The 60,948-nt window shown below is 49.5% G+C and overlaps 1 protein-coding gene across 1 annotated transcript; it reads right to left on the reverse strand.

The window, feature by feature from the left end:
- Positions 1-24,107: 24,107 nt before the first annotated feature.
- On the reverse strand, positions 24,108-51,096 carry LOC104475401 (heparan sulfate glucosamine 3-O-sulfotransferase 3B1). Its single transcript, XM_086762192.1, has 2 exons — positions 50,490-51,096; positions 24,108-25,148 (listed from the first exon to the last, which is right to left on the reverse strand). The coding sequence occupies exons 1-2, from the start codon at positions 50,915-50,917 to the stop codon at positions 24,530-24,532; spliced, it is 1,047 nt and encodes a 348-aa protein (XP_086618318.1). The 5' UTR covers positions 50,918-51,096; the 3' UTR covers positions 24,108-24,529.
- Positions 51,097-60,948: the final 9,852 nt, after the last annotated feature.

Here is a 60,948-nt window from a genome sequence, read left to right on the forward strand (position 1 = left end):
GCTACAAAATCCAAATGAACTCTTCAAGTCTGCTAACATTTTTTATCAGAGGCACTACATCAGAGCATACCCCTCTGGAAAGAAAAGCCAGATCAATGCCATTTTTAAATTAATTTTGAGATTAAGTCACTTTATCACAATATGACCTCTCCTTGACATGACACCCATAGAGAATGGTGAAGCCACTGCCATGGCACACCAGCATTGCTGGAGACCCAACAGATCGAGAAGAGGCATCCTCATTCAGGGAGGCCTGAGGAGGAGCAGAGGAGAAATGCTCTGCCTTGTAAACAACGGCAGGATCCCAGGAGTCTGTTCACAAAGGAGAGCTTGCTGGTGCTGCAACGTCCTGGCACCACCTGCCAAATCCAGCCCTGGTCACTCTCAGGTTCATGCCCAGCCCTTGCACCCACTTGTACCGCGCCTTTGCTCTGCATCCCCAGCCTTGGCCTCCCTTCTCCTGAAGCAACTCCAGACGTGCAGGGTCTTTTGCTCCCATGTCCAGCAAGCAGGAATGCAATGCTTCACATCAAAACATCTTATTTTCCCCCTAAGACTTCTCCAGAGACTTTAGCAGAGGTCTGAATAAGCCCTGCTCCTGAGACCACCAAGGCATCTGAGGAACATCTGGGAGAGGTACAGCAAACACCAGCGACAGTAACCACTGTGATCGAGAGGCAGAGGGGCTCATAGGATGTCCTATGGTGACCACATATGTGTGGCCATGCTCTGCCAGGCTAAACGCCACTGAAACCCAACGCCAAGTGTTTCCTATTGACTGGCCTTAAACCTCGAGACACCGCTGACCAGCAGGAAACGCATGGTTCGTGCATGTCACAATGATTTAGTCCATCTTAAAATGTCCCTAAATCTTTGCCTACTGCCCAATTTTATGGTGTCAACTGTCCCAGCACTTGAAAGATTCAAACATCTCAAGGCTGGGAACAGGACCAATTTGCCGAGAGCTCACGGACACAAGATTAAACCTGAAAACATTAAGAGCCTTCTGGGGTTTGGGTTTCCCCCTACTTCCTCTCTCACTAGAATCAGGAAGTGCAAAGACGTAACTGTGAAAATAAAACTTGGTTTCTTTTCAGAAAGTTACTTGAACTTTTTGAACCTTATGTTTCACTCCCGTTTAGGGCAAAGATCCAAGATAGTTATCCTGGTAGTTAAAGCAGGATCAGTCATCCTTGGTAATTAAGGGCACTGAATCAAAAATTATTTTTTTTTGTCCCAGTAACACAACCACAATGGATCTTCATAAAATTTAACCACACGGAGAAGTGGGTTGCCTGAGATCTGCCATTCAAGCAGGCTTTATTGCATTTATTTATAGAATCGTGAAAAATAAATTGAGATTGGGGATGACCCCTTGTCTACCTAGAGGCCCAGGAAAGATGTTTGCCTCTGATACAGTTTGAAAATTAGCATTTTATAGGGCCTGGGATGCTGCCTGACACACAAAATACTTTAAAATTCTGTAAATAATGTAAGTAAATTAACAAGAGATAGTGACTGCAATGAATAAAACATAAGTTAAGTACCTTTCTGTTTCCTCTCAAGCCTAGAGGAGAAAAGTGACTAGATTCAGCTTTTCGGGGGGAAAAAAATCGCAAGTGTTGTAGTGTTGGTAGGAGAATACACAGACAATTTAGAGAAACACTGAAAAGTCAGTCTGAAGCATCTTCAATTCAACTATGAGAAAAGCCAGGCTTTTGTGGCAAAGACAAGTCCCTTGGCTTGAGTTTTAGCTTTGTCTGGGGCAGTTCAACACCCACCAAGTGCTCAGGAAGATCATCAGGGACGAGTCTTCCTCACTTCCCCTGCTCCCCCTTCACCACCCACCGGGCTCCTTACAGGAGGTTGCTCCTGGGGAGTCAAAGCACAGCTCAGGGGGCTTCTTCCTTCCAGCATGGGCTGCTGAACCCCACCACAAAGTCTTCTGCTGTCTCCAAGGCAAGTCAGAGCTCAGAGAGCCAGGGAAGAGCAGGGAATTCCAAGTTCAGTGCTTTTTGCTCTGCTGTAGGTGATGGGACCATTGCTGACATGCTTCAAGCCGATGAGCATGACCATCACCACCCCCGAACCCCTTCCCACATTAGCGCAGGGGTCTCCCTGTTTCGTTAAGTCACTTGAGAGCCTGGACATACCCGAGCGGTCCTAGCATGGCTCTGTCTGCAAGGGACAGAGGTGAGCTTGGACCTCCCGCAGCACTGACTGATGGATAGATGGGGTTGTCCACTCGCACAGCCCCCTACATCCTTTTAAAGAGAGAAACTTCCGTGAGGATTTGATATGATTTCAGACAAGAAAATTAGTTGTCCATCTGTGAAACAAAGCACATGTCCCAAAGGAGAGCTATGTTGTCAAATGCGTTAGAGTTCATGAGGCATTTGGTTGACACAACCTGCATTTTTACGTTTACAGCTTGGATTTGGCCTCGAAGCCCTAACCTGACATCCCTGGCTATGGCAGAGCAGGAATCTTGCAGCAGCACGCCGGCTCAGAGGCGCGAGCCTTATCAGATGGGCTGGAAATATGTCAGCAAGAGCCTCTCCCAGGATGTTTTGGCTTGTGATCCGAGATGAACACCTGGAAGCCAAGAGGAGCCTGGAACAGATTAAATGAATTGGCCAGACTTTCTCATCTTGTTAACATGCTGCAGGCTTCATTTGTGTTTGCGCAGGGATTCAGAGTGGTTCTTTGTTTGATTCAAACCAGATAGCCCATCACAAATCCAAAACTCCTGCTCCTATCAGCATCACCCAGATACTGTCCCTGCAGGAAAAGGTCTTTGTGACAAGAGCATCTCTGACAAAATCAAACAGCGCACACGCAGACTAGGGTTTTGTTTCAGATAAAAGCTAGCAAACATTCCACTTTGTCTCTTCTTGTCCACCTTTCATCCTCTTTTCTCACTCCTCTACCTCTAGTTTCAGGCCCCAGGTGGCAGGGAGGTTCAAACCATGGCAGCTTCCAAACCCCGCACCAGGAGGTTCAGCTGCAACCCGTAGAAGGATAAACACTCAGGACATCTCCTTGGAGAGCCTTAAGCACAGCCCCACCATGTGCCATGGCCAGGATGCGGCTGGTGCATCGTGTCCCACCACCCCAGACAAGAACTTTTATTAATTTTCCTCCTGAACAGCAACTTTCTTATCTCATATTTATGGAAGTGTCTCAGAGGTCCGTGAGACATCAGGTTTCTGTAGCCACCTCATGCCTTCAGGAGATGCACGGCAAGGGCAAGCACGCCCAGATGACACCAGTGGTGACACGCACACTGCTATAGCACTCCCCTCTGATCCACTACCCCTGTTCACCCAACACTCACAAAAACCTTCTCTCAGGGAACATGATGTCCCACAAGTTTTAAATTAATTTAAATTCAGTTGAGGGGCAATATTTAACCAAGAAAAGCATAACGTGAGTGAGGATCCAAGACAGCAACACCGCAGCCATGAGAAGAGGTCTCTCATTATGCTCCTCCTAGACCATGAGGTTTCATGACCAGGAAAGCTCCAGCCTGGCTGTTTGCATTTGTAGATCGCTAAAAGCAAAATACTTCAAGAGCAAGGCAGCTTCTTTTCTTGCCAAGGACCCAACATCGCATCGATCATTGCCACGTGATTCGTGCTGACAGTATGAAAACAAGCTCCGTGCAGGCATTAAACTGCTAACATCAATTACCAAATCAAGAAAATGGAAGTATTTTATCAAGTACCATTACTGCCAGATCTGCCTGTGTGTACGGCCTTCCAGCGAGGATATAAATCGTTAGTGACGCGGTACAGAGCGGGGCACGCGGCCCGGCTGCTGGGAGAGAGCTTGGCTCCCAGCAAGGGGAATGGTCCTGACTCGCGCTCCCAGGGAAAGCCCCATTAGTCCCCTCCGGAGTCTCTGCACAGCCAGCTTAAAGCAGGAAAAAATTGGATTCTGCCCCAAACTGTCGTTTATTCATTTTGTCATGTGGGACAAGGTACAGCCCCATTTTTGCCTCAGTTTCCCTAATTTAAAGTGGAAGTGAGCCCAGCCAACTTCTGAAAGCTGCTGTTATATTCATGGGAAAAAAAAACAACTAACAAAAAAAGCCACTACCAAAACCAAGCTAAGGTCTTACAGACTCATCAGTAGCAAGAACCAACAACTATTTTTTTTTTATCTACGATAAAGACATTATAGGGGTACAGGCACTCATAACTGGTGATGGAAACCACACAAGAAGTGTAGATTGCCCTGTTCCATCATTTTGGTCAAAGTAGCCACAGCTTAGGGACTCTTCTGTCAGAGCATACCAGGATTTACAGTTCATTCTTTTCCAAGCAGGCAGCATGGGTTTGTTGTCATTAAAACCATTTTCTATTGAAAAATGGAAAATAATTTGCCTTCTTTCCCACCTTCCCATTCCCCTGCCCTTATATACCAATGCTATCGATCTAAATCTAGCTTTGTTTAAATGCTTTTGAAAACCAGTGAAAAAGTTTTCTCTGTCAAAAATCCCCCATCTATCAACTTTTTTTGAAAGACAAGTCCAATTTTCATTCAGATCAGGACAGACATCTCCCAGCCCCCAGTACACTGTACTGGGAAAGCTGAGCTCCCGGCTTTGTTTTAGGATTTCAGTGCTCAGCGCTCAGAAGGGGATCAGTACCCAGGGACCCACCTGCCTTGCTCATGGGGCTTTTTTTTTTTTGGAAGACAGAGGGTCCCAGGAACCTCAGACATGATAGCATGTAGGGTTGGAAACTGCAATTAAATCCAAATCAAGCCTGGCTATCTGGGCTCAGGGCTGGCTTGGAGACTGGCTGGACAACCCAGGGTGTCTGGCACGCGTACCGGTGCCCCAAGGGGAGCAGAGCTGGAGGGGGCTGCCCAGCAAAGCTTCAGTCATTTGCTATTCCTGCAGCACAGTTCACACCGGGAGCTGCTCCTGGAGGAGACCTCGACGTCAGACCCATTGGTGAAGCACCTGATGCTGCAAGAGGGACCAGGGGGAACCACGCTGCGAGAGCCAGAGCACGGTGGTGCATGGGAGAGAATTCATCGCTCAGCGCTGAAGAAGAAATTCTCCTTGCTAGGGAAGGAAGCAGTTTTGCCTGCATGATGAAAAATTTAAGAACCCCTGGCCTGGTAGTTTCCTCCTGAGGAGAGTTAAAGCAGCAGCCTGGAGAGAGGCAGGCTTTTCCCTTTGCATACAAACTGCAGATACGCTGCAGCATCTCAGCGAGTTCCCTAAACAAATTGCCCTCCTTGCACTCCGCAAATCTACGCGGACGTTCATCCCTTCCTCCCTCCAGAAGGGAAACAACGAGAAGAGGAAGAAACTTTGCCTTTTTAGTTAATATCTTCCCGAGACTGGACTCTGAGCTGCCCGAGCCGATCCCAGCATCTTCCTCACGCAGCGTGAGCATTTGCTACTCTGATTTTGGAGGGAAGAGGCTGAATTTGGGCATTTCCCAGCCCTGGCATCCTTCCCTGCAAGCCAGCCGATTCCCTGACCAAGGAGATCATGGTTATAGAAAAGAGAAGCAGCCGCTTTCCTTTGGGATGTCCCTGCTTTCCCACGTTAGAGGGGATGGGAGCATCGCCCTCCTCGCGGCTGGGTTCCCCCAGGGGCGATGGGGATGTTACCCGGGTACAGGCACCCACGGCTGGCGATGGGAACCGTGGTGGCTGTATCGTCCCGTCCCGCCTGCTCCTCCTCGGCAGGAGAGCCGGCTGCTTTCTCCACAACCTCGGGACACGGACGAGGTCAGGAAGGCACATGGGTCCCTGGGGAGCGCCAGCACGGGCCCCGCTCCGTTAACCACCACTGCCAAAACCCTGAGCAAACTCAACCTCAACCAGAGCCACGGCAAACAGCAAGCGCGGCGGGCAGCGGCGCCCATGGAACAAGCGGGGCTTTATACAAACACCCACGCCTCCGCTCCCATCGCCCGTTAGGCCAAACACAAACAAAGGCACAAGCTTTCCATTTTCTTCTTTTATTACCCACCTTAAAAAAAAAAAAAAAGTGAAACAAAACACTGGTCAGCCGCAGGATTCCGGTTTTTATGGAGGCCATCCTGCCTCGCTATTGCTCCACAAGGACGTTATTAACGCCATTTACAGCTCGGCTAATAACCGAGCCGCGGCCGCCGTGTAGGCGAGGGCTGCGGAGAAGCCGTTGCAAAGGTGATCCCAGCAAAACCTCATTCTGCCCAGCCGCACGCTGGCAAGGCCAAAGCAGCGACCGTTCTGCGTCCCGGCTGTAAAATCCAATTAAATTAAAGATCCCACTTCACCAAGGGCCTAACGGTAATTTGTGTAACATTTCCATTAAACAATGCTGCCTACAGAAAACATACACTGGAGCACTTTGACGATTTAACTGGGAACATTCCAATAGGAAACATTATTAGATTTTCCTATTAAGCTGCTCAGGGCACAAACTCGCTTAATAGACGTTAATTACATTAGCGAGGCTGCAAATTCAGTCCTGGTGGAACCTAAGTGACTTTTGCAAAATTGACTCAGCCCTGGAATGTCTTTAGGAACAAAAGGTAAAAAAAAAACCAAAAACAAAAACAAAAAAAAACCAAAAAAACCAAAACAAAACAAAAACCAAACCAACACATAGATAGAAAATTGGAATGAACAAAGCCGCCATGTCACTACTTCTCAGTAGTGGCTTTAAAACATTTTAATGCACTGCCACATTTTGCTTTCACATTTTCAGAGTGGAATTTTCACTAATTTCCCAGCTTGGCAAAGTAATTGGAGACAGCTCATGATATTTGATTAATGGATTATTTTTTTTTTTCCCAGTGGAAAGAAGGGTTTAAACAGTAAAAAGGCTGAGTATTTCAGTTTAGTGTTTTTGTGAAGGCACTAAAAGTATTTTGTATTTCGTTAGCACGTGCTTGTGTCCTATTACATTCAATGGGGATTTAAATACACACTTCGAGTTAACAAGGCATATAATGATTAGCCTAAATCAAGATCTAATTACAGAAGATTGTGGACAAATGATTTCAGACAACACGTAAATGCAAGCCAAGCAGTATTCCACTTGCACCAAGCAGAATTACTCTGTTCAAGATAATTAGCCTTGGCCTAGGTGAATTATACCTAACGTTCGGGTCTGTGCTTCCGCAGACAGCTAACCTCAGCCACGTTTCGGAAGCATCCCCAGTTTTCCACTGACTGCCCAGAGAGCCTAAGTGTGGATTCAGGACTCCACAGCTATATAAAATTGCTACTGGCTCAGTCCTTGGTATTTTGGAGGTACACTTCCTCTCTGGCTGTGCTCTCTGCCCTTCTACTCTAGCTCTTTTTCTCTAGTAAAAAGCAAAATAAATTCAATAGCGAGCTGACGACTCTGGGCCCTGAAAACCTTCCTGTTCATTTAAATGCTCCAGTATTGGAAATACTAAAGAGTAGGCATTTTAAATGTATCCAAACCCTATCCTGCTCCCTTCCCTTACTCTGAGCCTATATTTTATCTTACAAATGTACTGCATTAAGAACCAAGAAAAAGGAAAATTAGGCCTGAATGCAAGTTTCTGGAGAAGCTGGAGAAGCACACCCCTACGCGCAGTGTAGGTGGAGCACAGGGGCTGCCCTGCTCCTCCTCTCATCAGTTTGGCGAAACAAGACCTGCGTTTTCCCTAGATGTCCATCTCTAAGACTCATAACTTCCAGAGCCGCATGTCTCAGCAGCCGGGAGAGACCAGCTCTCCCGAGACTCTCCCAGACCCGCTCTGCTCGTGGGCTCTAACCCAGGTCCTCCAAGGAATGGAGGTGTCTCATGTTGATCTCTTCCAATGAGAAACCACCAGGGATAAACACCTGAGGAGGAATTTGACGCACTGATCTCCACGTGTCCTGCCACTTTGCTGTGGGATGACCCCACGCCCGGCGGGGATGGACTCACGGTGCTGATGCCCTAAGGGGCTGCGGAGGTGGGACTGTCTGGGCTGCGGGCATCTTGGCCAAGGTGGGAAACCACAGAAGGTTTCATCATGGTGGTGCTGGTTAGACCCTGGGTTTGAGGGAGCTTTGGGTAATTCTCTGCTCAGTCCCTCGGAGCTTGCCCTGACTCCTTACCAACAGCAGACGAAGGGCTCAGGATCCATTTCCACCCCCTCGGGACAGGGACCTCTCTGCACCAGAGAGGAACAGCCATTTCCCCTCAATCCACCCAGGAGGTGGAAACCAGAAACTGCTTCTCTCCACTTAAGATATCTGACAGCTCTTAAGCAGACAGACCCGAACTGAAAGGCACCCATTAGCGACCCATCTCCCCAGCAATCTCTCATGTCCTATCACCTTGGCTAAAGCATCATTTAGACCAGTTGGCCTTTTTCAGAGGCCAAACACAACTTATAAACCCTCCCTTAAAACTACATGCAGCCAATGGCATCTCCAGTGTGAAATCTTGTGGGCTCAAAACATCTAATTAAAGTAGATGATAACACCAACACAACTTCTGCTCCACTCCAGGAGCTGTCAACACACAGGACTAACCCCCCTTCCCCTTTTTTTTTTTTCCCCCCAGTTTTTGTCATGAAATATATTGTATTTGGCATTTCTCTTATGTCCCTTGAGTTTTCCCAAGTAGCCCTCCGCGATAGGAAAGAAATCTTGGATTTTTTTTGTCTGGGACAGCAGATTTGTTTCCCCCTCCCCAGCTGCAACCCAGCCACTGTTTTTCACATTGCAAGATGTGTTCAGCTCTGCTTGCAGCATGCACAGAGTAGGGAATTCCGCAATTTTAAGGGCGCTGAAGGCACAACTGAGTCTGCTTTTAGGAATAAGGGCCTAAAACTGAAAAAAAAAAAAGTGCTTCTAATTCTCCAAACAAAAAAAAAAAACCTCTCCTCCTGTGGATCAGGCAGATTCGGAGCCTGCATCTGGTCAGCTGAGGGGCTGCTCTGCCCTCGCGCTCTGCCAAAGCCCCACCAACATCAGTCAGCACCATTTGCAACTGCTTTATCACTGTGAAAACATCCCTCTGCTTTCCTTTTTATTAAAACCCTTCCAGAATCTGCTACGCTTTTGGCTCCTTCCTGGGAACAGCACCGATCGACATTTGTTTGAGTGTTTACGCGGTTCGCTTGCCAAGCGGCGACTCCGGCACCTTTCTGCCATTCAGCACCCCGTGAAAACATTGGAGTGTATCAAAACATCCAGGAACAACCTCCAGACAGAAGCTGTTGCTAATCCACGTGCAGTACACACCTATCCACTAATTTTTGTCGGGGTGCCTAGGATTTCAAGACGATGATCCCTGGGAGGCTGATGAGCTGGCTGTCCTGCCCTCAGCCCTCAGGCAGCCCAGGTAGCAGCAAACAGCATCCCAGATGCTCGCCCTCCCAGCCCACAGCTCCCCTTCGCATCGCCTGCCGCACTCTCGTGTTCACTGAAGAGCCGAACTGGGCTGACCTCGCTCGAGCTGGTGAGATCACAGCTCAGGAGGCCAGCGAGAAAACAGATGTCTGCTATAGACACCACTCATTGATACTTCATTCCCATTTATTATTTATTTAATACCCACTCGAGGTCAATTAGCATTCTGTGAACTCTGTGCTAACATTTTTACAAACAAGGTCTCTCTAAGAACAACTGGAGAGACTCCCTTGCCAGGGGACGTGGTAACTCTCTCTAGTGTGTTGCAAGAGGATGATTATCTCATTCATGCTGCTTTTCCCCCCCACCCCATCCTGTTTTGGTCTGTGTTTAGAACGTTTCTTACCCTCCAATACGAAGCACTTCAAAAGTTTTTTGGACCAGCAGCTTAGGGCCTTCTCCAGCCCAATGGCATCCTCCCCGCAGCAGAGCTGACCAGGAGTTCAGTGCGAGCCCAGTTGCCAGGATCAAGAGAAGTTGACAAATAGATGAAATATCTGAGTACCAGCTTTCCTGGCACAGCGCGTGGTGTCTCCAAACGGAGACAACCATGGGACACTTTGAAAGCTTTGCAGCAGAAAACCACTGTTTCTAACCCAGCCTTGCCACCTTTACGCAGATTTCACAAATAAGTTTTCTTCAATTACAGTCAAGGGAGATGGAAGGAAACAATCAAGAAAAGATAAGAAAAAAAAATTATTCTACCCTTTAACATCACAAAAGCACCCAACAGGACAGTGCAAAGATGGATCATGTGAATATAAAAGCAATTGGAGGCAGAAAGGGGGAAAAAAAAAAGTCATCCCACGGAGACAGAGAAAATTGCTGCCATTGTTGGGAGCCCCTTCCATGGGGGAAAGCAGGGCTCTAGACTAAGTTCTCCTTTTATTAAAAAAAAATAATAAAATGTTGCATTGGCTGATGAAGACAGAGATGATTACTCATGTACGTGCAACCAGAGCAGCTCTCAAGTTACTGCTGTTTTGCTGCAGGTAAAAACCTCCTTGTCCACGTTATCAGTTCTCCCCTGGGACCGGAGATCAGCCATATGGTTATTTTCGTCCAGATTCACCTCAGTCCCACGAGACGCCTAATTCAGGGATATCATTGACCTGGGTCACCTCTACCCTTGCTACACAGAGCAAGGCACCTGGACTTATCTACACCAGTTCAGTTTGCTGGAAAGGTCTGGACTGGGGCACATGATGGGCATTTTATTCTCCCTGTGTTCTGTGGCAGAACAGGAACATATCCAACCCCAACACAACGAGTAGCAGCTTCGCAACAACCCTCAGTGGAAACCAAAAATGAGTACAGGTGCACCCCAGGTCCCTGTCCCACATTGCATGGGCTAGGACGCAGCCTGCGCAATGCAGCCAGGGAGGTATTATCAAATGACATTTTGCTTTATCCAGCGATAATTGATGATCAGGCCCTAGAACAGATATTAACATCCTAGGGTCACAGAAGATAGTCTAGGAGGGACCTTCAGGTCATCTAAACCCATCCAACTACTCCACAAAAGGCTCATTTCTGACAGATACTTGACCCCTTCAAAATAAGAGGGAAGCTTCTGACCAACATTTTAAATAAAAAAAATTTCTTTGGCTGACTACAAAATACTTCATTTGTTTCTCTCATATACAAAAAGTCTCTAAAGGCACTTTTTAAAGGTATTTTCAAAACAGAATCAAACTCTTTTTAATGTGCTGATCAAGAGAGGTACTTCTGAACTTCTAGGTTGTTTCTAGCAAAATAATTCATCTTGGGGCAACAAAAAATCCAGGGAGTCATTCTTTTCTTGCTTAAGCTTTGTGATCTGCCAAGAAATTCAAGTTGTTTTCACTAAAAAAAAAAAAAATCGTTTAGAATTGCCAGCAAAAGCAAATAATTCCTATTTGCACAGACACGAGGAGCGTGCATCTAGGATCAAGGACATGAGTTGGAATGGGGATATCCCGTGGCACCAGCGACGCAGAGGACACTTGAGGGATTTGCTTGAAGAGTTTTGGTGCAATAAACTCTATTTTGCACACTTTGCCCTCACCTTGTTCCTGCCTGCATTGAACCTGGAGGCAGGTATGGCTGTTGGCGGAGAGGGCTAACAGGCCTTCGTTAAGTACTTGGCTGAACCTGACTGAAAGGTGCCACCTAAGCGTGCAGCTCAGGGGTGATGGATGTGGAAGTGTAATGCAGCGTTTCCCTCCCATAATTACAATTTCATCATGTAATAATAATAGGTAGTGATTGATTGCGACCCTTCACCGCTGCAGGATGTTGGTTGTTAGGAAGAACTGATTGATCACTGGAGCTGCCATTTGGCCAGGCAGAACCCTTCCCCTGCCTTTCAGAAGAGGAATGGAAGTCTCTTCAAATAAATAAAAACTTTAAAACATCCCAGATCACTATCAGGAGACTCTTAGCCCCTTCCTACCCTCACGGTGTCAGTCAGCAGAGCAGGGGGTTGCTGGAGAGCTGCCTCACAAGGCATCATTTGAGTGCTGTAAGCCCACTGAGATCCTTCCTCACCAGTCACACACCAGAAGGGGAGACATTGAGGCAGAGGACAGCGGGGACAATCTCCTTGGGCACCACAGGGACTGTTCAGTTGGCGGCTCCAGCACAGGGACAGAGTTTCTGCTCTCTGATCGCTCAGGAGAGCAGAGGTCCAGCCCTCAGCGGGGATTTCTAACAGCTGTAGTGCCATAAACAGGAACTGTGGGCCAGGAGCCATCTTCGATTGCAGTCTCTGCCATAGGCTTCCTGCACGTCCTTGGGTAAACCACTTTACCCCTTTGTACTTGTAGAGCAGGGATGAAGCGTCTTGTGTCTGAACGGCACGGTCTTTGGGGACAAGGACCGACCGTCGCACAGGGATGCCACCCTTCCGTCCCGATGGGGCTCGGAGTGGCCGACAACTTATCGAGACCTCCCATACCAGGCACAAGGCCCTCAAGCTCCAGGCTGCAATGCGTTCCTTCCCCTTGAGAAGCCCAGCAGCTTCTCAGGTGACTTTAGGCACCGCTTAGTGACAGCACATTAATAAACAGAGATCTGCTGTCTGATGGGGATACAGCGCCTGCCCTCCGCTAGCATCTGCCAGAAATGTTGTCAAGCAGCTAACTGCCTGTAATTGAGCTCTCAGAAGTATCTGCCCTGAGGTGAGCCACAGAGAAAATTCACAAAGGAAGATAAATGTTTATGTCACACATACACACAACGAGAAGCAGCAAGCTACAATCGCTCACTTGATAAATCCACCTTCGGCGGCGGTGTGCAGCTTGGTCCACAGCTGAAGCAGGGTCTCTGTCAGCGTTTGATGCCTCAGTACGCAGCGAAGCTGAGCCGTGCCTGGAGCTGGGCACAGTAACCCACGTAACACCATCTTCATCCCACAAATATTCATACATTTCTGCAGATTTCCAGACAGGATTCATTATCTGCAGGCATTCATCAGAACATCTGGAGAAACAGGGCCATCCACATTGCTGACGTTAATCAGCTCAGCTCCCTTGAAGTCAACGTGGCTGTGCCAACTTGCCCTTGCCAAGAATTAGTCACTCTTCTAACCTATAATCTCTTCCTGAACTTACTGTTTATTCCCAGGACACATCATTATTTACACTTCTAAATAGGAGAGTGAAGGTCATGAACAGCAAAAAAAGATACACATGCATCCAGCTGTAGTGTCCCGGTGCTGCACCAGAATCAACACCACAATCGGGGTAAGCCAAGGCAGAACCAGCAGCTCTGCGTTCAGGATGGAAACAAAACAGAGGCACGCAGGCAGCTTGCCAAGAAAACCCAATCTGAACACTCCAGGAGCACAGAATCACAGAATGGTTTGGGTGGGAAGGGACCTTCAAAGCCCACCCAGTCCAACCACCCCTGCAAAGAGCAGGGACATCTCCAACCAGATCAGGTTGCTCAGAGCCCCGGCCAACCTGGCCTGGAATGTTTCCAGGGATGGGGCATCCACCACCTCTCTGGGCAACCTGGGCCAGTGCCCCACCACCCTCAGTGGAAAAAATTTCTTCCTTGTATTCAGTCTGAATCTACCTCCCTCAATTTTAAAGCCATTATCCCTTGTCCTATCACAACAGGCCCAGCTAAAATGTTTCTCCCCATCTTTCCAAGCCTCCTAAACCATAGAATTTAGTTTCTGCTTTTTAGATGACCTAACAGGGTTGTGGACCTGTGAAGCACCAGAGAAACGGCCCAGGCACCTGGGGTTTAAGTATTTGAGGTAACCTTCTTAAAAATGATTGGTCCTGAAGCCCAGATCCCAGTTAGGCATCTAACTGCCAGCAGTACCAGTGCAAGAGAACTGCTTTTATATTTTGAAGCCAGAGGCCATAGGAACACAGCTTTCCTTAGGAAGATGAATGCCAAGAGCCCAAGTTGCTTTTGAAAATGGGGTTGTACAGAATTGGAAAAGCACCTCATTATAAACCTTTTAGAAAAATTTAGCAAAATACCAAGAAACACCTCAAAGGTCAAAATCTCCCACCATTATCCCCTCACTGAGAAGGGCAGAAAGTGAAGCTGAGTCCCTGAAATAGTCAGAACTTCTGGATGTGACCTCCTGCAGTGCCCCCTTGGTTTGTTCCTCTGTGCAGACCGCTGGCTTCACCTGTCAAGAGCTCCCCATGAGCACCAGGGTCAATCCCTTTCCCTGGTGACTGCTTGTGAGCTCTGCCGCGAACGGCAGCACAGACACCCAACAAGTGTTTCATACACTCCCTCTCCACGGGCAGTCCAGTCCTCGTGCCCCAAGTCCCAGCACATCAACCTCCTTACTCCGAGAGGTCCTGGACGAGACCCCTCACCCTGCATCCCCCACACCGCTATACCACTTGAGTCCGTTCCCTCCGATTGCCTGGAGACTGTTGTTCCCTCTTGATCCATAAACACTGTCTGTTTTCCAGCACGATACTTCAACAACAGAGTTGCCAAGCACGCTCCCAAACAAAGCCGTATAAAGCAAATATACAGAGGAGGTGTAACGAGATCCCTGTTCTCTTACCCCTCCAGGGCTGAATAACGCCACCTGACACATGGCATATGAATTTTCCCAAGGACCAGCAGCCAACTGGGTTTCTTGTACAACCGCATCACTTCGTGCGTCTGTGGCCATGACAAGGTAGGTGGAATAAGAGTCCATCTCACCAGTACTGCAGGGCTACTCGAGATGGAGCGAGAGGACAGAACCACGCTGCCCAGGCGTTTGCTGCTGTCTTTCGAAGAGTGGTGCTCAGCCTAGCAGCTCTGTAGAAGCAGATCCCACCCAACACCATAGGCCATGCAGATCCACTGGAGAGTGCCACCTGAGGCTGATTTACACCAAAGTGAGGATCTGGCCCTCCACACTGGAATTTGGTGCGAAGACCTGAAAAGAATTGTCCATGTCTCGGGATTACCTCAGCAGACCGCAGCACACTGCAGATGGAGTCGCAACACATCCACAGCTGCACGTGACTGTGGCCCCAGCTTTTGGGTGGGTACCTGCTAAACTGAACACTGTGTTTCAGTTGGGCTGTCCTCCCCATGCTTTTTCTTGGTGTGCCCCAGGAGATCTGTGCTTTGGAGCTTCCCCCTAGCAGACCTGTGCTAGTACTTGGCTTGAAGTTTACTTTTTCCATCATTCCAGTGATTAAAGAAAGCCAAGTGCAGTCTGACACTTCTCTGTCGGTTCTGTTTCAGTCCATCGCTGAGCAGCAGTTAGCATGGGTTTGAACACCAGTACAGTCCAGTGGCTCCAGCACATCTCCATATCTGCCTGATAGACCTTCATCTGCCAATCTGCCAGGCATCAGCTGGGACATTGTGCTTTCCCCTCCCCTCCCGCGGCAGAGACAGGTCCAGCTGCCTAGGTCCTTGCTCTGGTCCCGTTGCCCCATCTGGCTGCCTTATGCTGGGTCAGAATTAGCAAAAGTGTCAGTGCCACTCCATTTTCCAAAAAGTTGTTTTCTTAGTTTTTAACTACATGGAAGTTTCTGCAAAGCAGTTTTCCACAAGTGAAGTGGATTTTCCATAGGAAATAATGAAAATCTGAGGAGGGGAAACAAGTAAAAAAAAAAACAAAAAAAAAACTGCCTTGGGTTTTAGGGAAGTTTTCCTTGTCAGGATTCTTGGTTTTCAAGCTTTGATTTGGCTTAGGAGGAGAGGAGGGCAAGACACAGAACAGAGCAGCTCTACATCTCCTACAGCAGGTTGTAGACAACATGGTCTCTCCTGTGCCCACTGAGATGTGAGACCCAGGATCTACAGCAGGACGGCCAAGCCTTTCCCAGTCCTCAGCAGTGACCTGTCACGTACCGACCAGAGTCCTCCAGCTCCATGGGCTGCAGCCACACAAATGCGATTCACCTGCTCGCTTTCCCCCTGTTCCTCCCTGACCTCAGCTTTGGGAATGCACCACTGGAGCCTGGCTGGTCATCCAAGAGGACACAGGTGAGAGAGGAAGAGTATGGTAAAGCCAAGCCAGCCGTAACCATATTCCCCTTGAAAGCTGTTGGTGAAGCACTGGGGAAACGCTGCAGGTCACTTCTCTTATCCCAGACTGACCAGCAGTGCAGTTTCAGTCCTGATCAGAGGTTCAAGAGCTGTGGCCAGGCCGCTGTATCCAACTTACATTACACATTTATTGTCTCAGCGGGCATGATGCCCTGGGTTTCAGAAATGCACTCACACATGAAGTACCTCTAAGCAACCCCAGCCCACGCAAAGAGCACAGAAAGACGATATTTGAGGTGTCGCTCACCCCTTTTCCATATCACCCTTCAGCGATCTGTTTACTGCCCGCGGCTTCCTCCCCGCCTCACCATGAGAAGGCGGTGAAACGCCGCCAGCCGCGGCTGTGCCCGCCTGGCATTGCTGGCTGTGCGCTCCCTCCCGCTCTCCCTGAGGCGCTGGAGCGGCTCGAGCCACCTGCCCGGGTCACCTGCCAATGGGGTCACCCCACGGCAGCCCGGCCCGGCTGGAAACGGCAGTTCCTCCCACGGGAGACGCAGTGGGATTGCTCCTGCTGACTGTGGGCAGCGGGTGCTGCTTCTGCAGGGGTTGGTAACAAAGGAATTTTTTGGAGGTTCAGGCCAATATACGCGGAGCACCCAATACTTGGCTGCCTCTCTAAATTACTCGAGTTGCTTTGATCTGCAGCTGGGACTGGAAGTTTCACAAGAAGGGGAATTTGCTGATCTCTTTAGGTTGTGTTCCAGGTCTGCCCTGACCACGGAAGGGACTCAGATGCGCTGCTAGAGAAAACCCAGGCACAGCGTGGGCCAATAAATTACAGTTTCACCGCTGTTCCCCTATGAGCAGCAGAAAATAAAGGTTCATCTCCAGCTCCTTGCTCTTGGAGCTACCCGGGGTCAGATACTGGGTTCAAACTATGTGTCTGACCCAGTTCTGTACGGGAGCATCCTCAAAGCTTGCTCCCGGGACTGGGGAACGAGTTGAACTTCAGATAACAAACAACTGGTGAAAACCAAGATGTGAACCAAAGCAGTAAAGCGGGAAGATCAACACTTCCAATAACCAGGACACATGTGCCTGGGACAGAGCTGCAGATGATAGGTGGAGCAGCCACATTTAAGACCTTTGCAACAGCCTGTACTCATGAGAAGAGCCAGGGATGCTGGGAGAAACAGAAAAGCGACGTTCTGTGAAAGGCACTTGACAAAATTCCCTGGGAACTGCAGGAAAAAGCCTTTTTTTTTTTTTCTTTCCCAGAATAAGAGATCACACCAGAACCTGTACACCCAGCTTCATGCTAGAGGAAAGGACAAGGGGGGCCTCAGGGAGGAAGGACAAGCTGAGGTCCTGGGGAAGACTTGGGGTAGAGCCTACCAGGGGTCCTGGGGAGGAAGGCTGGAGCTGTGCCGTGAAACCCAAGCTAGGCTCCCTGCCCCCTTTCAAGGGTGACACAGAATTATGTAGGGATGCTGTTCTTATTAAAAAGGAAAAAAAAAAATTCTTTGCTTCAATGCCAAAAAGTTATATAAAAATAATTCATGGCCAGATTAATGAGAGAGAGAAAGTAATTAGAAATCAAAAATGAGATAATTCTGCTGTAGACATGAGTGATGGTGAGAAATAAATTATATTTGGCTGACATTACTTAATTAGTTGGAAACATGGTGCTTTCTTAAATTTTCTTTGGTGAAGCTTTTAAGCTTTTGACACATGAATTCCCAGCTAAATAACCTAGATGTCAAAGCAGCCAGTTGCATCTCCTCTGCCAAGCCATTTTTTTGAGCCTATTACTTCAAAACTTCATTCCTTTGTCCAGGATTTTGGTTGCTACCAGGGCACAGGACCTAATTTCTGGCAAGAGCCCAACATCCAGATCGGACTTTGTTCCTGAGGTGACCTGGTACCGGTGTCCTCTCTACCACTGCCTGGTGGGATGGGGAAAAGATCAAGCCAAGACATGGTGATGCCTTCATTGCTGTAAGCAGCTTGAATAACCAGTAATACGTAGCCCTGCTGCAGTGCTTCTCATCAAGCGCCTCTGAGGTCTTAACGAGCATGAATTAAGCCTCCCAATTAGAGCTGACTGTATAAACAGTTGCAAATAATATTCCTGGAGGACGCTGTTCAGTTTTTAACTGAATTGTCATCGTGACAGTGGTCGATTCCTGGAATCCAATTTGTAAGCCCCTTCTGTGAAGGAGGAGGGAATGGCGGAGGCAGAAGTTCGGATCTAAAAATCCTGCAGGACTGAATCGTGGAAAATAAGGGAAAGTGGCAGTAAACCCAGCAAACAGCTTTGCGAGAAGAGTTTAGGAAAAATAAGATCAACCAGCCTGCTGTGTGTTTGGTACCAGTTGCTCCCTCCCAGTGAATCAGGGTGTAGGACCCTGCAGTGAGCTGGAATGGGTGTTTTACTGGAACTCATTATGATCTGCAACCGGGGGAAATCCTGACTGGCAGCAAGCTCTGAGGACTCGCAATGGCCATGAGGTTTTATCCCAGCTGAAGGTGCTCACACTGACATTTGACACAGGAATTCCTCTCTCCAATAAAGAAGCCATTAAACATGGTGCTGAACACTTACCTTGCGTCGAGACGTTTGAATGATTTATAACTAATTAGTCAGTATTATTACCTTTTTAAATATATGCATTAGGAAAAGACTTAACACCACGGTTCTTAACCACAGAGAGAAATTGGAGGATAATAAAGTTTAGCTTTAAATAAAGCTAATAATGGACAGATCTAGTGGCTAAGTAAGATTTTTGAAGGGGGGTAGGAAATAACAAAAACTCAGAAGCAAAGCAATTCCTGTTGCAGCATCCTGGTGGTTAGGGAACTGGGAATGCCAGCAGCACAAACCCTCAGCCATCTGTGCACCAGTCCCACTCCTACAATAATGACTTCTTCCTGAAACCAGGCCCCTGCAAAAACTTTCTCAAGCTTCAAGGTTGTTTTAAATGCATCATTTTGGTCCAAAGCCCAAGAAATGCAGAGTTACCTACTAAACCCATCAACTTTTTAATGGCTTTGTTACCATAGACTCAACTCCAAGCTTTCCCAGCACTCTTTTGCCTTTGTAGATCCTGCCCAGCTTTCCCTAGTGCTTATGGGCTACCCCAGCACTTTCCTCCCTTGTTTTCACCTTCCCTCACCCTCCTCAAAGACATCTCCACAGGTGCCCCATGGAGGTGCTCACAGCAGCAGCCCTTTCCCTTTTGGATGAATTCCTCCCTGCTCTGTGCTTTCCTGTCCCCGATATCTGTATCTTTGCAAGCCAACACCGTTCTGGGATGGTTTCTCACCACCAGACCCCAAGCACCTTCATTAGAAATAGCACATTGGTACTTGCACAACCTGGAGACCTTGTTGATTTTTAGATGAAAGCAATAGCTCATCACCTTTCTTCCACCAACTCAGAGAAAGAGTAAATCCACCTCAGCTACAACCATCAGTAGCAGCAACATTTCAACAGCTGCCTCTTCATCAAAACCTTCTCCTTCTTCAAGGAAGCTTCCTCCCTAGAGCTGCTAGAAGACCCTTCAGCTCATCCCTTCAGGGCAAACACATCTCTGCGTTCAGGATGTGACCCCATAAACCACACAAACACCCTCACTCCTATCTTCTAGGTGCTCTTGCCAAACGAGCATCTGAGAACGGGGCCCAGCCCAAACTGGAGCAAGAACGCCCAGCATCCACAAGCCCAGGCGCAACTGGGAGCTGCCTACAGGAAGACACAGAAGACAGGACAGACACTGAACCCCATTTCAGAGGGACTTACCTTCCTTTTCCTCCACAGTACCAGTCCCCTTGTGAAGGACAAGCACCCACACTCCATCCCAGAACCAAGCAGCTCCCACAAAATACCAGAATGCGGGAGAGCATGCTCTAAGCTGCTGCCAAACCGAGCTGAGCTGTGACCAAGGGTGCCCACGGGGCTGGCATCTGCTGGGGCAGCATCAGAGGAGCACCTGCTCTGGAACGCAACCCAGGTGAGGTGCGAACGAGGTAACGAGCTGCCCAGCTCCATCAAGCTGAGGTCAGCTCTCAGCACATCCAGCTGTGCCACTCAAAAGGGACACGGGAATGTTAAAGTAAAATCATGTACACATCTTTTTAAAATGAGGCATCTTCAGAGTTTAAGCACTGTCAGAGTTTGGGAACAGCTAATTGCAATCCTGACAAGCTGGAGTTTTCCAGGTTGAACTCTTCCTAAATCGCTATATTAAATCTTGTGCTTACTTTTCACTCCTTTTCTAGGTCTCTGAAAAAATGGGCAATCCGAAAGGCTCCCATCAATTACTGCGCACCGGATGCAAGTCTTGCTAAGAAAGAATTAAATTATTTTAATTCAGTTTATTTAAGTGGCAATTGCTACATTACAGAAGTCTGTGAGGCTCTTTAGGCAGTGCTTTGTATAGCACTGGCCTGGGACTCTTCTGAATTTAATGATAATGAATTTTTATTTCTTAAAATGCTGAGTGTGTGGGGAGCAACAGCAGCTGCTGGCTCCAGAGGTTTGGACCAGCGTCACTGCTGGAAGCGCAATGCTTTGGCACTAGGAATCTTCCCAGCATCCCTGACGCAGGAGGATGGCTCCTCCAACGACCCAGACCATCCTGTTTTCAGAGCAGGGCTGAGGGCAATCCCTCCGGTCTCTGTCGCCGGAGCGGTGTTTGAAGGGGCGTTCGATGGGACAGACCAGCCCGCACACACCCCCACTGAGCAAAACACAGAGGTGTTCGCCGCCCGGCTCCCAAGCACAGCCCTGTGCTGGAGGAGAGCTCACACCCCTGATTAAATCCCGCTGACTTCAGCACGCGCTTCCGGGCTTCGCCGTGGGGCTGGCACAGTCGCACGGACGCGCAAGTGTCGGGGGGCAGCGCGGCCAAACCCACGTGGGGAGGCCACCTCCACCTCCGCAGCGTTGAATGAATGCAACCGTGTCCATCACTTGGTAAAATATAGCTTTTATTTGTTCATACAAATAGTATGAATTATCAGAATTTCATTTTCCTAGAAACATCTTTCTCTGTGTAAAATTAATTTGTGTTGTACATACCACAAAATACTCAATTTACATTTTTTTCCAGATTTTCTTTTTTGTGGTTTTTTTTGTTTTTCTTTCCATTTTGTTCTTTTTTTTTTTTATAAATTGGCTACTCTACAGTACCATGTTACAGACAACACATCACTAACACCTGTACTGCACTTCCGAATACAGGGCTGAATGAAACTCAGCCATAAATTAATGTTACAATGTGAAAAAAAAAAAATAAAGAACTTCTAATCACACCTCCAAGCTTAACTTAAAAAAGGTACTTTTTAAAAAATGACAACAATAGCACTGATTCCAGTATCAGCAACCAGATGTGCACCACGGGGAATCCACCTCCATTGTCTTATTTGCTAGGTAAGGCCTTTACATGAGCAGTGCAGACTTCATTACGAAGGACTTTGAGCCAGGGCTAACGATTTGCTTAAGGTTAGCAGAGTTATTATGCGCTCTCTGTACGTCTACTCTCCACCGAGATTGCCTCATGAGAGCGCTTTGCAGCAGGGCTTGATTATACAAAGTAAGCCCACGCTCTGCTGTACAGCTGAGGAAGGCATTGGGATATTAAAAATTTGTTTCCAAGAAAGCAAGGAGGAAGACGTAGGGGATGTGAAATCTTCCAGCATTCACAAGCAGGCACACACACGCGCTCCGGGGGGAACTGCGCGGAAAGGAAGCCACGCCAAGGCGGTAGATCCCGAGGCTCTCACCACGCAGCGGAAGGGCTCAGCCAGTGAAACCGCCCGGGGGAGCGGCGTAGTCACGCTGGGAGCTTGCCCAAAGGCCAAGCAGAGAGGACGAGCTTCTTTCCCTACATTGCATAAGCTGGAGAGTAGGAAGACTGAAGTTTTGAGAACCTAAAATCACTCTTTTCCACCAGGAAATATTTTCTTCTCCCCCCAACCCCTCACCCTCTGCAGCCCCTTCCCCTAAGTCACCCAACAGCAGCAGGGTCTGCGATGAAGCGGACACGGTCGTGCATTCATCACCTGTGCTGGCAGCGGGGAACAGACCCCAAACGTGCATAGATCCAAGCACCCCTTGAGATTTACAGCTGCATTTGGCAGGACGGGTGTTGCGGGTGGGTGCGTTCTGTCAGCCTGCGCGGCCCAGCAGGTCCCACGCTCACCCCTATGACCTCTGGAAATGGCACTGCATCAGTCCAAAGCGTCGGTTTGTCGCTAGAAATGACTCCAGGCAAAAAGGAGAGGATTTGCCCAATTTTTCCTGTTTTGTAGGAAGATGTGCTTGGAGGCAAACTCCAAGGAGGGATTTGCATCCTGCTCACAGCAGGTTTGCTAGGCAGCTCAGGTCTGCCGTTAGGCTTAGCATCTCCCTTTCCTCGAGGTCACCCCAGTGCACTGCACCCCATGTGTGAACCCACACACGCCTCACTGGCACTGGTGGGGCTGCGAGTCCCTAAATCCCTTCTGAGATGCGACACTGCTCAGCCAGGCCAAGAGGCCTTAGGGTCAAACACAGCACTGAAGGGCAGCACGTTACCTGCAGATCCCTGCAGCGGACCCAGAGGTGGGGACTCTTCGCTGTAGCCCCCTAAGCAGGAGCAGACCAAGGCCCAGGGAGAGCAGCCAGGCTCCGAGGAGCCTTTCATCACCACACAGGCACAGCAGAGAGCTGAAAGGGGCAGGCAAGAGCAAGGAGGCTGCAAAAGTGCAAGAAACCTCTGGGAAACGCCGCTGCATGCAGCCCACCGCAGCCGGGCACGGCTCGGCAATGCGGTGCTCAAGGGGGGTTTGCTATGGGTGGCTGGGGAGAGGTGCAGGGCACGCAGTTGTATCGGCAACGCGTACAAAACCAGAGCGCTAACTCAACTCGCATAGGCTCTACCCAGCGGCGCGTTTGGTGTTTTAGCGCCTGCTTTACGGAAGTGCTCGCACGGTAACATCCCGAGCCGTATCCAGCAAGCTCCACGCTCGGTGAGGTACATCATTTCAGTGCTTGCAGGTGAGGTGCACGGGTTTTCTGTTGCCCAAAACATGGCCCTGCTTACGTTAAAAATTCAAGGATCAAATCACTTCTGCTGGCACCTTGCTCTGAAAATGTTCCACTTGAGCTAGCAGAACCTCCATCAGTAAGGACACGGCATCAGACACACATGGCATTTATCAAAACCTCCTGAGCACACAAAACAAGGCTAGAGCTCTCAGGAGAGCCCCGCCAACCTGTCCTACTGCCCCAAAGCATTTGGTCGACCTGAGGTGAAAAATCTCCAGGTTATTGTACCTGGGCTGAGGGATAAGAACTCAGAGCCTCTTGTCCTGCCTGGCCGCCACCCCTGCGCTCACCCGGGGCATTGGGGAGGCACCTGGCCACGCCTGGGCTGCCAGAAATGCCCTGATACAAGTACAGCACCCTGCTTTTCTACAGACTTATTTTCATTGGCAAAGCAGCACTTCTTCCAGGCTCTAGGCAACCGCTGCTCCTTGGGAGAGACCACGGATAAGGTATTGGACCAAAAAGTGCTGGGAGTCAAGAGAGCCAAGGATGGTGTTCCCCAGTCTCACGTACTGGGGGTTGCTCCAGCGGCTGCAGGGCTGGAGGCAGCACTGCCTGCGCCGAGTTCTGGGACGCCCTCCATGCTGGGAACGGCTCCAGGCAGAGATCTGGGGTTTCCATATGGCTCCACCGGTGTCTTTGGTGGGTGGACGCTGCTCCCCACCCTGCCAGTGCAGCCATTGCCCAGCAGTGCCCTGTGTGCACAGGCACACCTGGAGCAACGCTTCTTGCAAGTCATTCAGACCAGCACCGAGTGTGCCACACACAGATACACGTAATTTTACATTTATCCTGCAGTAAAGATTTTAAATGCATAGAGACATCGTGGGAAAGAGCCTCCTTGACAAAAGGCAAGAAGGAAAAGTATACTGAGGAGACAGCTCTGCCCATGCAACAGGCTCTGAGGCTTCTCCGCTGGAAAAAGAGCACGGTACGCTCCCGGCGGAGTCCTGGGCTGTGGAGCAGAGCTGTATGGCTTGGGGTTCCCTGCCGTTCACAGCCCCCGGTAAAACACAGCGCGGCTCAGCAGAGGTATGTGGTTGTAGGGAGATGCCTAGCCGCCCTCCCCACCCGCCCCAGAAACCCCCCCCGGGGGCCACGGGACTAACCGGAAAGCTGTGGGATGAGGGAGCACAACACTGGAGCAGAGACTGGGACACTGGAATAGGGAAAGCAAGTGTTTATAAAGGCCAGATACCCGTAACAAAAATAAATTTGTGCTTTCCCTCCCTCCCCGCCCCGTCCCCTGCCACTCTCGCTTTTTTTGATTTTTTTTTTAAATACAAATTTTGCTTAGGAAAAATGGAAGCACCATCTGTTACAAACCAAACCAAAAAGAGGAGAAAACAGAAGGAAAAAAAAAAAAAAAAGGAGAGAAATATTAGAATTAAACACCGTGGAATGTTAAACAGGTTACGGGCTACCATTCTAGCCAGTGCGGTTAGGCAGCTTAGTGAATTAATTGCTTAGGAATTAAAAATAAATTATTATAAAATAGATTTCTGTACATTTTACATACATATATATATCTTTATATACGCAAACCGTGCTGGGCAAGTAATTACAGGGGACTTTCCCATGCCAGCCTCAGTCCCAGCCGAAGTCCTGCCCTGTCATCTGGTAGAACTTCATGTTGAAGGGCCGGTAGAAGTCCCGCAGTCTCTGCACCACCTCCTGGTCTATGTCGGGGTGGGTCCTGCCTTTCGTCTTCCCCAGGCAGTGGGGTTTGCTGCTGCCTTCCGCCTTCTTCAGGCACGGGAACCCCTTGGTTTTGTTGAAGTAGAAGTGTTTGTCGGTGATGATCCTCTTGAGGCCCAGAAAGTCCTGGACCCTGCCCAGCTCCCCCGCGGGGTCGCTGATCAGCCTCTCCCCGCTGACAAAGAGGATCTGTCCGATGGGGAAGTAGAGGAGCCAGTTCTCCAGGTGCTTGGCGTAGATGCCAATCTGGATGGCGCTCCACGAGGTGTCGATCAGGCCCGTAGTCCTGTTTTTGAAGGTCAGGCTCTCAAAGGTGGGGATATCGGGCTTCTTGGAGAGCGTCTGGGTGTAGTCTGAGATGGCTCTGGTCACGGGGTCCCGCACCACCACGATCAGCTTTGTGCCCTTGGACATGGAGGAGATGCGGGCTGGGGCCTCCTTGGTGACAAAGTAGCTGGGGGTCTTCTCCATGGTGATCTGCCCATCCAGGGTCCTGGGCATGAGGTCCCTGCCGGCAAAATATATGCAGGTCAGATCAGCAGGTAGCAGGAATAAAAACATGAACATCATTTTCACATACGGATACACAGGATTTTTTCTCCCTAAAATGCCTGCACAGGTCATCTAGCTCATACAGATAAATCCATTTGCCATTGATTTAGGGATTAAGAGGAGATTATTATTAAAGGCCACTGTCTTAGAAATCCAGCTGAGTAATCTCCCAGTTATCCATGAGTGGATTATCTGGGCTGCACTCTGCAGCTGGAGCGTGGCTACATGTACCACACCAGCTTGAGACTGGTCAGGATGAGTCCTGAGCTGCACCAGGCGGCTCTCCTGGCTCAGGTCAATGCCAGAGAGCCCTCAGCCACTGCCCAGGGCTCGTTTTCCCCAGGGGAACGAGAGGAACGGTGTAGCAGAAAAGCAAGAGCTCACTGGGGCATTGTCCACCTTGCTTTCCCTTAGCATCCCAAACACAACATCGCCCAATTCAGGCAAGAGGGTGCAATTTGTCCCCGGTATGTGCCTGGCTTGGCAACAGCAGGACCTCATCCAACTGCAGGAGTCCTCTTGTGCCCAGCTTCACCCCTGGCTTTACTATTCCCTAGCGCTGTGCAGACTTGTTCCCTAATACGCACTAGAAGGAGCATCAAGAGCTGCTGGTGGCATCTTCAGCACATCCCAGTCCAGCACCCAACAAGGACAACCTCTCCCCTCCACTGCCACACGGGCTACAGCAGGTCAGGATCCAGGATACGACCACAGAGAACACAACCTCAGCTCATGGGTAGGACGTACCCTCACAAAACACCCTTGAAACCCAAATCCTTCAGCAATTCCACACTATTCCCTGGTTATTTCTAATTAACCATGTGGAGGAAAACTAGAGAGCTTGCAGAAATGATGTAAGTATCATGAGGCAGGAAGAGTAATTTTTTCCTATCATTCACTAGGCAGCCTTAAATATTTCCGACCGTTTGCCAATTCCTTCCCTTTATAACCCAGTGGGTCTCATTTGCTCTGGGTTGCAAGACAGTGAAAAAGAAAGGCAAGAGGGGAGTCTGCCACAAAATTAAAGCTATAAAACTTGATTAAGTTTTCAAAGCATCCACCCAGCACAGAGAACTAACCAGCCAGTGTGTGACCTGCAAGCCTCGAACGGTGTTTCCCTCAGACGTACGACGCTGCACACAGAGGCTGTTTGTTCCCCGGCTGCGAGCTCCTCCCTTCCAGATTTACGCTTCTACAGCAAAGATCACCGTGGACCTTGCAATCAAAATAGCCACTGATCATTTGTGCCAAAGTTAAATTTTGCCCTCATTAAGAAGCCAAGGGAAAAAACAAAAATTACTCATCTGATCTGAGGCCAAATAATAGGAAATCCAGGTATAAGAGGTCTGATTAAATAAAAAAAATCATCATGTGCCTGTGACAGCTGGTTAGCAGCTATTTATGCAACTGCTATTTAGCTCATACTTGGTATTTTACTTCATCAGCTTCTGGCACTAACATCACGCAACATGTTTACTGGCAAGGGGCATCCAATGAGTGTGCTTGGGGGCTGCCCATAAAGCCACTTTTCCATAGATCCCTGGGGGGAGATGGTCCCCACACCAGATCTGCATGGGTCACTGAGAGAGGTGGCGATGGACAAGCTGGGCTGTGGAGGAAGGGGATATGCCCTTGTGGAAACCCCCAGCCATGCCCAAGGGTGGTGGCAACCCCTAGAGCTGCAATTTCAAGGCCACGCAAGTGGAGTTTCACATGCAGACAAACATCACGCTGGTCTACCAGACACTTGGGACACGAGAGCTTCTGGAAGTCAGGAGCCAGCGTTTGCCAAAAAACAGTAACCAAAATAAAACTCTGACTAATCCTTCACCTTTCTGGCCAACTCTGCAAGCCCGTTAATGCTGTCGCAGAACAGAGCCAGTCAATAATGCTCAGAGAGCAACTCTTAAATCTATTGTGGGCTGATGTGGATTTTGATAGTCTACTCATTAAGTGGTGTCTCTTTTTATGGCCACATTAAATCCGACTTTTACATCCTGCACTGGCCACCGACCGCTCTCCAGCTTGATTTAAGACAGTGGTTTCAACTCATGAAGTCCTTAACGGCCTGGGACCTGCCTAAAGAAAAGACTGCTTCCCAACACATGCTCAGGACAGCCGCGCCATACTGAAGCCCTTTGGCTCCAGGTCAGGTCCATCAGACTGCCTGCTGTGCAGGGCCCTGCACCTTGAGGCCGACTTCTCCTCCAGGAGTACTACAGCCAGTATTTATCAGTCTCCTGGGAATGATGCAAGGCTTATTTTTACCTCCTTGCACAAGAGAGACATTGGGTAGGGCTGGGCCGTGAAACAGGAGGAAATTGCTGGAGGTAGAGGTGCTGAGTCAGTTGATCTGGTTGGGAAACACAGGCTCTTAATTAGCGTTCCAACAAACACAGAGGAGCGCACCTCAGAAATGGAAGACAGCAAGGAGCAGCTCCTCCTCTAACAGGCATCCACCGGCCCAGTCTTAGTCCCTTTGCAGACCAGTCAGCATCTGAACTCACACTCTTGATTTGGGGCTGAGGACATCCAACAGAGCTGAGAGCACTCAGTTCTGCAGGGGTCTAGACCCTCCAGAATTTGTGGAAGTTTTTTTTTGTCGTTCCCCCTCCCCCCACCCTGAGGACCTGAATCCTTGACATTTGCAGAACACCTTGCTGCTGATCCATCACAGCAATACAAGCAAGACAAGGCACATCACTGACACTGCTACCGCTGTCTGGCTTGGTCATCACAGGCCAAGATGAGCTGAGATAGAAAGAGTCTTCAACCCAAGAACAAGAACTGAATCCATCAAAACCAGCCTTCAGCCCTAGCTCCAGCACTCTTTTCCTTTGTTGTACCCAGATGAGTGCCAGGCACAGCCCAAAACAAAGATCCTTGAGATTATCTCAGATGCTGCCTTGTTTGAAAAGTGGCTGCATAAAAGCTAGACAAGTGAAGCCAAATATTGTGGCCCATAGATGTGGTTTGAAACTCCGACAGCATTGCATCCAGGAAAGCAAAGATTTATTGCATAGGTCTGTTCGTTGTGAGGAGCTTTCCCATGGTTTCCATAATCTCCCAATAGAGGCATCAATTGTCATGCTGGCAGCCAGAGACAGCAGAGCCTAAGGGACAGGAGGAACTGGTAAGTTCGCTAGTCTGAACTCACATGGGTGGAAAAGTCACCAAGAAGCGTTTATTCCTGTTCAAACCACAAATGAAGAAGGGGAACTTGGGCCATGTATAGCACTGCAGCTCCAACACAACATGTTGGACCTATGTGTTGGTGGAGGTAGGACCAGACTCCAGCTCTGAACACATCCGCTCCTGGGTCTCCACGACAGCAAGGACTGCACTAAACGACAGCCGTTGCAGGAGGAAGGGAAAGAGGAGCTGTAATGGTAAGAAGAACTGTAATCACCGTGCCCTGGCAGGATGCAACCCCTTTGGGCTAAAGTAACAGCAGAAACTCACATTCAGCTCAAGTTCAGGCACAGTTCGGCCCTGGGGCAGCTCATGACAGCTGAGGAGTCCTCTGCTTCCACAGAAGCTTCACAGGCGTGTTAGAGACCCAGACACCTTTCTGCCAACACTGTTTGCTGCAAGCAAGGTGCAGCTATCACCATTGTCGGTACGGAAGAAGAAAGGGAGATGATAAAGGGAGTCAGGCTGTGGGAAACGGGGAGCTCAGCTGAGGCCTCGGACAAAAGCTGCTCCACCAGTCGGGACAGGACTGGATGGAGACATCAGCGAGGGCTGTAGCGGATACTGTGGTGGAAAATAAAGATAGTATGAAAAGCTTGGCAAGCCATCCCTCCTGCCTTGTTATCCTCCTGCCCTCTGGCAACCTGGAGTTCAAAGATCTCTGGAGCCAGCATCTGCATCCAAACCATCCCATTTCATAGTGACTACGAACTGTCTAATCCTTTCAAACCCAGGAATACTTTTGGCCTTGAGAACACTCCACAGCAGAGAGTCCCAGCACTGAAGCACTGACTTCACCCATCATTTGAACCCTTTCCCTGCATCCCTGCTTGAGAAGAGATCGAGACACCTACTTTCTGAGCACAGAAGAGGACAGTGAGGATGAGGAGCACCAGCAGACTCCTGGTATCCTTTATTCCCCACCGAGCCCAGCCAGCAAAGCGCTGGCGGGGCTCAGGGCTGCTCTGCTGACTTCGGCAGAGCTGCCAGCAGCGTCAGGGGTCCCAGCGAGAGGAGGCAGTTGCTGCGCGAGCACAGCTATGAATTTTCCACAGGCAGAAAGCAGAGCCCCTAACCCTGAGCTATTAACATGTCAAGAGGGACAGAGGAAAAGCTTTTCCTTTAATGAATATTTCCTCAGTGAAGCCTGCACCCTTCGTAGGCGAAGTGATAGGCTTAGTCTAAAGATGGATTGGCCTACTTTACCTATTAACCACTTAGACTAATGTAATAAAGGCTCTCTTTATTCAAACAGCCCTAATCCCCAGCCCCACGCAGCTCAGAAGCCTGGAATAAGAAGGGATGCTAAAACAAACTCTGCCGCACTGCTGCTTGGAGAGGACTGGAGGGGGAATTATGTATTTTTTTTTTCTTTAAAAGCACAAATTTCTCCAATGTGAAAACCGGACCCAGAGCGAGATAAATTTACAAAGTGGAGATGACAGGTGGCCACAAGGTAATCCAATCCTGAAGCCTAATGCCCTTTGTGGCAGCTTTTGTCTGCACAGAGGGGCTCCGGGCTAATCTGCTGCCACTTCTCAAGGAGCAATGGCGAGGGGCCACACGCTGGGGGGGTCGAGGAGACCCCTGCAACCTGTTGCTGAGTTATTCACCGCAGGTAGGATGGACTGGCGTGCAGGACAGAGCACGGCAGTCATTACTGATTTTATCCCTGGGGACGTCTGTCGGTCCCCCCACGCACCTCCTGCCATTTCCAAACACCCGCTGCGATAAACCTCTCCAGGGTCTGCCAGAACCTGAAGTGCTGCTCAGCCTAGGGGGCTGCAGAGGCAATCGTCCCCGGCTGTCTGCCCGCACGGAGGTCACCGTCAGGCTGCCCAGCCGAGACCCGGCACACTCAGATGCTCCTGCTGCCGAACAGGAGGCCCAGAGCCGAGAGGATGATGAGTTTTCCTTCCTGGGGAGGGTTTTGTGCCAGATATATTCCTACCCAGCACCTGGAGCTACCCAGCATGACTTTCAGAGATATTCTCCTCACCCCAGCATGCTCGAGAGCTGAAGTCCCACTGGTAAGTGCTAAAATTGAGGTGCCCCATGCTGCCACGATGGCACCCTCTGGTCTCCAACCCCTCTGCTCCAGACCACCCTCCTTGCTCAATCCTCCGAGCTACCTTAGTTTCCCTCTGCAAGGATGACAAAACTCTCCTAGAGGAGATGGACAGCTGTGCAAAGAGTATTGTAAAAACAAGATAAGTGTTGTTAGGGTCAGGATAAAACACTGCAGTATCAGGATACAGCTATGAGATGCAGACCAGGGAGCGCTCACAGCAGTCCTCACAGCAGCTCTGCTAGCAGATACAGCAAGAACCACCTTTGGTGCAGAATTTCTAGACTTTTCCCCCACAGCTGTTCCCTAGAAGCAAGGAAAATAGGGGAAAGGGGAGAAAAAGCAAGTCAAACTATTTTGGACATCAGCCACATTCACATCGAGTTCAGGCCTGTAATCCAGAACCATTTGCTTTGCTGCCCAGTGGTGCACAAGCAGAGCATTCAACCGATTTCTGGCCAGTTTCTACCCAAATTCCTGGCTGGTGTTTCAAGAAGACAAGAAGCGATTTCTTCCCAGAAGACCAAATTTTGGCAGCCTGTTTCTGGGGAAGGCGCCCTCAACTCCTCCCAAAAGGCTGTCTAAGAAACCACATAGGTTAAACTGAAAGCTTATGGTAAGAAGGTGAATAGAAATGCAAGAAGTAGACACAAAAGCTCTTTTCCCAGAGACAGATTTTTAACGTCCAGAATTGCAATAGGGGGTTTGAAAACCTGAGGTGACAACAAGCCCAGGCAGCACGACCCAAAACATAGGGCAATTTGGTGCATGTGATAAATTGTTATAATTTTTGTTGCGTTTCTGTTTTGCAGGGTGGGAATCATAGAATCATAGAATCACATGGTTGGATGGGACCTATAAGATCATCTAGTCCAACCGTCTTCCCACTACCATTGCTGCCACAGCTACTAAACCATATCCTGTAGCTTCTCATCAAGCCGCCTCTTGAACACAGCCAGGGACGGAGACTCCACCACCTCCCCTGGGCAGGCCGAAAGCAAACAAGCCTGCTGGTACCAGCATGGAAAAAGTTTAAAGGAAAGAAATGTAGAAGATGGGGCAGGTTGAAGCCTCGTCTCCTCGCACGTTGATGCTCTCCAGCCTGCTGCCTGCATCCTCTCCTGTCCTGTCCCTTGTCCCCATCCCAACACAGTCCTGCTCAGCTCTGCTCCGGTCAAGATCCCACCAAAGCCAAAGAACTTGCTTCAAAGCACAGTCTGTCTGTCCGCTGCCTTAAATCAAACACACGTTTGAGGAGGGCTTTACTGCCATTCCTCCCCTGCACGGCCAATTCTCATTTTAACCCCCCCTGCTTCTCTGCCTCTTCCTCTCTTTTCCCACCTCAAAAAATAAATTTAGGCCAAGTGAGCTAAATCTAGTATCTTGAAAAAGAGCTGCAGACACCCAAGAAAGGATGGGGGTGGCATTTCCATTGCTGGCAGCTTTGCCTTCCAGCCCACCTGCTTTGCCAAGGTGATACCACCCAGTTGTTCCCAGTCTCCGAGGCAGCATGTTGCTGTCAGAAAGCAGGAAAAATGTACAGTGGAGATGAGAGCAGCCAAGGGCTGGATTAAAACCACACACTTGTAGCCCCATACTGGCACCTGACAGTGAGCAAGGGCCCTACAGTGCTCTGGGAAGCAAAAACCCAGAGCATCACCAGCTCAACTCCCAAGGCCACCACACTGGACTCATCCCAACCCCACCTGGCCCTCCTCTCCGCAGCACTGATCACAAAATCATCAAATCCCAGAAATACTCCTTAAAAGCAAGAAGCTGACAAGCTCAGGGAAAGACTGTTAAAGTAATAAAGTGTCTTAGTTACATCATGGACCCTGCCACCAGCATCAAGGTCAACGGGCTTCAAAATTACCCACTTGGCTTTGACTCAGCTTTCTGGTAGCAGCAGCTCCAGATGGGGGAAGGAGGAAGACAGAGGAGGAGGAAGAAACAGAGAGAGAAAAGGAAATCGTGAATTCCTCTTCGGGGGTGGGAGCACTTGCTGGTTTATTATTTGATACATCACCTTCCTACCACAATTTTCCCTGGCTCAGGCTGCCATTGCACCAAGGACCTGTACAGCAGCACGCAGCCTCTCCTCTTTTTACGACGAGCGGTAAGGGCAACATGTGCGCCTTTGTCTGGAGCGGGAGCCCATTGTTTGGGTTGGCAAATTATACAACAATAAAAGGGAATGGCTGGGAACCAGCCTCAGCCTTTTTGAAACGGGTGTAACCCTATCCAGCTCGGTCAAACACTCGCCACGACGCTTACACAAACCAGATGATGGGAATTAATGAACTTTGGGGGCGAGGACGGGGTAGGTAAGGGAGGAGGGAAAGGGGACAAAAAATATGTGGGCCTGAAAGTAATGGTTTTCTCACTCTCCTTGCTCCCTGCCCCCAAATCTGCCAGGTGCCCTTCACCTGTTGGGGAGTTTGGGGATTAAAGGAGGATAACAGCCTGCAAAGGCTTCCCATCACGAAGCTGCTCTGAGGCTTCAATGGGGCAAAAGATCCAGTGGCAACGGGTGGCATCACCACACACCCCACAGGACAGGCTCTGGAGTGGCCATGGAGTCTGATCTAAGTTCCTTTGATGTGGATTTAAAAAAAAAAAAAAAAAATCCCATCAAAGGCTAGGGGGAGCGAGGAGACATGGGGCATTGGCAGATGGTCCTTTGGTCCCCACTCCACACAGGCAGAGCTGGGTCACACCAAAGAGCCCCACCAAATCAAAGCAAGCAGTGCCTTGAGGAGGAGACAACATGCTGCTGCAATCACAAGGGGATGGGTTTATTTTTTTAATATAAAAGACTATATCCACCTCCCCCAAAGTCACTGCATTCAGACCAGATCTAGGAGCCACCATGGAGCTTTGACCCTTCCCACACTGCAGGTGAGGGATATGGGGTGCTTCGCCTGGCTGCAGCCACAGAGCAGATGATTCGCAGCAGCATCTGAGCACTTGACCTGGAGAAAGCAGGGCCTGATCCATGCACAAAACCCGGAGGGTCTGTGCCTCTGGGAACAGCAATGGGTGTGATGAGCAGAACCAGCCCCTGCCACAAAGGGTGCCTCCCGCCTCGCACCAGCCAAAACCCACCTCCCTCCCAAAACACCTCCTCCGCCTCATGGGTTTAAGTATCTTAATTAGAAGCACAGACTCATAACCAAGACGACGTGTTATCCCTCGCAGGGCTGCTGCCTTGTGTAACAAAGTGCTGTATACGGTGCACTGTATAGCTGCAGCCTATAGGGGAGGAATTACTTACAGCAGGAGAAACACTTGATGGGAGCCTTGTCTACATGGGGACAGGGTCTGTGCTTTCACCAAGAGCAAAATAAAGAGGCCGAAGAGCCACAAAGACTCCTTTGAGACCAATGGGCAAGGCAGCCGCCATGCTGTCTACCTAGTAACCCTTAACTGATCTCTCTTCCAACCCCTCATCCAGGTTCCTCCTGAACCCATGCAGACCTTCCACACACACAGCTCATCCTGGGTCCTTGCTTTGCCAGCTGTGCACCAGCTCCTGGCCTCAGGCCACAGCCCCAGTCCTTGCATCACGACACAAATCCATCCCTCCCTGTCTCCAGCCCAGCTGGAGAGTACCGTATCTTCCCCCAAGATATCTCCTTGCCAGGCTGAGGTCTCCCAGCCCAATTCATCATTCCCCAAACAGAAATTCCTTCAGCCCTAAAGAACAAACCCAAAATGTTGTGGCTGTCACCAAGTGGACTCATGCACCAAAGGAACACGGGCTGCAGAGATGTGGGGCTTTCTTTGGACTAGGAAGGGCCAGGTTTCCAATTATCTCCTTCCCTCTTCCCCCAACAACAGCCTGAGATGTTGCAACTGCTCAGTAAGAACTTTCCCTCCTCCTTTGCTGGAGCCAGGCAGGATATTCATCAACTCCACCAGTTCATTATATAGTCCCTCCTCTTTATGTAAACACCAAAGCCTCTTTCTGTCCCCCATCATACTTAAAAGCTCTGAACTTCCACTAAATAATTATCTACACTGAGGGGAGAGAGGCAGCACTTTACATATCAAAGGGTTGCTTTGGAGGGATTTACAATAATTTAAGATGAAGTGGTAAATATTCTATTCACTCCAGTTCATCTCCAGTAATAATTATAATCCTATTAGCAAGGTCCCAAGGAAGTAACTGCATTATCATCTAGCGAGCATCTATGTGGATTTCTTGGAGGGGTGGGATGGGGGAGGCCATAGGCAAGTAAAGAAGTAAAAGCAACAAAAGATGCAATTGCCATCACCTCCCCTCCCCCAGAAGGATTTGGTCTCCATTGTCCCCATGCTTCAATAGTGCTTTGCTCTGAAAATAAGAGCTTTTGAGCGCAGTAAGGGGGTGGGGCTGAAATGAGCATCTTATTCCTCTCGGTCACCCCCCAGTTGCCTTTCATTGCCGTGGTCCCCCGGTGCTGCTCGGGCCGACAAAGAGCACACGTTGCTGTTCTTGCGGGCGCAGGGGGCCAGGAGCTGTGCCACGATTAAAAGCTAATTGCTGTTTATGGGTGAGGTCTTTAGAATATCGCCCAGCATCTCCGACTTCATTGCCCACTGGTCAAGTCATGTGAGATTAATCTGTCTCCATTTCCCCCAAAAAAGAAAAAAACCACACAATTGTTTTTGTTTAAAAGCAGAGCAGGGAGGGGATAGTTCCGTGAAACTCATGATTTAAGGGGGGGGACACCCCTAAACCCAGCAGGAAACATGACCGAGCTAACTGGCAAACTGGGACTAAAGACTTTTTTTTCCAGCAGATCGCAGAGCCAACTGTCCCCACCAAGCTGTGTACTCCTGCACCACATCGCCTCTTTAGTACACCCGGCTGGAGTGTTTAACTGGAATTTATCCCTGCAGGAGTGCCTCAGTTGCACCACTGTAATCTTCCCTCTCTTCTGGCGCCTGAAGGCCACCAGTATGAGTCCTCATCAGCCCCACCAGAAGCAAGTAGCCTGGCTCTGTTCACCCTGGCGTGCATGTAAGTCAGCAGCTACACTGGTGCAGGTTCAAAACAAGCCAAGATTACTTTCACAGTGTCCAAGAGTTTATTGCAAAGCAGTAGAAACGTTTTTCTCTATAAATTAAACAGACAACAGCCTGGAAGGGAAGAAAGAGGAAGAATTTTAAGCATCTGCTGAGATTTCAGTGCTTCACAACTCACTCCTGGGGAAAAATAAATTCTCCAACTACCTCTGCTTACTCTATCACAACCAGAAGGACCAGTCATTTCTCTTCCCTCAAAAATTTATAGCCTTGAGTTAATGTTACAGGTACTAAGCTTCTGCTATGCAAAGATTTGGTAGGTCCACTTACGGATTCATTGCAAGATGAGACTCTTGGAGCCTCTTACAGAGGTTGTTGGTTTAACACAACCTTGTACTGGAGATGTTACTTCTTGAACTCAGCTCTACTTGGGTAGCACTGATCCTGCCCTTCGCGGGAAACTGGAACAAATATCTGCTGAACTTGGACTGGCGTAGCAGCTACAAGCAGAGAAGTAATGTTCCCATCCAAAAAAAAAGGCAAAGCAAGATAGTCAAGGTCTGGAGTTATGAGCCAAACTGTGGAAAGAAATAAAAAAGGCAAAACCTAAAACACGGCTGTTGCAAAGCTTTTGCTAGCTCAGAGTAGGCTTATGCAAAGGAAGACTGGCTTGGAAGAGGCTTAAAAGCAGATAAAGAAATCATAGCTGGTGGGACATCCAAGACCATGTACCATCCATGGCACATGCAGGTGACAGAAGTGTCCCCTGGGGAAGGGGATGCGAGGCCAACACAGCTATCACTCAGCTTCAGGCAACCCGAGACCTCAATCTCAGGGGTCTGGCTTCAGCTCCAGCAGACCAGCCGAGCTGTTCCCACAACTCCCATCACAAAGCCCACCCCTTGCCATCAGCTCTCTTGCCATGCAGCAGCAGGTCGGCCATGTCCAAGCCACCCTAGCACCTACGGCTCACACCGCAGCCTCTTCCCGAGGCTCCTTCCCTGCCATGGAGGCTCAGCCACAACCAGCATGGCAGGAGCATCAGCCAGTGCTGGCGACGTTCAGCCATCAGCAACGCACCCGCCAGCCCAGCACAAACTGCTCCCACACCCACCGATTTGCTCTCTTAATTTGTAGCAACGGCACTAATACTCTCAAAGATGTTAAAACTCCACGGGCACCGCTACTCACCAATCTTTTAGGCATCCCTTCTCCTCATAGTTCTTGGGAAAACACTTCCTTGCAGCAAAGCGAGCAATCTCCATCAAGTTAAACCCCACGGCCGTTGGGATCTGGGACTCGCAGGAGGCAGAAGCAGGCAGTGAGGTGCGCAGAGCTGGCACTGCAGACTACGTACAGCTTGCCAGCTTTCAGATGCTGTCCTCGAAGCACCAGAGGTTTCAAGAATTAGATGCCCAAACCAAGCAGCATCATGACTCCTCTGAGAGCCAAACCACCCATCACTGCCAATGGAGCAGAGCATCCTCCAGGCTCCCCCGAAGGGATGTGCCGTGGCGCTGGACCCAGCATGGGACACCTTGTTACCCATGACCTGTCACACCAGACCGCCGCAGGGCTCCTGTCCCCAGCTAGGACACCAGGAGGTCTTCCTAATCCAGGGAGCCTGTGGGAGGTTATCCCATCAGCCTCACCCCTACAGCACCTGCTCTTCAAGGCCCTTCTCCAGGGACCCCTTACACTGTATGCTGGTGGTGGGGAGCCCAGCGAGGAGAGCGCATCTCGGTTTGGACCCAAAGAGCACGTCTTAGGCATCTGATGCAGGGGGAGATGGTCACTTCGTGTACCCCCTAGTCAGCTGTACGGCAGCTATGTACCACAGCAGTGTTTCTGTAGCCATGCTGCAATAGGAAGAAGTTTCCCAGAAAAGAGCTTGATTCAAGAGAAGCAACCCCTGGTTGGGTCCGTTCCAGGGTGGCAGTCCGTAGGGTTTAAGTGGATACAGATTTTTATGGCACATACTTATAAATCAACTTTTTGGTTAAATAAGCACGCACCAGCAACCACTCTAACCAACAAAACCAGCTGGATGTGGGTGGTCAATCCTGGTCCACCAAGGCTGAAGGTTCAGAAGCACGTAACAAGCTTCCACCCAGGACAGGACTACAAGGAGAACTTCAGCATTCTTTCCCACATTGTCCCTCCCCCTGGGGCACTGCCAAGCCACTGCATTTCACCTGCTCTCATTTTGCTAGAAGACGGGGAAAAAAAAACCCAACCCACAAACCAAAGAACCAACCCCAAACTAAACGCTGCACAAGTCAATACCCCCCGAACAAAACCAACCCAGTGAGATACAGGCAGGACGACGTTCCCCTATCAATCACAGCCCTGCTGAGAGGTCTTTTGTGTTTTCCCCCAACACAGAAATTAATGCCCTAATCTGCGTGCCTGCACAGGCAGGTAACAAGTCACGCTGATAAAGCTGCCTTTTGTTAGCCACCCTCATGAGTGGCCTAACATTTGCACAGGGAGGGCTTTGCTTGCCACCTTGACACACATTTCTCCTAATCTATCCCAGCCCTCCTGCGCTGGGGCTTTACAGCCGCGATTAGAGGAAAAAGCCTCTCGATAAGCCCCGGAGCCCCTCTCTGGCCTGCGCAATGCCCCAGCTCGCACCCCTCAGTTCGTGACCAATGCAGGGAGAGCACCTCCAACAATTTGTCTGCCCTCAGCGTCAGACATGCCAAAGCGGGGCTTAAACCACTGTGCTGGGTTAAAAGCCCCAGAAGGGACTGGTGCCAGCAGCAGTTGCATGACAACTCTGCTCCTCCTCTTCCTCACCCTGATGACTGTAAAGCAGGGAGAGGAGCAGGGAAACTGCTTTCTTCACTCAACAGCACTTTCCCCTGGGCACAGAGAGCCCTCAGAGCATCTTCCAGTTGACGGCTGAGCTGGAGCCCACTAGCTCCTCCGCAGTAGGTGGGAAGGAAGCTCTTGGGGTGGCAGGGCCAGGGCAGGCTTGAAACAAGCCTCGAGGCAGATACACATCTACAAGTCTTAGAAAAGCTATGCATGATTTCCAGAAATCCACCTTCTGCACCTAAAGGGATCCTATGGGCATCCAGCATCACCTGAACAACAGAGGCCTTCAAAATGACAGCTCAGAAAGTGGCCAGCTTTCCATTTTCACTACAGAAAAAATAAAGTTACATTTTTTTTTCCTGCTTTTTTGATAATGCATGCATGTTCATAACACAGGCCAAGTGATGCCAGCAAGCTGCTGCCAAACCTCAGCTGCATGACGCCACCTGCCTCTGTTTAGCAACACTCAAACCAGCCACGTAACCGTGCGGCACTGAGGTTCTTCCTCGACTGTCTTAAAGATAAGGGGATGTCCCCTTTGACCGTCGAAGGACTGGTTACCTTCCCCGTGGCCAGTAATGGCAGCAGAGAATAAATTCTCAGAGGGGGACCAGCTACATGGGAAGGTGCCCAACCAAGCAAGCGCATCCCATACTCACCAGCTGCCTGCTCATTATCCTGAGCGTCCCATCGAGTGGGTCAAGAATTTAAAATTGGTTTAGACTTTACTCCAAGCTGAGCAATCCAATTCATTTCCAAAGGTCTCCTGCCTCCTTCTCAGCAAGGGAGGGGCAGCACTGACCATGACCCCAACCAGTGGCAATCTGGACAGTGGCCTGGTCAGCGTGTCCCTCGTTGGGATGAGCTATATTTGCCACCTGCTGGAACAAAAGGCCTGGCAAATTAATACACCGGTGATCCTCTCAGTACTGATCCCTAAATGCATTTTAACACAAATGGGATTGTCACCTCAACTCATTTGTTAATGGATTTGTGATTTACAGTCATAAAGGAGTAGCACTGGAAATTAAGATCCCTCCACAGTAAACAGACCAGGGAGGGAAGTGAGGCAGACACGTTTGCCCAGAATGGGACTTTTTTCCCAACATCTCCAGTCAGCCCAGTCTCTCCTCATGCTTTTTACCCTCCACACCAAACATCAAAGACAGAAAATAAAATTAAGTTCCAAGACATAAAGGAGCATTCCCATTAAAGCAATCCAGCTATGGGTTCATGGTGACACTGCATCCCAAGGTGGGTCCCCAGCAATGCTGCAGGATTCAGGGTAGAGCAGAAGGAGTCAAGCCAGCCTTGGGAAGGAGTGAAATTCCCAGGGAAGGAGGGAGACAGGCACCAATTAGGGAAATATGAAGGAGCAGGTCTGTCTGCAGACTCCCCTCCTGCCCCAGTCATCATGTGGGATCATGACGTGGTCATAAACAGTCAACAAAATACAGTCAAGAGCTCTTTAAAGAGCAGGCTCAGCTGGTGGAGATGCTCTGCTGCAAGTAAAACAGATGCAAAGCACTGCTTCTAATTAAAAAGGTATTCATGTAATTAGAGACTTCACATCACCATACCAATGATTTGATCTAGTCCAGCACGCTCACTTAGGCTGTATTTAAGAGGGCTCTCTGTGCTTGCTTTCCTCTTCTGACTACTTGGGTCGTGGGTTGTCTTTCTTCGTAACCCTGCCCACCTCTTCACACCCCGCAGGCTGCGATGACAGGTCCACAGCTACGGTGGCAACCAGAAAGGACCTACTGGAGAAAAACCACATGCGCCAAAACCCAGCACCAACCTTCAGCACGCCGCTCTGTTTCCATCGAGAGCCAATTTCCTTCCAGAGCTGGCTCTGGAAGGAAATTGGCTCTCGATGGAAACAGGGCTCAATTATCCCGTAGTCCTTCAAGCCGTTCTACACAAAGAGCACAGTGGGCCGGTCTGCTAAGGCCTTGGAGCACAACCCAAGTGAAATGACTTTTCCCTGAACACTGAGGAGCCTGAATGAGAGCTATTGTTATTCAGATGAAACCAAGTGTCAGATTAACAAATCAATGGGTATAAGAGATATAAAATGGGTTACCATTGAAGCCTTTCAAATACCCAAACATATGGATGAACCAAATGTGAATTGTAATTGACTCACCCGCACCTTTGATCTCTACACCCTTGGGTTCCCAAAGAGACAGCCCGGCCCCCTCTGATCGGGACTGAACTGATTCAGGACTTCATTGTGAGCCCTCACAAAGCCTTTTCTCTCTGCCTCCATCTCCTGGGCATACATACAGCGTGGCACTTGGAAACCGAGACAAGCCAGTTCTGCCTCGGACAGCCAGGGAGCTGGAGATGGACAATTCAAGTTACCCAAATGCAACCTTTCATATGGAGCCCATCAACCCCGGGTGCCTCTTCCCACCAGACCCCATCTGCAGTGGTGGTCCTCTGTCAACAGGACCTGCATGAGGAGGTGGCCCAGGAAGCAGGTGAAGAGGCCCCAGAGCGAGCCTGGGCAGTACTGATGCTCACTCTCCCACTACTCCCAGAGCCAGCCACGGGGTCTGTTAGGTTTTCCAAGGATCTCGCTGTGCAAAGCCAAGGATCAGAGTTTGCTGACAGGTTTGTGACATGCATGTGCCCTGACTGCAAAACCCAAGCTGATCTGGAAGCCCTGAAGGCTGCTCTGCTCTTCTCTTACCCCCTTGACATCTGAGAGTGCAGATCACCTCCATTTGATTAAGAGACAGGATTTCTAATTTTCCTGGGGTGTTTCTGCAGCTACACTAAAAGTAGTCTGAAGTTTGAACTAAACCTTATCCCTAAATTTTTATTTTTGGAGTTGGCAGTAAGTGAGTTTTGACCAGTTTTGGACAGATGCAAGAGAATAAAAAAAAAAAGCATCAGTTTTGATATCATACAAATCTCAAGGCCGCAGGAGTCGCAAGGCAAGTATTTGCTTGGCTCTAGTTTCAAAATCATTACAGAGCTGCTGTAGCTGTCCCAGGAAACCCAGCCCAGCTTTTTCTTCCACTTCCATGCTGCAAACCCCACACAAACATGCTTTCTGTGGAGGTTTTAATGCCACACTCAAGTGCAGTTAAAAAACTGACGCAGCTCAGGTATTGTCACAGTGAGCCTTGAAGCAACAGGAGTCTTGAAACGCCTGTTGCTGAAGGCAAATCCCAGTAGCTATTCCCACTACTAAGCTATTCCCAGCATCAAGCACCAATACAGATTGAAACAATGCTCACTTGGATGGCAGAGATGCTGTACATGTCCTTTCCCCCAGCACCAGCAAGAAGACTGGGTTTGATGGGGAAACTGGGGAGTCCCTTGGAGCAGGTGTTGCTCTGTTCCTGTCATTTTGGGGCTCAAATGCCTGCAGCTGCTTAACCCAACTGGGATGCCCGAGCACGCGACAACCACAGAGCTCACCCACAGAGGAATCGAGGAAGGTGAAGACCATAGGGAGGAAGATAGACGAAAGGAAACTTCCAGATTCTTAATCTGCTTTAGGACCACATGAGCTTGCTGTTTATATATAGCTTAATTAATTATTACACTGCATTTAGCAGTGTGACCTTGAAATCGTCTCTGGGGGGAGCAAGCAGCTGCGGTGCCAAGGCACCGGTGTACAACGAGACACCGGGACGTGGCCCGCGCGTAGGGCAGGCAGCTCCTCCCACGTGTCCGGCTGTCCAGGCAGCGCCAGCCTCTAATGCTTCGGAGCAAACAGCGGCTCTCAGCTCCTCTCGGCTTGCAACAAACCCAGGTTGAAACCATAACCGGCTATTCCACTTCTGCTTTGGCAAGGCTGATATCTTCTCCCAAGGCTTCGTTCGCTGCTCAACACCCCCCTATTAGCCATTCCCTCTGCTTTTCAAAATGCCACGCAGACAGCCCAAGGCTCATTAGCTACCAGACCAGCTCGAGAGGGAAATTAAAAAGAAAAAACAAAAACAAAACAAAAAAAATAGCAGCAGCTATGAGCTTTGTGTTAAGTTGCAACAAGTTCAGTGCTGGGAAAGAGGGAAGGAGACAGACTTTGCCCTTCCTCGAGAAGGGGCAACACGCAGACTGTTTGGCTCTTGGGCAGCTCGCTTTGCTCAGCCGGCAATGGTGAAGCTGGGCAGATGCTTGGGGATCTTTAGAGACACCCACAAAGCCCACTGCCCCGCTGCTCCTGTGCGAAACCTTCAGGAGCCTCCCTAATCTCAACCCACTTACAGAAGATGGGGACAGCCCTGGCACTCAGGACCAGCACCGATCCGGCACAATTTGCCAAACCCGGCACCAAAGGCGTGTGGAGGAGCAGAGAGGCACAGTGTGTCTCAGTGTCAGGCATCGCCTTCGTCCTGACATGCAGAGACACAGGGCAGAGCAAAGCCACGGGGTCCCTCTGCAATTCACATTTAGCAGCTGCGTTCCCAGCCCCACGTACCGACCAGCTGAGGACTGTGTACAGCCACTGCTGGGACTGAAAGGCTGGGACACACCTGCTGTTTACTCCAGCACCTCCTGCTTCCATTTAGAGTCCAGTACACCTTTAAAAAAAACAAAAAACCAAACACAAAAACAAAAAACCAAACAAAACCAAACCAAAGACATGCCAAAGCTGCAGGCCTTGCCAGTTTTTAAACAAATATTTAATAGTGTAAAGAAGCAGCAAAGCGCTTTATTAATAAGACGCTGGATTTCTGTCCTCCCCCTAGTGACGGGAAGATCTCTGCACTGAGCCACAGCATCGCCCGGCTCAGCCACTCACTGCAGCCTGAAAGATCCCACTCCAAATCAAAAATATGAATGCAATTTAACCTCAGCGTAATGCCAGGGTATTCTGGTTTTCCCTCATTTAATCCCTCTTTCACCAAATCAGTGGTTTTCTGAAGACTTCCTACACCTTTACGTGCCAGCTGCCTGTACTTCACAGACTTCCAGGTTTTAAGACAAGTTTGCATTCAATACTCAAGACAGGCTGCAAGCTGGGGGCTTTAATATAAAGGCTGTCCAGCTGCTTTATCAATGTTAATAACTGCAATAATTTTGGCTTCTGGGGAAGCATTTTCTGCACTCACAGTCGCACGGACACACACCAAGGGCCTGATCCTGGAGCCCTCCCCTGAGTAGGGTTTCGGACTGCATTAAACACAGCCAAGTCTGGGGACCTTTTTGGTTGTCGCAACGCAGCATTTGGCCTCGCATTCACTTTCAGCAAGGGACGTATAAAATATACACATCTACCTATAATATTATACATTGGCACATAAAATGAAAGCCCATGCACAATTCTCACTTTCCTCTGGAAGAGCGGCCTGCTGTGCTGGCCAGGAATGCGCACCAGAGGGGAGAGGCTGTGCCAATTCAAGGGAGAGGTTACAACTGCTCACTTTTACTATAAACTACCCACTAGTTGAGAGCAGGGTTAGCCACGCGGGGCCCAGCATCCAAGACTGGCTGCAAAAAAATTTCTGGGTCAGGTCCTCTGCTGTCATAAAGTGCCAAGAATCCCCTGAAGCCAGTGCTAAGTCACAGCATCCCTCGGTAGAGACGTTCTTTCTCCATCCCTTTTCTGTAGGGAGAGGAGAAAATAAAATAGATTTTGAAGTAGGCTAGTTCCAGGGCACTTCTGAGGAGGTTAACGCAGATGTAAAGCATTTAGAAGAACATCACATTATTTCCTTTAAATAAAGCTCTCTCTTTCCCTGCTACTCACCACTTGACAGGTCACTGCAATACTCACATATTTTAAAAAGAAGAAATTTTTAAAAGTGAACTAGAAATCAGTGTCAGGTCTTCTGCCAGCAGCACTTCTACACCCATTCTCCTCTAACATTCCCACCAGCATAATGTAAACCCCCAGCCACCCAAGTATCTGAGCCTCTCTGAACGATTCCCAAGGTAGGAGCACATGTGGTTGCAGAGCCAGGGTGCAAGGTCTTGCAGGTCAGCAGCCACAGTAGCCAACTCACAGCTTCCCACATGCCTCTCCGCACCCCTTGATGACCCTCACCCCCTCCCAAGCATGAGGACATTGCATGCAAAATCACTACTGCCGAATCAGTTTTCATCCTCTGTCTTCAGAGCTATTACAAAGAGGAAAACCACCAAGGGGAACACTTCAAGCCAACGTGGCAGCAGGAGAGGTCACCTCCTTCCTGTAAGGTTTGTGATGAACTAAGATCTACTGGACATCATGTCTGAGCAGTCCACACCATGCCCAGGCGGAAAGACAGAGGAACTGAGCTCCTGACCTTGGCTTCCTTATCTCGTTTGACCCACGGCAGGATGCAGTGCCCTTCCAGACTTGTCTGTGGGCACCTTGCAACCACCTCCAGTCCAGGAGCAACTCCCTAATGGCAACACTATGCCACCAGTAAACCCCTGCCCCGAGTTAACAGCAGCTTCCCTCTGAGCCTGCTGATAATCAATGCATTTCATCGCGGGAGCCCTTGTTCACATTAAGAAGTCAAGATAAGGTCCATTTACTCAGTTGTCTTCCGGCTGCCACTGGTGACGGCCGCTGGGCTGAGCTCCTTTAAAAAGCACATGGTGTTTCTCGTGAGTTAATTAAGAAAAACATAGCGAGCTGCTGAAAGACCTGAAATTGCAATAGCGTGGGCAAGCCCCAGTACAGTCATCAGCAGCAAGTCAGGACCCAGCACAGCACTTAGTCATTTCACAAACCAAAGCAGCAGCCTCTCCTCCAGTCTCTCCTCACATACCACATGGTGACAACAGGTAGCAGCCGATAGCCCCTGACCCCCTAATTACGCCGCTGAAATAACGTGCCCCACTATTTGTTGTTCTTTGAGCCCGTATGTTAACGGTCTTGCATGGCCCTGGCCCATTCATTATCCCCTGAACCCATTGATCACACATGGTCACACCAGCAGAAGACATGAACGCTCATGCTGAATGATCACTAAATTAGTCTTCTTCCTACTTGGGATGGATTAATAGCACCTAATCCAGGCTCAAGCAGACAGGGCAGTTTAGCAAGTGAGGCCTGACGGCAAGGCAAGTCCAGGATCAGGCCAGGTTGGAAATACAGCTCAAAAGAACGGCAGTTTGAGTAGAGTTTTTATAGCCAGGGCATTCGGGGCTTGCTGGATGCTTTTACAGACAAAGCTTTCACTGGAAACACCTTGAGGTATCCAAAGCTCGGGGTGTGTTACAGATATCTGCTGTGGCCCACTCAAAAAGAAAATAATAATAAATCCCAAGCCCAGAGTCGAGCCCATGGGTTTTCATTCCCATCATTTTCATGCCAAGGAGGAGGACAATGTTCCCTAGCATGCCATGCAGCGCTAACGCGATTAGCCAGGCAGATCCACCATCCACATAAGTCACCCTCAATGCATGGTCAACTTTGAAAAGTTCAGCAGCTCAACAGGTGAGGCCATGAAACCTGATCACGGCAGACAATGTTGTCCCCCCCCCTCAGCGTCATGCTGGGAAGAACTTGTCACGTGCGTCATATCGGGCAACATGCTTGAAACAGAGCAGCGCACTGAAACCCCAGCAACACGAATAATCTTTGCCATCTGTTTGAACAACTCAACCCTCCTCAGATCTAAAGGAATGATCCCATGAAAACACAAGGGCCTTGCTGACTGATTATAGCAGCCCAGCCCTTCTTTTTTGGGGCCAGTTTCTTCCCAACTTTGCACAGCGGCTCAGGCAGCATCACAGGGAGCTGCTGGAAGGGCCACGGCGGCACTGAACCCTCTGTGTGCATCCAGGGAACCATTAAAAATCCCCACTCTCTTAAGCACAACACAATGCAAGTTTGGTAGTAGTTTGTTTTTTTTTTTTTTTAAAAAAAAATTCTTGACAAGATAGCTGCTTGGTAAAGCCACCACAGAGAACAAAACTGTCCTTCAGGATATGGATATGCTCATTCTCACAAAATGCAGCTCACAGGAATGCGTTGGAGGAATCAGTCTGATCAGATACAGTCATGTGCACCCAAAGTTCAGCTGGGAGAATCAGGACCTGGGGCCAACAAACCTTGTGACACCCGACAGAAACAACACGTTGAGTTTTGCAAGCACCTGGTTGTCTGTGCTGCAGGATCCACGCCACCTTGGGAGGCTGCGAAGCATGGTGGCAATTAGTAGTAGGTATTAAACCCTCGCTACCACTGTAAAGCTGGGATTTAGAGAGAAGGGCCAAAAGCAGGGGCAAAATCCTGCCTTGCTCAAGATCTGCCCTTGTTTCTGCAGGGCTTTCACCCCTGAAGTTTTACTTTTAACCATTATCACCTTATCCTTCCCCTGCTCCCAGCCTGGCCCATTGCAAGCATCAGCACTGCGCTGCTCACACCCCCACACACTCCTCAGGGCAAAAAAAAAAAGAGGCTCCTGGGGAAAAAAACAAATAAATTTTAAAATTTTAGGAAGTGTCCCATAACTTAGGAATTGCTGTGAAGCCACACTTGGTAAATTAAGGTCCCCAATGCTTCGTTAGGTGATCAGGGAGTCTAAGAAATGCATATTTGAAGCCATTTATCAGCAGGCCTGATCCTGCTGACCCAAACCACCCACAGCCTCAGCACGAAGAATAAGTTAAAGGCAGCTTGGCAGGAAGATGAAGCCCCAGTGTTTTAAGAATTTCCCCCTCCTCAAAAAAAAAGAAAGGGGGGGGGGGAAGAAAAAGAAAAAGAGGTCTCCCCTCTACGTTGCTAGCACGGCTACTTAGATTACAGCCGGTGTAGCCATGGCTCGGGGTTTCCTAGCAGAGGGCTACAGACTCATAATACAAATGAGTGATATTGAGTGGGGCTGGGAACACTCAGCCCATGGCAGGAGGGACTGAGTAATACAGCCCACTGGGCCTAAAATGATAAAAAAAAAAAAAAAAAGAAGAAACCCCAAACCAAATAACATAACACTAATGACATGATCTTTTTGTTCTTACCTTACATTAATTATAGGACAAAAGGCTTTCAGGTCTCTAGTATATTTCAAAATGCATCACTGTTGCATGAAATAAGAAGTAAAAAAAAAAAAAGAATAATCTCAATTTATTTTCTAGGCTTTCAAGAAACACTTCCCCAGATAGTAAACCCATAAGAAAACAACTCCCCAACAGGCTGCCAGGCAGCCTGCTCATCCAGGCAGACGGACACACGCGCGCACAGGCTGCGGAGCTGAACTCCTTACTACTGCAAAGGGGAAATTTCTTTATTATCCAAAAACTCCGGGCGCTACTTAAAATTAGTTTGCAATAGTGGCTGGATCCCGTTTCTCCTCTGTCATGGTACATATTTTCACTCGAAGCAGTTAACATGCTGTATTCATTACCAGGGGGAAAAATCCCGCAATGTGCGTAGAGAAGTTATTTCCATTAGATTTCTAGCTATCTCACTATCGAAAAATCAATTTCTTTTTTCCCCTCTGCTTTTTAGGAACGGTAGTCAGCACCACTTGATGCTGTTTTGCCTCCTACACAAAGGGAAAACAAAACAAAACGCAGATTTCATTTAATATGACAGAAAACAGAGCAAGAAAAAAAAAGTTTATATTCCCTCCTTCAAAAGTTATTTTCTACAGACAAAAACTTTAGACACAGATCAGTACTTCACATAAATACGATTAATCGCAAATACCCCAAAATACAAGCCTTCATCAAGCTAAATAAGTACATTTGTGATGCCTTCTCCCTTTTGGAAATCTGAAAAAATGTTACACTGGAACACTTCATTATATGGCAGGAACAACTTACACACCCCCACCCCCAAAAGATATGACCCAATTTAGGCAGAAGCCCATTGAATAAAATATACTTTCAATGAGACGTGGGTCAAAAATTGCATCTTCATCCTTTCAAAGCCAGGCAATTGGATTTAAACTGCAAGGACCGGCTGCTGAGGACGCAAGTATCTGCCCCTGTTCCAAAGTTCAGTCAGTTTGTGCAAAGGCATCTGAAAAACAGACAAGGCTTGCCCAGTTCACCGTGCGATGGCTAGCACAGTGGATATTTTATAGCATTTTTAATCTGACTTTATTGGGTCATTAACAAGAAAATACAAACGCATCTCCTTATTGACATTAAGATAATAAATAAAAGCCTTATTAGGGCTTGGAAAAATAAGCATGCTCTTGGAGAGTGCTGAGAAGGCAAGAGCCCCTGAAGTCAGTGGGAGTTTTGGGCTACACAGTATCTGATTTCTAACGCTGAAATTTACAGGAACAAACTTCTGCACCTAATTCAAACTGAAATTAGAAATAAGGCACAATTACCAAACAACTCAACTGTTGACTTGAGCAAACACATCCTCCCCCCATACACTTCGCATGATTTAGTCTTTCCCCACCCCAAACCGACCCGGGTCCCAGTCCCACAGACAGACAAACATGCTCCGACCCTCAGGGTGAATCGTACCCGAGCGATTTCAAGACCTTCAGCATCACCTACGCTCGCTGCTTGGGAGCGCCACCATTCAGAGCTGAAAATTTGTTCCATTTCAGTTAAAATACCCCTTTTGCAAAGACACTATTTAACAATGCAGCAGTGTGTGTGCAGGGATAGGGCCCGTGCTGCTGAAAATTAAGCAGCTGATAAGGTGAAACTTTAAGAAGTTACAAGAAGCTCTGATGCCAGCTTCTCCAAATTTAAAAATAATGTGTATCCTTTAAATACTGACTTTTGCCAACTGCATCTGGGATAACAGATTAATGTAATCACAGGCTTTATTCTCTCCTTCTCCCCTTCCACCTCTTACTTGTAAAAGATTAATCAACCATTTTATGGTCTAATTTAGGTGCCTAATTAAAAACAGAGTTCAACACGTACAACACTATTTTGCTAATAAATCCTGACAAGTCTTCTGCTCTGTTATATGCCAATTCTCCTTTCAAAACGAGAGATTAATATATATATATATTTTTTTTTTAAACCAACTGAATTTATTCTAAAGATTTCATCTCGGTTGCCACAGGACAACACACTGCATCCTCCACCAAAATTCTAGAATTTCCTAAAACTAAAGTGCTTTCAAAAACAACTTCCTCCTCGCCAGATCTTACCCTGCGTACATTCCACGGACTGCTGAGGGATGGCAAGATTAAAAAGAGAGACATAAACCTAATGGGACTCGCAGGGTGGGAGTTTCAGGACTGCGAAGAAGTTAAAAACGCAGGACTTCCCTGCTCCCATCTAGCTTCCAAGTTCCCATCTCTGCTCCTTTAGCATTCCTCTAAGCGCTCAGCGAAAAGATACCTTCAACATATTCTTGATAAAGGAACTTTAATCATAAAATGATGAAACCTAAACGCGGTTCGGCCCCGCACACGGTGTCCACGGCTGCGGGGCACCGAACTCTTCCTCCTCGCCCATCGCCTCCGGCTCCTCCGAGCCCACCCGCACACAGGGGCTGCTCCTCGCCAAATTACTCCTGCATGCACCCTCGCGGGATGCAATCCCGTCATTTAGCAATTTTTTCCCCCCCACCAAAAACTTTCATCCCGTCCCCACAGCACGCGTTACACCCCCGCATACCCGCCCATCCGCTATTTTCTTCCCAGCGCTAGGCTGGAAATCGCAAGCCTGAGCAATTTATCAGCTATAAAGCTGATTATAGGGGTAGGAGAAAGTTAACGAAGCGACCGAAGTTTTTTATCTCTAACGCGGAGCTGCCGCCTGCCAGCCCCGGGCTGCCGCTGCGCTCCCGGAACGGTTCAAAAAAAAAAAAAAAAATTAAAAAAAAACCCAACAAACCGAAAATCTGCTTTTCCTGCGAAAACTGCAGCGCACAGCCTTGTTTCCCGACCCGAGGGGTGTTTCGGCCATCCCTCAACAACAACCCCAGCTGAATGGAAAAATAGACACTCCAGCAAAATATACGCTGACTGGAAGCGCAACGAAAGCGGAGTGTCAAAAAAAATATTCAAATTAATATTTAACCTTTATTTAAAGATTAAATACAGTCTGGCTAGCATAAAGCCTGCAAACACCCAGCCGCCGCTTGGACTGACGGGGAAGGCAAGTTTTGCGCAGGGTTTAGGTTTGTTTTTTTTTTTTTTTTTAGGGTTTAGCGGAACATTCACGTCTCACCTCGGGCGCTCTCTCAGCCCCGATCCAGATGCCGGCGCTGCTCCCGCAGGCCGGGCAGGACCGAGGGGGAACCCCCCTCCTCCCGCTCCACTCCCTTTCTCAACCTTCACCCTCCCCGCCGCCCGCCCGCCCCGGCCCTTCCCGTACCGGTACCAGGCGAGTCCCCGCTCGTAGTTGCGGTCGAAGAAATGGGGCTCGGCCCCGACGGCGCGGACATCGGGGTGCACCCGCAGGAACTCCAGCAGCGCCCGCGTCCCCCCCTTCTTCACGCCGATGATGATGGCCTGCGGCAGCCGCTTGGTACCGGAGCCGTTGAAGAAGCTGGAGATGGGGCTGGCGGCTTGTTGCTCCTCCAGGCTGTTCTCCTCAACCGGTTCTCCCGGAGCCGGGGGAAGCGGCGGGGCAACACGGGGAGGTGCTGGAGAACCTCGGGTCACCAGCCCGGCGCAAGAACCGGCGCAGGAGTAAAACATATAGAGCCAGAGGAAGAGCATGATGGAGAGTAGCAGGAGCCTCCGCCTCAGCGGCGGCAACGCCACGGGGACATCGAGGCAGCGGTTCAAGCGCTGCCCCATGTGCCCGCGGGCGGGCCGGGATGCATGGCTGGAGTTCGCCCGGCTCGGTTGGGCTCTGCCCGGTGTCGCATGAGCCAACCCCTTCCCCGGAGCCTCAGCACGGCCCCATTAATACCGTACCGTACCGTACCGCCCGCCGCCGCTCCTCTCCTCTCCTGCCGCCCGGCTGCACAGGCGGCGAAGGCGGGCAAGAGAGCCAGCCGACAGACAGCTCCTTCAACCTATCCCAGCCGCCCTCCGCCGTATAATGAGCCGGGCGGAGCAACCAATCAGAAGAGAGGGGTGGGGAGCTCGCGGAGGGGCGGGGCGGGGGAAGGGAGGAGCAGCGCTCATTGGCTGATGGGGCGGCGCGGGGCTCGAAGGGCGGGAAGGGCGCGAGGGGCGCGAAGGGCGGGAAGGACGGCCCGCTCCTACCTCAGGCTCAGGGAAGGCACCGTCGGGGCAGTGGCTTCATTGCCCTCCCTCGCCCTGGCGTGGTCGGGCAATGGGGATGCTGCAATTGCTATGCAAAGCCAGTGCATCCCTCCCTGCTTTCCTAACACTTTTTCTTTCTAAAATATTTCTCCCCGGAGAGTTTCCAGTTACATGGGCCCGGTGCGATGGCTGCTTCCCCTTCTCTGGAAGGAGCAGAAATAAAACTGAGAAAGGCCCTGGTTAGGATTTCCCGACTCCCCGTTTCCCCCCATGGGGGTCGGGCACTGGGCCATCCCCATGTTGGGGGCATCTCGGTCATTTCCTCCTCCCCAAAGAGTTCCAGTTTACCTATTTTTTTTGACATGCGTTGGCTTTTTGATGAGCCACACCTTTCACAGAGCTGCGTTTTCCGAAATCCCCACCTGCGCAAACAATAGATGAGATTTTTTACCACGGTCCACGCATCAGGAGTAACACGTAGAGAGCAAACACAACACAACAGCCCATGAAAGGCGAATGAAGAGCATTTGGCCAAGGAGATCCTTCCCATGACACCGTCAGCTCTGGGACTACTTACCAGGACCAGATCGTGCCATCATTTTCCAAAGAGCCAGCAGGAATTTTGCACAGTCCTCAGTCAGTGTTCCTCCAGCAAGCATCTAACTTAGCAGCTTCAACACATGTGTGCACCCTTTCTACCACGTTGCTGTTAAAAGATGCAGAAAATAAAAGATGCAGGGAGCTGGAATCAGTGATCCTTTTGAGTCCCTTCCAACTTGAGATATTCTATGAAAATTTTGTACTGAATTAGCCTGCTTTCACAGCACTGCTACTTCAAGGGCAGAGCCACCTTTTGCTAGAATCCCTATCATTTATTTTTAACTTTTGTCACCCAGAAAAAGGGTAATCTTTCATCCACCCAGAGCCTTGGTTTTCTTGTGTGTCAGAGGCGACAGCATGATGCTGACTTCTTCATGTATCAGCTCTACACCAATTCATGAAAAGCGCTGTGCAAGAGCGAATTGTTCTGATCACATCTGGTGTGGTGTGAGCATCTAAAAAAATGCCAAACGACAAATGAGAGTTTACAAACTCATTAAACCAGGCAGATGGAAGAGGTGAAATAAGACCCTGAGAGGCGTATGACTTTTCCGAAAGCTGCTCAGTTGGTTAACACAGAGCTAAGCATAGTGCTTAGGCCACCCAAACCCCACCCTTCCCAGGACCAGGTATTTACAAAGCAGATTTTGGGATGACGCAAGCTACAGAGTCAAACGGCGAACAATTTCAAAGCATTTCTCTGCTGTGAGATAAAATAGATGGCACTGCTGGGCTCTCTGTGCTACGAAGGGCGATAGGAACCAAGCAGAGATGAGATGCAGTTTGCAGGAGGAATTGCTTTCTAGTTTCCCTCCGTGTGCTGGTAAAGCTCTGCCAGCTGGCCCAGACTGGTAATTGTGAAGAGAATTACAGAGGACACTTCTAGGCAATGCATGACTCACGGCTGCGGGCAGCAATCGTTCCATGGGTGACACAGGCTGCCTCTCCTGGACCCAGATTTACTCTTTACTCGGTATTTTGGACAATTCAACGCAGAAAACCTGCCACTTGTGCACTGAGGTTGCTCCACTGTATGTTCCTAGACCCATGAGGTAAGAAGAAAACCCTTCAGATGGAATAATTCTTCTTGTTCCTTACGTCCACCAGCACCAGCCAGGATAACATCAACAAAATGTCACAGAAAGTTTGGTTTAAGCCCTTAATATATGTCAGCTGTAGCTTGTAAAAGTTGGATTGGCTTTTTAAGAAAAATAGCCCCAAGATAGGTTTTACTGTAACTGTATCTTCAACAGTTGAATGTCAGGAGGTTTTCCCGAGGAATGGCAAACGGGTAAGTGATCAGAAACAGCATCGGAGCAAAGGTAGGTCAGGAGGAGGTCTGAGACCGCTTTGTTTGCGCTCTCCCTGGAGCGGGGGAGGCAGGTTTTGACATATGGGTTGGGAAGCAGTTGTGGCTCCATCCTCCAGAACGACCCACCTGCCACCGGCTGGAGCCTGCACGTCTTCTCAGGAGGGCACAGCCTCCTCCGTACCTGCTGCCACCTCGAGAGCAGGGCTCCAGCAAGGCTTGCACGTGTGCTCTGGGCTCTTGCAGTTTGTTTAATGTCCCACACGCAGCTATTGTGGTGGTAGCACACGTGTGGTGCCCCACTGATGAGGGCAACAGAGCAACTGGGGCTACATCATGAGGAAACTGGACTTGCCAAGAAATGGGCACAAACAGAAATGCAAAACTAAGTTTACTCCATGCTGTTGCTGTAGAGCCCTTGAATCATAGTAGCACCTGTCTTACTAGGTGGTTAATCAATAAACTAACAGAGCTGCATCAGTACAGTCTTTGGATCCCATTTCTTGATTGATTTATTATACAGACGGCACTGGGAAGGTGCAGCTCTTGGCAAGGGGTCATGGCGGCACTTGCTGGAGCACCACTGAGGGTGCCCAGCTCTGCAAAATGCACTTGTTAAAAGCAGAGAACCCAGCACACCTTCCAGCCGAGATGATCCAAGTCACCCAGCGAGGACAGACGAAGGGTCAGGTCTATGGGCTTACCTCACCGGCGTCCACCTTGGATGACTCTTCCCAGGCCGTGTGCCCCACGGTTGCAGTCATGCTTTCCACCACCACCATACAAGGCAGCATCTCCCGGTGCTGATTCTATCCTGCTGGCCTGGCACTGAGTTTCACCTTGTCGCTTTATGTCTTCCCAACTAGAAAATCCATACGTTCTTTTAGCAAATGTTATTTTCCTGCAATTGAGCAGACCAGTTCTCAAATGGTCAGCATCTCCTTTCTTTTTTTCTGAAGTATGAAGACTTGTATGTTAATAACAGGGCACACACAGCTCTTTAAAGGTCTGCAGGAGCCAGTGCTGCTGGTGCGATAAATAGGAGCAGGTACCCAAAATCAAGCCAGGGTGCTCTTGGTCCCGATCCAGACAGGATGCTGTTTTCCTGACATAGTTGCTGTTCTGTCTGCAGAAAAGTCATTTACCATTTCATGATGTTAATCAAGCGCACGCTTATGGGAAAATAAGGCATTCTGGAGTACGTAAGCCTGGAATGCGGTGGCATACAGTGACCTGGCCAGAGAGGAGCCGATGAGCCAACACCACCTCCTTTTTGGGAACGTACAGCACCTAGCACACTGAGATTTAGGGCTTTGGTTTGAGGCTTCTGCATACTATCAGATGTATCTGCAATGGTTCTTCGTCCTTCATGGTCTTCTGCAGTGCTCTGAGATGTTCCTCAGTCACGGGTCCAAGTCCCCAGCCCTTGCTCCCTTGCAGGGTCCCCTGTGTATTTTTATTCCACTTCTTCCACCCTGAGAAGTCGGTGCTGTCCCCCCAGTGTATAAACCCTGTGTATCTGCCAGCAGCTGCCTCTCCTCTTGTGCCACAGCAGCTCCATCACTGCAGACGTCTGCTGGACTCATATTAACGTCACGATAGCGAGGAAAGACCTGGGGGAAAGGGCCCAGGGCATTTGGGATTTTGTCCTGAAAAAAAAATGCATGCGTGGGTATCGACCTGTGGAGGCACAGCTTGCAGTGAGTGTTACGCGGATCACCATTGCTGGACCAGTAGCCAGTGACCACCCCAGCTGCAAACAGCCAAATGGTGGGGCTGGGCCACCCTGGGGCTGAAAGGCAGTGGGGTGACTGCAAGCAGGGACCGGAAACAGGTCAGCCACTGGCCAGGCGGTGCCCAGGGCCTTAGGCAGTCCCTCTGCTCATAAGCCCCAGTGCCACATACTGCCCTCAAGCTCTCAGATGTGGCTCCGTAGCCACACCAGCACCCAGGGACACTGCAGGGACATCGCTGCCTCTTGCAACATTTTGCTGCTGAGCCCTGGGTGTGCTCCCACCGGGGCAGCGGGCAGCACCGCTGTGCAGATGTAAGAGGAGATCTTGTTTCTCTCAACCTGAAACCATTTCCTTTCCCCCACTGCCCTCCCTCCCCTCGCCCCCTAATTCGTCCCTGGGGTTTTAATATCTATTTCTCCAAGTGTCACGGGCCAAATTTACTGCTCGCATAACTCCACCGACTTCAATGGAGAAGAGCGTTTAGGGTGCTCCAAGGAGGCATAAGTAGGAGTGATGTGATGGAATTGAGTAAAGGAAAATATAGTCTGACTGTCAAGAAGAGTTTCCTACCAGCGAAATCTATAGACTGTGGAAGTTTCCCATGGGAACAAGCAGAAACCAAGTTGCTGAAGTCATTTTACAACAGCACAAGAGAATAGGAAATCAGCCTGGTGACTGGCCAAAAGGAAAGGCGAGATGACATAATGCTACTTCTTCTTCTCTAATTTCTGTGGCTGCATTGCTTTGTCCATAGAATTATTTTCAGGCAACTGGATTTCTCCCTGTTTTTTGAGCGATCTGACTGCCCTTGCTGCTTCTCAAGAGGTTTCAATTCCTCCACCAAACTCTGTCCTGGATGACCGCAATAGCCGCTGCAGCCCGTGTTAGCCCTCCTGTTATTCCTGCTGCTTGCAAACCACTTCTGGGGTCTTTTCAAGCTTCTTCCCTGACTTACCTGAGTTTTTGGCTCCAGTGCTGTACTTAGGTAGCTACACAAATGAGTCAGCCTAATTTGGGAATAGCGGCAGGGCTCATCCAGGCCCACACACAGGCGTGCCGGGCTACGGAAGCTGTCAGACACGGATCTGTCACTTACTAGCAGGCACGAGAAAGGCCAGGAAATTTTCCTGTCTTCGGGGATCCTTCAGGCAGATTCCTGGTAGATCATTGGCTGGAAAATCATAAAGACAATTAGCAGGTGGCGAAACACCGCTTTCCCTGGTGACTTTTGGTTCTGATAACTACTGCCTGCCTCTTTTGGGCTCGGTATTCAACACCAGGTCTGCACATGCCGTCAGCATGCCCGGCTACCAGCCGGTGGCTTTTGCAACCTCCTGCCCACGGAACTTCCTAATGTATTTATGAATGACTTAACATTCGCTCACCATCTCAACATTAGCAACTTAAAGCTCTACTGCTAGCAACCTCCTACCTCGCACAGTTCCCAGATAATTACAGATTAGAACCGGCTAATTTTTATTTTTGTAAAGCTGTCAAGAGATCTATGTTTGTTATTATTGTCTCCTAGGTTGCCGGTTGCATAAATACATATGTAAAACCCCCTTTGATCTCTAAGTATAATGACACAGATTTATCAAATGTTTGCCTTTTTCTGTCTCTTTGAAAAGGCTGATTTATGGAGTGCAGTCCCTACCTCCCTTCCTCTCTTGAAATATGAAGTGTTTGTGAGCAGCCAAGGTAATATTTAATATCCTGCCAAGAATCCTTTGCACTTCCTAACAAATGAACTACAACCTAACCAAATGGTTCACATCTGTTTAGCCTCTTCTCCTTTTTAACCAAACAAATTAGCATTAGAATACCTGGGAGGCACACAAAGTCCCTTTCTAGATGACAGAACACAGACAATTATGAGCAAGGGGAGTAACTGTACTGAAAGGCGCAGGCAGGGACCTAGCAGATGTTTTCACATCTCCTGTAGTGCCCATGAATGACCTGCACCGCGGCGGACGTGCTGCCACGGCCTTTTGAAGCGGGCGAGGAGTCCATTCACGGTCCCCTTCTGAATGAAATTAAAGGCAGTGGCCTCAGCTAGTTAAACGTTTCATTTAAACCGCTTCCTGATAAGTTTTGCTGGTTTTTTTTTCCCCTCATAAATGGCTAAAATAGAGAGCATCGCCCCACGGAGACAGCGTCCTGCTTGGGGGGCAACGGGCAGTTCTGGTTTTATTTCTGCTTTCAGCAGTGGATTCTCATCCCAAGAGCATCGACCCCCCCGGCCTCATTGCCCTTTCCCTCTGTGACATAAGGTACAACGGGTTATTTGGGTTTCAGGAGAATTGCAAGGCGCAAATGAACATCTGCAAAGTGTATTTTTGATTATTACAAGCTTCGACACACAGGCAATTACAAACTCACACCCCTCCAGCCACGTGGGGCCTTTCAAGCACCCCTGTTCCCGCTGGAGTCTCAAACACCTTTTAATCAGGGGTTCAGGAGCAGGTTTGGGGACCGAGGCAGGATGGGATGGGGTGAGACGGGCTCTCTGCTGAGCCCTCATTTAATTGGATTCATCGCTGGAGGAGGGAGCCAAACGAAACACACATTTTATGAGGGCTAACACTTCGCTTTTGTTGTAAATGTTTTGAAAAAGAAAACACTCTAAAGCCTCACAGAGATACTGCTATTAATTTATCATCCGAATAACAAGTGATTAAAACCAACAACAGCAACGATGAAAATGTGGCTTTGTAGCACTGGACCGCATGGGACGCAGCAGGGAAAATCATTATGAACACACCAGCGGGGTGCAATTATAAATAAAAACAGCTCTGTAAAGGCTACAAAAGCAGCAATAATGGGGCCGGTCTGCAGTTTAGGAAGGGCTAAAGACATTTACGGAAGGTGCTATTTATTACCAGAGACAGGGACATCACTGGATGGAGGGGTGCAACTTCAGGATAGGTCAACAGAGGGAGTTCACTGCCATCCCGGCCAAGCCAGACAACAGCCTGCACATCCCTACGAGCGGCCCAGATCGCTGCTTGTCCGTCCGTCCGTCCATCCAGCATGGCCTTCCTGCAGTCCCCACTTGAAGCAAAGCATACAAAGCGCTGGCAGCGCTGGAGCAGGGTTGTTAGCTCCAAGCTGCAGTCAGACGGTGTCTTAGTCACGAGGCAAAGCTCTAAGGACAGACCCAGCAAGGCTGAGCCCTGCGGGTAGTTCAGAGCTGTGCTCCTTCCGGCGTGGTGGCTCCTCATCTCACCCGCGGGCAGCTGGTGGATGTCCTTGTGGAGCGATCCTGGTAGAACGTCCAGCGAGGCAGCTCCCGAGCAGGAGCATGGGATGCAGTGCCAACACCATTCCAGATGTGAGGTGACTCCTGGGGACCAGCCATGGGTCAGGGCAATCCCAAGGACAAATACAGGCTAGTTGGAGAATGGATTGCAAGCAGCCCTGAGGAGAAGGACTTGGGAGTACCGGTGGACGAGAAACTCAGCATGAGCCAGCAATGTGTGCCTGCTGCCCAGAATGCCAATTTTTTACACCGAGGGTGGAGGAGCACTGGCCAGAGAGGTGGTGGATGCCCCATCCCTGGAAACATTCCAGGCCCGGTTGGCCAGGGCTCTGAGCAACCTGATCTGGTTGGAGATGTCCCTGCTCCTGGCAGGGGGGTTGAACTGGGTGGGCTTTAAAGGTCCCTTCCCACCCAAACCCTTCTGTAGTTCTACGATTCTATGAATTTTGAAGCGAGGAGGGTTAAGCACCCTCACTCCCCACGTGTCGCCAGCTCCTGCCAGTCCTTGTTCTCGCTGAAAGCCAAGTGCACGTAACAAGCAGTCACTGGCCCTAAGCAGCAGGCCAGGGGCATCAGATGAGAGAGAAGAGATCTAAATAATCCTCTCTCTGCTGGGGTGACGACACGGCCCCGGGCATCCTGCTCCCCCTCCACATGCCCCGGTTTCCCTTCTGCGCTGGCCGGGAGCTGTTTGGTGCAGGTCGGTCCCCCAGCCCTTCGGCTGCTCTGCAGTGCAAGTATTGGTATGAACCCCCGAGTTCAGCTGATAAACTCAGACTGCTCCCTTCCCCGGTTTGGACGCCGTCCAGCAGCTCCCCTGGAAGCGCAGCGGAAATGCCTTAATCACCTCGTTTGCATCTCTGTTTCAAGTTTAATTTGATACAGTGCCTCCTCTCCCTGGCCAAAAAAAAAAATCCCAAACATCTCCCAGCCTTTCTCGGCAGCGCACATCTTGATCTTTCTCATTGCTCAGAAAACAAAAGACAAGTCCCTGTGCCAGGCACTTCTTTACGAATGAGCATCGACTGCCATGCGCCTGTCTGCATCTGGGCAGCCAGTTCCCGTTCACTGGCACAAGAGGGTCGGTGGTGGAGCCTGTCCTGCCCGGCTGGAAGCTCTGTCCTCCGCTGGCACCACGGTCTGGTCTCTACCCCGCCCCACCCACAGGGATGCCTCTTTCCCTCTTCCCCCTTCTTGCTTTTCGGAGGAGAAAGATGGGGAAGATGTCCCCGCTGGTCCCGGTTAGGGACAGTTTGGTCAGCCGGGGAGATCAGAGCCCTTCTGTTTCCAATTGCTCAGGCCAATTCCCCAAGCCTCTGCTTCTGGTTAAGGAGAAGACAGGGTACAGCTACAGCTGCAGTTTAGATGGGTAAAAGTGATGTATTTTATAGCACATATGTCAGGAAAAAATGTATCAAAGGAAAGCTGTAGTTAGAATAGAAAGTGTTAAAAAAGGGAGCGGGGGACAGAAAGGACCTTGCCATGTACCTTAGACAGCAAAAACGGGAAAAAAAAGCTCGGCCACCGAACTGCCCCAGTCTCTGTGGCCACACACACTTCTGAGAGACGTGAAAGCCTCCCTCGGGGTACGGCTCTCTGCCTCGCTCAGGGGGCAGGACTGAAGCAGGGCTCCTAGAAAAAATGGTAATACAGGTATGAATTCAGGGCAACTTCCAGCTCTAGGGGGAGAGCGAGGCATCCTCCTTTCCAGGCACCTCGTCGTAGTCCTTGTGCTCCCCTAAAGCAGAAGGACCACGGCAGCAGCTCCCCACGAGCTCCCCAGTACGGGCTGTGCCTACCACGCTCACAGCATCTCTTCGGAGGTGTCAGCAGCAACACTCAAACAAGCGTTCAGGAGTGGTAACCTTTCAGGGACTCGTGGAAACATGCGGTGCCTTCCCAGAACGGATAAATGTACCAACCTGAACCCACATGAGCCCGCTGCCAAATCCTAAGTTCTTGCTCCGAGGTCTGGAGGTGCCAGAACTGGTTAGGAGCAGTCGGAAAAACATCTCCGCGTTGTGGGAAAACAGCTTGTTTTGCCAGCCTTGTTCTGCGAAACAGTTGAACTGTGCCTTTTTGAAACACTGGAAAATAAACCCCAGCCCCAGGCGCTGACCCAGGCTGGAAAATCCTCAGCGCAAACAGTTAAAGTCTGGAAGCAGAACAGCAGAGGTGACAGAAAGTGTACGAGGCAGAGCTGATGAGAGACGTTACTGCCAGCTCTTTCGAACGCATGTGCTTCTGGTGGTGGTCTAAATGGCTTTGGAACACCGTACGCATGCTGTGCCTCAAAGACCTCCTTTTCCTTGGGTCAGGGAGAACTCGGCTGCTCCGGGCAGGACAGCATCCTTGCGACACAGCAATCCAGACCAGCACAAGCCCTAACAGAGCACTGAAACCGTCTTGTGCTCAAGTACTCCAAACTCAGTTGACAGAAGGGTTTGGAAGGCAGCTCCAAAGCTTGTTAAACTTTGTGTTGAAGCCCCAAAATCTGTAGTATATTTTCTGTAGTACATTTATTTCAGAGGGAACTAAAAACCATCGATGCACACCACCCATCAAGACACAGTTTGAGGGATTCTCATGGAGGAGAGTCCTCACCAACGGCACTTCTGACCTCACAATTCAGTTGTCACCTTTGACTCCAAATTAACAACAGGCTGTTTGGGAGATGATGAACAATGGAAGCAAACTCTTGCCTGATCTTTGG

This window comes from Chlamydotis macqueenii, chromosome 18, assembly GCF_036417535.1.
Source record: "Chlamydotis macqueenii isolate bChlMac1 chromosome 18, bChlMac1.mat, whole genome shotgun sequence".
NCBI classification, from domain to species: domain Eukaryota; kingdom Metazoa; phylum Chordata; class Aves; order Otidiformes; family Otididae; genus Chlamydotis; species Chlamydotis macqueenii.

What these genes read in the sequence shown, in the direction of transcription:
- LOC104475401 (XM_086762192.1), bottom strand. Translation starts at nt 50,917, where the DNA reads ATGGGGCAGCGCTTGAACCGCTGCCTCGATGTCCCCGTGGCGTTGCCG. An exon ending in CGGGGACTCGCCTGGTACCG is followed by an intron (nt 25,149 to 50,489) that starts GTACGGGAAGGG and finishes TTTTGCCGGCAG; the next exon opens with GGACCTCATGCCCAGGACCC.